The 72,089-nt window shown below is 37.5% G+C and overlaps 1 long non-coding RNA gene across 1 annotated transcript; it reads right to left on the bottom strand.

The window, feature by feature from the left end:
- Positions 1-26,930: 26,930 nt before the first annotated feature.
- LOC132671363 (uncharacterized) lies at positions 26,931-57,592 on the bottom strand. Its single transcript, XR_009607060.3, has 3 exons — positions 57,014-57,592; positions 29,138-29,335; positions 26,931-27,629 (listed from the first exon to the last, which is right to left on the bottom strand). It is a non-coding gene; the product is annotated as an uncharacterized LOC132671363 (long non-coding RNA).
- Between the last annotated feature and the right edge of the window lie 14,497 nt (positions 57,593-72,089).

The raw sequence follows: 72,089 nt of genomic DNA, 5'->3' as shown, positions 1-72,089 counted from the left end.
ATATTGTGTTAGATTATTAAGGGATCCTTAAACCTGCCTTGCCATGAAAAAGCAACATAGACTTGACACGTACTTGTGGTTCGTGTTCTTCAAGACTTTGCCTCCCATTGAGCTTTAGGGCTTTTGTGCTTTTTTCAGGCTGTTTCCACTTTTCCCCTTTCCTCCCTCACAGAATGTAAGGTTGATCAACTAAGATGTATCAATTAAGAAATAAGACCAGATGTTTTGAGAAAAGATTGAACAATGATAATTTTAAAAAGTCCTTTTAATTTTGATTTTTACACATTATACACATTTTTATTGACCTAAATTATTTTATTATAATTACAGTTGAAAGTTGGCATTTTGACATATTTAAGAGACCACTTCCTTCCAACCTAGACCGTTATTTCTTGTGTGATACATGTTGGGCCTCTTAGCAGCCTATCCCATCCAATAGTTTGGTGCTCTCTTTGTGCCAATTTGAAGTTTCCAGGTCTGGCTCCGGCAACTAGTGTAGAGGCCATTGGACCTGAGATTACACCAGAATTTCTTTTTTTTTTTTCCCAACCTGAGATGATTTTGTTTTTCACAGCAACACTGTCCTATTTCTCACTGGTAGATCTGATATCTAGACCTCTCTTTGGGTTGACAGTCCTGATAAACTAACAAGAATAGTTTGCATGTGTATAGGTTTTATATGCAAAGATTTTTTTCTCCTGATACTTTGTAGGTTATGTGTGGATTTTCATCGATGGCAAACTCAAATGGGTGGCAAAAAGCTGTGTAGATTCTAGAGCCTAAGTGCCGACATTTAAATTCTTAATCCACTGCTACCTAAGTATGTGATCTTAGATAAGATGCTTAACTGCCATCTGCCTTAGTTTCCATGACTGTAAAGTAATGGTTCCTACCACACTGGGTTGTTATATGAGATAATTCATATGAATTGTTAACAGCAGGGCTTGTCACATAGCAAGTGCTCTTGTGTTTTTATCCAGTAGACAGAAAGAAGTAAGTGAACGCTCAACTCCCCCAGGAGACAGGGAGATGAAAATTAAAGTAACAATAAAATATCACTTTACACACATCAGATTATTAAAAGGTAGAAAATTGCACCTGGTATCAGGGAAAAATACACTCCTAGAAGGCCTGTAGAAATGTGAATTGTGACAGTTTTTTGGAAGCCAATCTAGCGAGATCTGTGACGTTTATTGTGGTATTTTCTAAACTGCCTACCACAGCCTGCCACACCCCACAGCATCCGGGCCCCTGGCAGGATATCTTGCTGACCCCTTTGTCTGCCTCCATCCTGGTGCCTCATCACACAGCAGTCACAATGCGCTGCCATCCGTTCCCAGTCACTCTCGTCTACCTGATTGCTCTTCTCTTGACACTGTCCCTGGCCTGCTCCCTCAAACCTTTCAGGTCTCTGATCAGTTAGCTCCTCAGAGAGGCCATCCTGACCACCGCATTTAAAGTAATAAGTAACTTTCTCTAACTTCTGTCTCCTTATTTAGCTTTAGAAAAATACAACGTTATGTTACAGGATAAATTGTTGTCTGTCCCCTCTCTAGAATGGGTATTCCGTGAGGGTGAGGACTTTGTTCACTGCTCCATTCCTAGAAGTCACTAAGTGCTAGAGGGCATCTAATAAACACCTGCTGCCTGAATGAATTTTGGATAGTAGCAGATGAACAAATAAACAGCAGGAATATGCCCATTGGTAAGAGAATGCTCAGATGAATTGGGAGATATAACATGAAGTCTTACCCAACTATGGAGAAGAATGCATTAGATTGATATCATTGAAGGGTTTCCAAAATGGATTAAGGAAAAAGTGCAGATGCAGAAATGTGTATATGACAGGACCCTAAGGAGTGACCACAGTTTCTATCTATCCATGATTTCATGAGAATGGGTACAGAAATAGCTTGCCAGATTGTAAAGGTTGGTTTTCTGGGGAAGAGTGTGCAGGATGATGGTTGAGCAGGGTGTGGAAAGGGAGTCAGAAGGCTGAAAGTTGGCTGAAAGGCAAATAAAAAATTGCCAGTGTGAGATACAGCTTCGTGTGCACTGGTGGGTATGTTCACGGCATCCTTCCCCACCCCCATCTTGACAGTGTCAGCCTCTGACTCCTGCTGGCTGATTCACCCCAGTTAAAGACTCTCCTTTGCAAGTCAGTGTTGATATTCTGCTAGAGGTTCCAGGAAGCATACTCAAGTCTTGCCTTTGTCTACCACTTAAAATCTCCTTGCATTCTCTGAAAAAGATACTTGTCTTTTACTATGTACTTTACGTTTGTTTTTCATGCAATGAGTCCTTGATGGTCTGTGGCTGTTACCCATCATCTTTGGGGAGTTCTGAAGAAACACTATGAAATTGATTCTTGACTGCTTGGGCCTTTTATGGTTCACTAGGGCCCTTAAGGCTCCTGAGCCAGGGAGGTATACCTGGGAGACTGACAACAGTGATTAATGGTAACATGTTTGCATACATAAAAAGAACTCTATGGAGCTCTCAGAAATTTGGGGGGAAAAGCATCGAGTTAGAAATGGTATACATTCTGAAAATAAAGTCTCATTGTCTTAGAAATGCAAGAAAGCAGAGGCAGAATATACGGTTTGAATCATTAACAATACAATTCATGATCAGGAAAAAACGTATTTTCAGGTAAGAATGAATATATCCATTTTATCATGGCTTTCAATCATCTGAGATTTATATTCATTAGTCTTGGTTGTATTTCCTACCAGCTCTAAGGGTGGGATTATGTCCTATTTTCACAGACACTGGATGGCAGTTTTCAGTTACCCATTTGTCTTCACTTTAAATAGGATAATTTAGGGATACTAATTCTGAACTTAGGCTCCCTGAAGGAAAGATAATATTTCATAGTGACTGATTTTAGAAGACACAAATAGTTTTGCTACAATAGAAGTGTGCTACTTCTCCTATCTTTACAGGGTTTCTGGGTTATGACTGTTCTAAAGATGACCATCAAAGGGGATGCCTGGGTGGCTCAGTCGGTTGAGTGACTGACTCTTGATATCGGCTCAGGTCATGATCCCAGGGTTGTGGGATCGAGCCCCATGTTGGGCTTCAGGATGAGTGTAGAGCCTGTTTAAGATTCTCTCTCTCTCCTTTTCCCCCCTCTCCTGTTACTTGCACACTCTCTCAGGAGCTTAACCGACTGAGCCACCCAGGCGCCCCTCTCTCTAAAAAATTTAAAAAAAAAGATGAACATCAATGGTATAACTTGAGAAGAACATTAAAAATTATCCTAATACAAAGAAACTGGGCCAACACATGCCACAAACCATTTGGACATTTTTAAGTTAGTTCAAAAATTATTTTTCTGAGAGGAGAAAAAGACGTTTAAATCCTGAAGTTGGGGGTGGGGGGAAATCCTAAGAATTTTTTTCTTAGCTGTAGGTTTCTTAAGCAATTTCTTTCATGAACATATTTATAAAACCAAACTCTTTTCCTTTTCTCAAAAACAAATGTGCATAATACAAAAAGGAGACATAGGGTGAGTGATAGACTAACACCATGTAAGAATTCTGAATTTCAAACATGCATTCTTAATAATCATCAACCAGCAACAAATTGCTGGTATTAGTAATTGTTTTCTTTCACTACAAATACTGGGCTTTGACAATCACTTGTTTAGGACAGAAGTCTTGATTGTGTGAACTGGCAAAGCTCAAAAGAAATATGTCAAAACTTTAAAAAAATGGAAATACCCTTTCACTTTTTTTTTTTTTTTTAAGCACCGTTGGAGGAAATCTGCAGTATATAAAGAGGGGTAAGTCAGGCTGCTGCTCTTCCTGTGGTCTCATGATTGACCTTTTACCTTTTGTTGCTTTAAATGAATTCCTCTGAAAAGGTGGAGGTAGGGAGGAGTTGGGGGGAGGGGGTGCTTTGCAGTGTCCTTTTTAAAATTAATGAGCTAGATTTCTTAAATAGGGAAGCCATGCCGAAAGCCCATGCTCTCAGAATTTTGGGGAAGTTTACATGTGTTGATGAGCTGAGAAGCTTACTTTCAGTATTAACATGCGGCAGTCCTTCCAGTCATGTTCTGAAAAGGGTCAGTATAGACATTAGACTTCAGCTCAATGACTCTTGACAAGACAGGTTTCTATAGAGAGAACCCTCCAGTACCTTAGGGTTTTGCTTAATTGTAAAGTCTAACATCTTCACCCTTTTTAAGGTCTTGGAACTTAAAACAATTAAATAATGTACCTCAATCTTATTAGTAGAGAAAATAGTAGAGAAAATTAGTAGCAGAAGATGTATTGACTAACTACAATGGCCTTTCATCCTGAACACCTAGAGTCACCCTGGAGAATCTTTACAGTAATTGAAATAAAAGCCTTAGCGGACTCTTCTCTGTATTATAAATGTGTCTGTCAAGCAACATGCTCAGAAGCATATTAATGGACAGCTGTTTAAGATAATGTTCTTTATAAATGTCATTGACCTATCTACTCCATACTTCTAGTCTCTTCTAAGATTTATAATTTTCTGTTCTCATGTTAAAACTACATGAATATAATTCATTTCAGTAAAGGGTCACCAAAGAATAACAAACAGAATGTCTTTCTTTTAACTATACACATGTACTGATGTTATCTGCTGCTCTCTAAATAATAGGAAGTGCTGAGAAATATGTTTAAACATAATTTAATTTGGAAAGCTCACTAAATGTTTTAATGTGATTCAGGTATGAAAATCATGAAACTAAAAAAATAAAAATAGGCGTATTACTGGAAACATAATGAGCAGTATGCAAGCATTTTTACCTGTGAATATGGAGATCTTTAAGAATTTAAAAACTTCATAACTAAAATTTGCTGTGTGGAGTAAAACTTTTAATATTTTATGACCCACACATTATTTATCTTATTGCAAAATTAATTTGAATAAATGCTTAATTTCTCTACCATCTCTTAATTCCATTCTGTTTTATATTCTTTCTATACACACACACACACACACACACACACACACACACACACACAGACACTTTTTTCTTTACCACATGCAAACATGAATATTCTGATGAAAATTGAAAGATTGAGGTCGATATATAATTTCAGATAATGGCAGCTAGAAGCACTAAAATTTTATTTAGAACATGCAAAGAAAATGTTCCTAAAAATGAAAAAATCATACAGGCTAATTTTACATGATTATGAACACATAGATACAAGTTATATATGTTTTATTATTCATAAACTATGATTTTGTTGAAGAATTTCTTCAGTGAATCGTTTTGTTTAGCAAAATGCTTCTGTGACAATGAGACATATTCTTCCATTAATGTCATCTACATGAATAAAGCCTTTCCAAATCCTCCAGGTTTCTCAACCAATAAAATGGACCTCACTGTAGATACATCTGGGCTTTGTCCAGGGAGGGTGATACTGCAAAAGTCTGTGCATAAAGTCGGCTCCATCTAGGATGCTGAAGAGTCCCAGATATGAGGAGTAGAGCTTCTCTGGGCTTCGGCATAATGGTGTATGTTCTGGATGCAAATTATACCTTAATTTACTTTTGTTTACTTTCAACTAGACAGGATGTCTATATGATTCATGTAGAATGAGCCCTGGCTCTAGGCCAAGTGGGAAGTTCAGAATCTTTCTTGTATTTCATTTTCTAGAGCTTTTCCCCACAAGTTTTATATACTGCTCAGTAAGCGATAACCATGTTTGTTTTTGCTTGTTTTCCTGAAAGCAACCTCTCAAGTAAATGTGTTAGATATCGGAACTGATGGGCTGTCACTTTACATATTATTAGGACACAGTTACAGGTATTCCCCCTCATTTTGAATGTCTGTTTGTGCCACTTTGCTTTCACTTGAGACCTATACTGGTACCTGTTTTCACCGAGAGACATATGAAGAGAACTTTTGCTTTTAGAAAAGCCAACAAACAAAAATAGCAGTGTTTGTTTCGCAGTGATAGAGGCTGTGTGCACCCCAGCAATGAGAGCAGGCCCCACCAAGCTCTTTCCAGGGAACCACGCCCAGTATCTCAGCAATCGAGCCGCCATAGCTTTGAACTGTGTCTGAGAATATCTGTGCTTCATCTAGGTTTATTTTGTGCTTCCATTTAAGATTTCCTAAGGTATCAGAAAAGCCTGAGAGAGGTTATTTTTGAAGTCTGGGAATGCTCAACATCTTTTCCATGTAAATTAACGGTAATGGCATTTTTGCTTTTCTCCATTCTGGCTTACGAAAGTTTTCATGGCAGCACTCTACTTTCGGATAGTGAGAGCAAAGTGTTTTCCTTGTTAATAGACTTGCTTCTTGTGGAATGGTCATGACTTCTGAGCCATTAAAAATAACATAGTGTCTTGGTCTGCATCTTCCAGATCCAGTACAAATTAGCCAAGAAACTGAGGCAGGCAGAGATGTTTTGGCTCCAAAAGGGAGAGTTGTCTTTCTTTTGCAGAACTGCACATAGTTTATGAAGCTGGAGGGAAAACCATGGATGGGGCTAAGATTGTCCAGGAAGAGGGAAGAGAAAGAAAAGGGTAGAAAATAGAAGCAGGCCAATTCACAATGAGAGCCGAGAAGGAAAAGCTCAGACACTGAAAAGTAATAGCCAGCTAAGTAAGAAGGGTGGAAACCCGGCAGTAGGAAAACGGGGTTGGGAGATGATGGCAGCCGTCTCTCATGTCAAGGGTTGCAGCAAAAGCTCAGTGACGGGGGAGAGAAGCGAGCTCAGGGAAGCTGGTACCTGGGACTTCATGGGGGTTTTGAGAGAGCAGTTTCGGAAGAGTGACTGGCTGAGAGGAACAGAAGTGAAGCCAGGGAGCACGAACAGCACCTGCAGAAATACCTGATAATGGGCAGGAAGAAGCAGAGCCGGTAGTCTGAGCTAGAGAGAAGATTGAGGGAAGAGGTGCCCTTCATATTGTGTTTCTGGAAATAAAAACTCCAGCTCTGATCCACTTCTGAGGATTTCATCTAAAAGTTTCCTGTGGTATCTAGAAGGTTTCAGGGCTATCACTTTAATATAACAAAATAGACATAGAATGGACAAAGTTAATTTAAAGAGTCGCTTGGAATAAATTATATTAAGCTTAGACACAAATTTTACTTATTTTTGAACTCTGATGAGCTTGATTTTGGACACACACATATCTCATGAGTATCAATTCAAACAACAGTGTTCACCGGCTGCCTGGGCGGCTCAGTCGGTTAAGCGGCTGACTTCGGCTCTGGTCATGATCTTGTAGTCCATGAATTCGAACCCCGTGTCGGGCTATGTCTGTGCTGACAGCTCAGAGCCTGGAGCCTGTTTCAGATTCTGTGTCTCCCTCTCTCTCTCTCTGCCCCTCCCCCACTCGCTCTCTCTCAAAAATGAATAAATGCTTAAAAACATTAAAATGACAATGTTCACACCTGCATTTCTGTGACTACATCGTATCAATACTCTGTTGATGATACTTGGCAAGTAAAACACTTAGTTTAACATTAATTTAGAATGCATTTTATCTTCAGAATATGCTAGCATGTATCATAGAAATATAAGAAAACATTTTCTCCATAATGGAGAGTTTTGAGTGGCACTTTTGAAAATAGTAACATTGGGGACAAAACAAAAGACAACTTCTATAAGTTAAGATGAATAACTATGTGAAATGCTAAGGACTGATGAAAAGGAACATGTCTAAAAAGACACAGTAATTGCTAAGTTATAAATTATCTTACGTAAATCTGTATTCCTACTGGTTCAGCCTGTAGTGAAAACAATGATGATGAGATACTTCGAACTTGATACTGGTTGGATTTAAACCACGTAAGAAGACCAAAGAGTTTGTCATGAACCTCTTTCTCCTAATCATCTAAATTTTGGTGTCTCTTAAAGCAGAATCCCAGGTCCCCATCTCTTTTCTGAGTCCTCTCTCCCTAGGTGGCCTCGTTCATTCCCAAGATTTGAGGTACCTGCCACACACTAGTGAGTACCACATTTAGGTCTGCAGCAAACATGCTTCTCTAACTCCTTTTCTTCCTCATCCTCCTGCATTTCCTTTTCCACTTAACAGCTTAATCGAGAAATAATTCACGTAAAATAAATGGCCCATATTTAAAATGATGAATGGATAAAGAAATTGTGGTTTATATACACAATGGAATACTACGTGGCAATGAGAAAGAATGAAATATGGCCTTTTGTAGCAACGTGGATGGAACTGGAGAGTGTGATGCTAAGTGAAATAAGCCATGCAGAGAAAGACAGATACCATATGGTTTCACTCTTATGTGGATCCTGAGAAACTTAACAGAAACCCATGGGGGAGGGGAAGGAAAAAAAAAAAAAAGAGGTTAGAGTGGGAGAAAGCCAAAGCATAAGAGACTGTTAAAAACTGAGAACAGGGGCGCCTGGGTGGCTCAGTCGGTTGATCGGCCGACTTCGGCTCAGGTCATGATCTCTCGGCCCGTGAGTTCGAGCCCCGCGTCGGGCTCTGTGCTGACAGCTCAGAGCCTGGAGCCTGTTTCAGATTCTGTGTCTCCCTTTCTCTGACCCTCCCCCGTTCATGCTCTGTCTCTCTCTGTCTCAAAAATAAATAAACGTTAAAAAATAAAAATAAAAAAAAAATAAAAAAAACTGAGAACAAACTGAGGGTTGATAGGGGGTGGGAGGGAGGGGAGGGTGGGTGATGGGTATTGAGGAGGGCACCTTTTGGGATGAGCACTGGGTGTTGTATGGAAACCAATTTGACAATAAATTTCATATATTAAAAAAAATAAAAAAATAAAATAAAATGTAAAATGTAGTAAGTTTTGACATATGTATTTGCCTGTGAAACCATCACCACAAACAAAAGAGTGAGCTTAATGATACCTCCAAAAGCTTCCTCATACTTTTTCTAATTCCTTTCATTTTTCCCACCCCCTCACTAGTCTCTAGGCAACCAAAATGCTGTTTTGTCGCCGTGCATTAGTTTACATATTCTAGAATTATATATAAATGGAAAGATTTGATATAATGAATGGAAAGTTTCTTTTGTACTTAAAGGGTTTCAAGGGCTGTAGCTTTACGATGACAAAATATAACTCAAAAAGGTTAAACAGCTATTTGAAATAATGTTTTTACCTTTTTTTGGGGGGGGGGTCTGGCTTTTTTTTGCTCATCCTAACTATTCTGTGATTCACCCATGTTGTTGCATTTATCAATAGTTCATTCCTTCTTATCGCTGAGAAGTAGCATTCCACCGTACTGGTATTCCATTGTATGAATACATTATAATTCATTTATCCATTCACCTGCTGATGGGCATTTGAGTTGCTTCCAATTTTTGGCTATTACACATAAAGTGGCTATAAATATTTGTGTAGGGCTTTGTATGGACATATGTTTTAATTTATCTTGGGTAATATTGAGGAATGGAATGGCTGGATCACATGGTAGGCATATGTTAAAAACTGGGGGAAGCTGCCAAATTGTTTTCTAATGTCGTTGTGCCTTTGTTATTCTCACCACCAGGGTAGGAGAGCTCTAGCTATTCCTTAGACTTGTCAACACTTGTTATGGTCAGAATTTTAATTTTAGTTCTAATAGGTGTGGACTGTCATCTCATTGTAGTTTTAATTTACATATCCCTACTAACATGTAATGTTGAGTTTCTTTTCTGTGTTTATTTCCTACATGCATATCATTTTTGGTACAGTATCTGTTCAAAGTATTTGCCTATTTTTTAATTGGGATGTGTCTTACTGAGATACAAGTCTTTTACCAGACATATGATTTGCAAGTGCTTTTTCCCAGTCTGTGGCTTGTCTTTTTATTCTCTTAGCAGCACCTTTCAAAGAGGCAATGTCTTTAATTTTGATAAAGTACAATTGACTGATCTTTTGTTTTCTGTTATCACATTTTTGGTGTCGTATTTTAAAAATATTTGCCTAAACCAGAGTCATAACAATTTTCTCCTGTATTTGCTTTCAGAATTTTTATAATGCTATGTTCTACACTTAAATATAAGGCCCATTTTGAATTAATTATCAATAGTATTTTTTGGTATGAGGTATGGATCAAACTTCATTTTTCTGCATATGGTATCCAATTGTTCCAAAACTGCTTTTGGAAAGACTATTCTTTCTCAGTTGAGATGCCTTTTCACCTTTGGCAAAAACAAAATACAAAAACAAAAACAAACACAGTTGTTTATACAGGTGTAGGTCTTTTTCTGAACTCTTTTCTGTTTCATTGATCTATATGTGTGTTTTCATGCCAGTACCACATGACTTTCATTAATGTAGCTTATATTGAAATCAGGTAGTGTTACTCCTTTTTTTTTTTTAAATCAAATTTTATTTATTTATTTATTTATTTATTTATTTATTTATTTATTTTTCAGGAATAGAATTTAGTGATTCATCATTTACATATAACACCCAATGCTCATCCCAACCAGTGTCCTCCTTAATGCCCCTTGCCTCTCCCCCAACCTGACACCCCACCAGCAACCATAAGTTTGTTCTGTGTATTTAGGAGTCTTTCATGGTTTGTCTCCCTCTCTGTTTTTATCTTATTTTTGCTTCCCTTCCCCTATGTTTATCTATTTTGTATCTTAAATTCCACATATGAATGAAATCATATGATATTTGTCTTTCTCTGACTTATTTTGCTTAGCATAATACACTCTAGTTCCATCCACATTGTTGCAAATGGCCAGATTTCATTCTTTTTGATTGCCAAGTAGTTTTCCATTGTGTGTGTATGTATGTATATATATACATGCACATCTATATATACATGACATCTTCTTTATCCATTCATCAGTCAATGGATATTTGGGCTCTTCCCATACTTTGACTATTGTCAATAGTGCTGCTATAAACACTGGGGTGCATGTGCCTCTTCGAATCAGCATTTTTGTATCCTTTGGATAAATACCTAGTAGTACAATTGTATCCTTTGTATCCTTTGGATAAGGTAGTGTTACTCTTATAGCTTTTCCCCCCAAACATATTTTGGGTATTCTAGGTCTTTCCATTTCCTTATGAATTTTAGAATGATCTCAGTGAAGCTATGTTTATTTTACAGTTCTTTTTTTCTCATTCTTTCATTTTGATAATTTCGATTGATTGCCATATCTTTAAGTTCATTAAGTCTTTTCTTCAGTGACTAACCTGCTGTTCATACAATTCAGTGTAGTTTTCATCTCAGACATTGTCATTTTCATCTTCAGAAATGTTGTCTTTTATTATATCTTGATCTTTGAGTTTTTGAAAATATGGAAAACAATTTTATAATAATTAATATTCTAGAATGCTAATTCTAAAATCTGTGTAATTTCTAGGTCAGTTTCATTGATTGGCTTTGATTCATTTTTTTCCCCTATAATGGGTCATATTTTTCTGGTGCTTTGCATGTCTTGTAATTTTTGAATTGATGACAGGCATTGTAAATTTTACCTTGCTCCTGTTAGATTTTTTTTATTATAATCCTGAGCTTTGTTTTTGGATGCCTTTAAGTTATTTGGAAACCATTTGATTCTCTTAAATCTTTAAAGATTTATTAGGTGGTATCAGAGCAGTGTTTAGAGCAATGACTGTTACTGTAGCAAGATCTTCTGAGTACTTACCTAATGCCCCATCAATTATAGTCTGGCTGTTGTGTACAGGACTGTTCCCAGCCCATGAAAACTCTAAGTTTTATTCCCTCCCATCCTTCCAGGTTGTTCCTTCTCAGTGCTCGAGTAGTTTCTTCAAATGCATGTAATGGTCAGTGCTCTCCTGAACACTTAAAGGAGTTCTCTGTAGATTTCCAGAGTTCTCTCTTAGTGCAGCTCTCTTTTCTCCAGTTTTCGGTCCTATGAACTCTAGCCTTCTTGATTTTCCTATACAGTTAGCTCTATCTACTCAACGCAGGGCATCTGCTATGTTCCCTTTCCCTGTGCCACCTCGTGGGAACTTTCTCAGGGATTTAAATGAGATCATATTAAGACTCAGCTCATATCAAATGTCTTGGAAAAGATATTTCATAATTGGTTATTGTGTTGTTCCAACTTCATTTTGGTTGCATGTGGAAGCCTTGTCTAGCTAGCTTCTTGATCTGTCTACTTGGATGATTCACAGTTGTCTTAAACTCTTAATGCTGCTTTTCCCCTCAGTATGTGATACCAGCAAACACAAGTTGCTCAAACTTAAATCTGAAAATCGTTCTTGGCTTCTCCTTCCTCTTCATGACCAATACCAAATCCTTTAGCAAATCATAGATTATACCTCCATAGTATATCTTAAATGTATATTCATTTCTCTTCATCCCTACCTCTGTCATCCTAGTTGAGGGTACAGACATTTTTCATTGAGATTACCGTAACAGTCTCCTAACTAGTCTCCCTATTCCTTCCTTTGCTTCCTCTTTACCCCATCATAATCATTTATTATATAGAAGTTTTGTGAACTTTTAAAACTGTAAACCAAGTCAAATCATATTAAAAAAAATTCCTTCTCATTGCACATAAAATAAAAGTCCAAACACCCTATAATGTCCTACAAGATATAAGAGATTTGTCCAACATTACCTTGAACTCTTCACATACTTCTTTTTTTCTTAAAGTTTCATTTATTTTGAGAGAGAGTGAGCATACAAATAGGGGAGGGGCAGAGAGAGAGAGAGAGAATATTCCAGGCAGGCTCAGAACTGGCAGCATGGAGCCCAGTGCAGGGCTCAAACCCACGAATCATGAGATCATGACCTGAGCCAAAACCAGGAGTCAGAGTGTTAACTAACTGAGTCACCCAGGTGCCCCCACATCCTTCTTAACTAGGCTTGAGTCACAAGCAACTCTACTTTCTAGAAAACTCCAAACTCTTTCCTACTTTAGAGACTTACCACCACATGGAATGTTTTTCCCTTTGTTTCGTGGTATGACTGATGTTCTCTCGTTTTCCACGTCTTGACCTAAATAATAATACCTCTGAAGTCAAGCTTCCACTAACTTTTTGTTTTTGTTTTTGCTTTGTTTTTTGTTTTGTTTTTAATTTGTTTTTTAATTTTTTAAAATTTACATCCAAATTAGTTAGCATATAGTGCAACAATGATTTCAGGAGTAGATTCCTTAGTGCTCCTTACCCATTTAGCCCATGCCCCCTCCCACAACGCATCCAGTAACCCTCAGTTTGTTCTCCATATTTATGAGTTTCTTCTGTTTTGTCCCTCTCCCTGTTTTTATATTATTTTTGCTTCCCTTCCCTTATGTTCATCTGTTTTGTCTCTTAAAGTCCTCATATGAGTGAAGTCATATGATATTTGTCTTTCTCTGACTAATTTCACTTAGAATAATACCCTCTAGTTCCATCCATGTAGCTGCAAATGGCAAGATTTCATTCTTTTTGAATGCCGAGTAATACTCCATTGTGTGTGTGTGTGTGTGTGTGTGTGTGTGTGTGTGTATGTGTGTGTATACACACACATACACACACACACACACATACATACCACATCTTCTTTTTCCAGTCATCCATTGATGGACATTTGGGCTCTTTCCATACTTTGGCTATTGTTGATAGTACTGCTAGAAACATGGGGGTGCATGTGTCCCTTCGAAATAGCACACCTGTATCCCGTGGATAAATGCCTAGTAGTGCAATTGCTGGGTCATAGGGTAGTTCTATTTTTAGTTTTTTGAGGAACCTCCATACTGTTTTCCAGAGTGGCTGGACCAGCTTGCATTCCCATCCATTAACTTTTCATCTAAATACTCTGGTTTTCTGTCATAGTGCCTTGCCTGTTATCTTCATGGAACTTAATCATCTTGCACTTATATTCTGTAATTATTTATTTATTTACATGTTTTATGTCTTTCTCTACTAGATTGTAAACTTTGGGGGGTCTGAAACATATCTCTTTGCTTACTACTGTATCCCCGGCACTTGATGCTGCCCATCACATAGCAGGTATTCAAATGAAGAAACTGATTGAGTTGAAATCACATTTGTTGTGATTTCCTGATACTAGAAAGACTATCGTTGCTACTTGCTTATAGATTGGTCAAATCCTGCAATTAGAGGATAACCTCTTTAAGAGCTATTACTTTGGGGAAAAAATTAGACTTTTTAGATTTTCATTTATGAGATCCTGACGATTACAATCAGAGGGTAGAGTAAATATGTGAATACTGGTCATTTGAGAAGGACATTCAGAGCAGAAAGAATGAGAGAGTGCAAGAAAGGAGCAAAAAATATTTTTAGGACATATCCTACAAACACAAATTATGTCGTATTTACTTACCTAGGTGAGTCCTAATCATTATATTCTTTCTGTATTTATATCTACTATATGTGCTAGTGACTGTAGTAGTTAACATTTATGTAATAGGCCACAATATCTCATTTAATTTTTACAACCCAGTGAAGACGTTATCTTTATTATTCTCATATTATAGATGGGAAATAAAGTTAAGAAAGATTATATTATTCCCTCAAAGTCACAAAACTAATACTTACATTCATAGCATGAGCTTTAAGTTGCTCAGTCCTGCTGCCAGACAACCTTTTGCAAGTATACATAAGGAATCTATACAGCGTCTATAAAGGACCAGGGACATGTCTGAGAGATGAGATTGTATTCTGTGTAGGTTCAAAAGCACTGCTCTCATTCTCCCAAGAGGTTCTAATATTAAAAATACTATTCATATATGTATATATATATGAATATATATATATGAATATATATATATATATATATGAATATATATATATAAATTGTCAAGATTCTGTGATTTGCCAAATCTTAAGTAGCTAAAATCAGCTAATGACCAGTCCCACTCTCCTGTGATATTTAGAACTGCTAAAAGCACAGTTATTAAACTAACATCAGCCTTTGTGCTGATTATTTTAACTTTTAATATTTGAAATTCTGTGTAGACACTAGTTTGTCAAAGTCTGTGATCTAAGTTCTTGGCCCTTTCTTCCTTTCAGTACATACTACATTGCACTGATGAGATCAGAAGTAACTAGGGTGTAATTCTTATTCATGCTGAGATACCTCATTGCCCAAGAAGATTTCAAACAGCTATAGTTTGGCAGGCTGACCTTACTGCCAAGTTGAGGTTGGTATCTATGCTATATAAGGGTGTGGTTTCTATTTTCTCTCTTTCCTACCTTACCACATTGTCCATCAAGTTCTAGCTGCTGGGTGACCTACTTTATTGTTTTCCCATGAAGTTTCATCCATTCATAAATACTTACAGAGGGACGCCTGGGTGGCTCAGTTGGTTAAGCACCTGACTCTGGATTTTGGTTCAGGTCATGATCTCATGGTTAGTGAGTTCAAGCCCCACATCAGGCGCTGCGATGGCAGTACAGAGCCTGCTTGGGATTCTCTCTTTCTCCCTCTCTTTCTGTCCCTCCCCTGATTGCTCTCTCTCTCTCTTTCTCTCTCTGTAAAATAAATAAACTTAAAAATAATTAAAAAATATATTTATGAAGGGAGTACTCTGTGCCAGGCATTTAGTACTAGAAATGTGTGCAGTAAACTAAAAGATGAGAAAAAATATGTTTGTGTTTTATATTTTAGCGGGGAGATAAACATGAAACAAAACAAAGGTATTATATAGCATATTAGATAGACAATGTTAGGCATTGTCTATGCATATCTATTAAGAAAATATAGCAGGAAACGGGAATTTGAGAGCCTGGAGTGGATTGAAATGGGAAGAGTGGTAATTCTAAGTAGAGTAACCAGGGAAGGCCTCACTGAAAAGATGACAAGACAAAAGGGAGGTCTCCATGTAAATATCTGGGCAAGAGCTTTCCTACTAGAGGAAGCAGCACATGCTCTGAGGTTGGCGCATGCCAGGAATATTCTAGAGGCAGCAAGGAGGTCAGAGGGGCTAGAGTAGAGTGACCAAGTGGAAGGAACTATAAGGTGAAGTTAAAGAAAAAAAGTACAGAATGGTAGATGGTGTGGACTTTATACAGCATTGTAAGTACTTTGGCTTTTACTCTTTGAAATAAGATGCCATTGGAAGGCTTTCGCCAGAACAATAATATAATATGATGAATTTTAAAGGATCATTTTGGCTTCTGTGTTGAAAATAGACTACAGGGGCAAAGGATAAAGCAGTGAGACTACTTAAAAGACCATTTTAGTATTCTTGGCAAAATGAAGGTGGCTTGAACCAGGAAGGTGACAGCGAAGGTGGTCAAATGCAGTGGGATTCTGAATATATTTTGAAGCTGGAGCTGACAGGGTTTGCATTAGATTTGATATGGGTATGAAAGAAAGTCAAGAATGGCTCCAAGAGTTTCTGTTCTGATCAGCTAGCAAGGTGAATTTGCCATTAATAGAGATAAGAAGACAGAAAAGCAGCTCTTAGAAGGGAGAGTCAGGAGTGTAGACATGTTACCTCTATTCAATATTTAGTAGGTATTAAGTGGACAATTTCTTAGTTGGAATTTGGAACCAGGGGAGGGGTCCAGCCTCAATAGATTGCATTAAGAGCTATAGATTGCATTAAGAGGATGGATGAGATCACTTAAGAAATATATGAATAGAGAAGATGTCTAAGGTCCCTCCTCTGGGGTATTCCAAGATTGCACATCATTCCATAGATGTGAGTTTGGAAGAAGATTAGTGTTGACATGAAAGCAAGGTGAAGAAAGGAGGAAGAGGTGATCACTACTGTAAAATTTTGCTGACAGAATAAGTGAGAAGAAAACATAACCAGTGTGTATGGCAATATGGGGGTCCTTGGTGGTCTTAGAAACAGCAATTTGGGTAAAATGGTTCTGGCCCAAGCTCAAGTGAAGTCAGTTTAAGAAAAAATGGCAAGAATATGAATATGGGCCCTTTGATTTTAAATGTTAGTGTCATTTAGAAGGTTCTTATTGACAAAAACAAAATCCATGCAGATAGCTCTTTTCTGGAGTGTTTTGGCTTACCCATCACTTTAAAGCACATTTGGGGGGCTCTCTTTCTATTTGATCATTATGCATGACCTCCAGAGCCAATTAGCAGTTTTGTCCTTAGGAAAATTCCTCTTTTTCTTGCACCGTGAAGCTTCCCCTCAGTTTTCAGCAGCTGTCCTTCCCTGCTCAAATGGAAGAAATGCCCATTTGTGCCATATGGAAAAGTAGATGCCAGATAAAAGAGTAAGAATATCCGTATATTTCTACATTAGTGTTACTTGTATGGGATTCTTTTGTGGATAAAGCTTTGCTTCAGAACTGAAAACATCCTTAGCAAATTACAAAAATTAATGCTGGTTTTCTATAGAGAGAAAGTTACACATTTTGCACATGTAAGTGAAAAAATTTGTGAGAGAAAAAAAAGACTGGTTGAAAATTGACTTTCACGTATTTCCTGTGTGTGTAATGTGCGTGCGCACACACACACACACACACACACACACACACACAAATATGTATATAAGTTTATTTTGAAATAACATCAGTTTTACTGAGAAGCAACAAGTCCAATACAAAGAACTTTTCTGAGAGTAAGGTGACACCAAGTTGCCACATCACCCCCAAATAGTTTAGTGTATAATGTCGATTAACAAGGATATTCTTCCGCATTGCCACAGTACCACCACCAAAGTCAAGAAATTAACACTGATACATTACTACCATTTAATCCACAGAACCTATTCAAGTTTCACCCATTGTCTCAAAAGGATCCAGTTTAGGATAATGTGACATTGCAATGCTGTGATTCTTAAAGTTTCTGTCTGGCACAGTTCCTTAGTGTTTCCTTGCTTTTGTAACCCAGACACTGGTCAGCTATTTTGTAGACTGTTCTTCAGTTTAAGTATGTTTCCAGTTTCCTCAATATTAGATTTAGATTTTGCAATTGTGGTGTGAATATTACAGAAGGGATGTTATGTTTTTTGTACCCTGTTCCAGGATATTACATAGCCCGCTGCTTCACTTTATTTATCTCAGTACTGGTGATGGAACTTTGATCTGTTGGTTAAGGTTATGTTTGTTAGGTTTCTCCGTTGTAAAGTTACTCATTTCCCTTCATAATTTAATCACTTTTTTTATGGAGATAATTTGAAACCATGCAAATATCTCATTTCTTATCAAACTTTCACTCCCCTTGTTTTAACATGTATTCATGTTTCTTGACTGAATTATTGTGATGGTTGACAAATGGTGATTTTTGAATTCTATCATTCATTCTGCATTTATTAATTGTAGTCTACTGTAAGAAAAATCCTTCTATTCTCCCCATTTAATCACTTATTTATTTTTATTAGTATGAATTCATGGATTCCTGTTTTATCCAATGACTTATCATTTGCTAATATCATTACTTATTTTGATGCTTATTTTGTCCCAGATTCGCCAGTGGGAATTTATTCTGGCTTCTGTGTATTTTTAGCATGTTCCTTAATTCACTGAGGAGTTTCTTACTTTCTGGCACAAGAAGGCACATGGCTGTACTTTTTCTGCCCTGGCTTTTTCTCCAAGTGTCTCTGTTTCTTTTTTTAAAGGATGGTATTTAGAAACCATCATCTGGGTGTTAGATGTGTTTATTGTTGCTGGAGTGTCAATGCTCCCAGGTTCTCCTGGTAGACAGTGTTAGGGAATATATGCATACATAAATTTACACTTATTTTGTATTATTATATCTGTTAATGAGTAATGAAAACCTTGAATTTACACTGATACTACAATCCTGATCCAATACCATGAAGTTCATTTCAGTGTTCTCCCTTTCCATAAAGAAATAATATGTATAGTGAGTATAGGTTCCCTATACTAATATGACCTCCCCTGTATGTAAAACTTCCCACCTACATGCCTCAGTACCACTGCTTCCTAAATAGGTACCTTCCTTATCCTGCTCAGGTTCCAACTATGCTCCAGGCTTCTGCCCACCATCTCTTCTAATCAACTAATCAACTTCCTAATCAACTTCCTAATCCCTTTTGGGCTCTAACACCACAGTACCATGTGTCATGCTGGGCCATTACAGTCCTATCACTCCCTCATCAACTCCTACCTTACTAGGAGAGAAGGAGACAAGGAGAGAAAGACAAAATTTATTCATATATAGAATATATTCCATGACCTTTTTAAAAAATTTAAATTAAAATTAACTAATATACGTGCAGTATTGATTTCAGAAATAGAAGTCAGTGATTCATCACTTACCTGTAATACCCGGTGCACATCACAAGTGCCCACCTTAATACACATCACCCATCTCCCACCCACTTCCCTCCATGAACCCTCAATTCTCTAATGTTAAGAGTCTTTCATGGTTTGTTTCTCTTTCTTCTCTCCTCCCTTTCATCCTGTTCATCTGTTTTTTTCTTAAATTCCACATATGCATGAAATCATATGATATTTCTCTTTCTCTGATAGACTTATTTTGCTTACCGTAATATATTCTAGCTCCACCCACATTATTGCAAATGGCAGGATTTCATTCTTTTTGTTGGCCGAGTGATATTCCATTGTGTGTGTGTGTGTGTGTGTGTGTGTGTGTGTGTGTATACAGACACACACATACATCCTACATCTTCTTTATCCATTCATCAGTCAATGGACAGCTGACAGATGCATGAAAAGATGTTCAACATCACTCATCATCAGGGAAATACAAATCAAAACCATGATAAGATAGTACCTCACATCTGTCAGATTGGCTAAAATTAACAACACAAGAAACACCACAGGTGTTGGCGAGGCTGCAGAGAAAGGGGAATCCTCTTGCATTGCTGGCAGGAATGCAAACTGGTGCAGTCACTCTAGAGAACAGTATGGGGGTTCCTCAAAGTGCTAAAAATAGACCTATCCATGACCTTTTAATGAACTGTTAACATTCTTAATTCTGAGTGTTTCTTTTACTCTACAAAGATGACAAATTTAGGAAGCTGATGCAATTTTAACTCACGTCAATCATATGATTACATTTTCCACAGCAAATTCAGTAAATGTAATCTCCTACAGATACATTTATTCATTCCCAGCTTCAAAGTCTGTTTTCAACTAACTTCGTGAAATACTTGGGTTTTCATCTTTGTGACAAAATAAAGATGTTGTTGATTTATCCCATTCAGTATAGAGTTTCACTCATGTTTCTGATACTTTTGAATAGTAGGGCTGTTGGAAAGCCATAGGCATTTCTACATGAAGTCTATTATCTGAAGAGACAGTAACATTTCTCTCAATTTTAGAAATTGTGAAAAAAATGCCACTCTTCCTTCTGGCTCCAATCCAAAAAACTAATATCTCTGTCCCTTGATAAATCAAAAGGAAGATCTGGGGATCAGTGGCATTTTGGGTATGAATACGTATTTATTATTCTTTGTAATTTTTTATCGTTATTTCTAAGCATAGGTAATCTATTTGCTTTTCAAAAGAATCTTAACATATGTTAATTCCACATATAATACAAAAATGATTCCTATAACATAACAGAATATTTTTTAAGATAGGGATACAATTTTAAATATTTTAACTGAATTTATAATTTTTTCATTAATGTCACATATAGTACATAATTTAATATACCACATTACATGTTTTATATATAAATATATAAGAATATCATATATGCAATGGGAAATCAACAAAAAAAGGTGAGGAAAGTTTAAATCAGGTATTTAAAAAAGGGAGAAGATGGCACAAAAACATACACTCAGATCAATGGAACAGAATAGAGAACTCAGAAATGGACCCACAAACATATAGCCAACTAATCTTGATAACTAATCTAATCCTGACAAAGCAGGAAGGAATGTCCAATGGAATAAAGACCATCTCTTCAGCAAGTGGTGCTGGGAAAACTGGACAGCGACATGCAGAAGAATGAACCTGGACCACTTTCTTACACCATACATAAAAATAAACTCAAAATGGATGAAAGACCTCAATGTAAGACAGGAAGCCATCAGAATCCTCAAGGAGAAAGCAGGCAAAAACCTCTTTGACCTTGCCTGCAGCAACTTCTTACTCAACATGTCTCCAGAGGCAAGGGAAACCAAAGCAAAGATGAACTACTGGAACCTCATCAAAATAAAAAGCTTCTGCACAGAGAAGGAAACAATCAGCAAAACTAAAAGGCAACCAACAGAATGGGAGAAGATATTTGCAAATGACATATCAGATAAAGGATTAGTATCCCAAATATATAAAGAACTTATCAAACTCAACACCAAAAAACAAATCATCCAGTGAAGAAATGGGCAAAAGACATGAATAGACACTTCTCCCAAGAAGACATCCAGATGGCCAACCGACACATGAAAAAATGCTCCACATCACTCATCATCAGGGAAATACAAATCAAAACCACAATGAAATACCACTTCACACCTGTCAGAATGGCTAACTTAACAACTCAGGCAGCAACAGATATTGGCAAGGATGTGGAGAAAGAGTATCTCTTTTGCATTGCTGGTGGGAATGCAAGCTGGTGCAGCCACTCTGGAAAACAGTATGGAGGTTCCTCAAAAAATTAGAAATAAAACTACCCTATAACCCAGCAATTGCACTACTAGGTATTTATCCAAGGGATACAGGTATGCTGTTTCAAAGGGGCACATGCACTCCAATGTTTATAGCAGCACTATCAACAATAGCCAAAGTATGGAAAGAGCCCAAATGTCCATTGATGGATGAATGGATAAAAAAGATGTACATATATATAATGGAGTATTACTTGGAAATCAAAAAGAATGAAATCTTGCCATTTGCAACTATGTGAGTGGAACTGGAGGGTATTATGCTAAGCGAAATTAGAGAAAGACAAATATCATATGACTTCACTCATATGAGGACTTTAAGACACAGAACAGATGAACATAAGGGAAGGGAAGCAAAAATAATATAAAAACAGGGAGGGGGACAAAACATAAGGGACTCTTAAATATGGAGAACAAATTGAGGGTTACTGGAGGGGTTGTGGGAGGGAGGATGGGCTAAATGGATAAGGGGCAGTAAGGAATCTACTCCTGAAATCATTGTTGCCCTATATGCTAACCAATTTTGATGTAAATTAAAAAAAAATTAAAGAAATGATATTAAAAAATAATTATGTTGAATGAAAGACTAAAAATAAAGGTAAATGCTAGATATAAAATAAGAATAATAAATAATACAAAAATAAAAAAGGGGGAAGAGTTCAGGAGAGTTTAGCTGTTTAGTTTCTGTTGGAAAATTAGGTGATGGTTGGAGGCCAATGAGAATGCAAACTTAGTTGAGCAGTATGGAGAAAAGCCACATTCTGGGAGATAGGTCAAGGTGGGAGACATAAAGATTGAACCTGGTCCAGGTACTCCTCAAGCTTCGGGCAACAGTTCCAATGCCAGTTCTTACAGGTAGCCTCACCTGGGCCCCCTGCTGGCCATTGCTTCCTTAGCACCCTGCACTCTTTTTACCATATCACTTACTGGATCTTTATTTATTACCTTAATTCTGATTTTCCTGTAAGTATAGGGCAAGGACCATATCTTTACTCATAAAGCATGTAACACAGTGCTTGGCAGATGACAGGTGCTGAGTAAATTAATTTTAGCCCGAAAGCAAGAGAAGAATAGTTTGAGAGAGCAGCATGGTTATATATTCAACAATAATGAAATAACCCAGAAAAACGCTTGGTTAATTTCCTCCATAAGTTCTTCTAGATAAGATAAAAGGGAGAATGGATGGGAAAAAAGTTCCCAAATCAAGCAATGAACTTAAACAAACAAAACTTGAGAACTGCCAGGGGTATTGTAATAGTGTTGTATGATGACAGATGGTAGCTACACTTGTGAACACAACATTACATACAAACTTGTCATCTCACTATGTTGCACACCTGAAACTAATGTAACATTGTGTGTCACCTACTTAAAAGAGCACTGTGGAATCAGATCACGTTGGTTTGAATTCACACTACGCTTCTTAGATCTGTGATCTTGTGTTCTAACTCGTGTAAACTTCAGTGTCCCCATCTTTAAAATGACGAACGTAATGATCTAATGGCAAGACCGTCAGTAGGTTTAAATATGTGCAAAGCTTACGTATATATAGTAAATTCTCAACAAATGCTCCGTGTTCTTAAGCCTGCCTCACTTTTCTAATCTCTGTTCTTCATTTGGTTTAAAATGATTGAATTTAGTACAAGAAAATAAGTCCTCCAAATGGTACTGGTAAGCAGTACACAGAAGCTTTCATATTTTGGACTTCTTAGAAAGGGAGGTGTGAGGTGCTAGAGGAAAAGAACACAGTCTCATCTTCTGGTTTATCTCATGTCTGGCACACACTGTGTACTACATGTGGAATTTTGTCACCAAATAGACAATAAATATGAAAATATCCATCTTTTTATTTTTTTTAACTTCCGGCCTCTTTTTTTCGTAAGTGTGCTTTCATTCCATTTTTTTTCAGAAAAATTAAACCAGAATGCAAGAGTGCAGTTCCTGATGAAAAATTGAGATTAGTATGAAATTAAAAGTTTGAAGGACTTAAATCTGAAGTACTGAAATAAGCCAGCTACGAGGTGGTTGTTAGGTCTGCACTTTCGACATTGCTTGTCAGCTCTAGTTCTGATCTGTTACATAACCATGGTGCAATTACCCTATCTACCACCTAACCCTCACGGTCTCTCTTGATTATTAGAGAGCTCAGGCGTCATTTTTAAAAAATTGAAAAACAAATTGGTTTTGCATCTCGGCCCTGCCACCACCAAAAGGCAGTCTGCATGCCTTTCGTTAGTAGAACTGTGTGTATAATTTACACATAAAGCTCTCATAGAGTTATCATCCTAGACAGTATGCCTGGGGATAATGTGGAAATTATGTTCTTTTGTGTAACTGGGAAGGTCTCCAAGATGAGTGCCATTTCTTGGAACTGCAGAATTCTTTTCTCACATGAGCTACATGACAGAGGAGTGTTACACAGCTCACCCATGGATGCTGGCAGCCAAGTGACACCCAAACAGAGTTCCGAGTCTGCATTATGTAATTGGAAATCCCTGCAGTGCAATAACTTTTCAATGTGCACAATGATCTAAATTAATGTCTCACTTCTACTCAGGGAGAACTAGTCTGCCAACGATTTCATTTTTTTTTTCTCCCTCTCAGTTGAGAGATACAATTTGTCTTAGAGGCAATTGTAATGGATGCTTCTGTGTGTCTGGTTTGCAAAATGAAGGTATGTTTTGTGCTATCCTTTTTGCTTTTCTGCTCAATCCTTTGATATGTGTGGGCTTCATTTCAGTGCTGTGTGTGTGTATGTGTGTGTATTTCTGCATTCAGTTGGTGTGTGGTACTATAAGGTGTCTTGACTATTGTGTGTCACTTTTATGTATTAGGTATGGTTGATTAGTGGCCAAAATATGGGGGGTACTTTTGCTAAGGCAGCAGCTAGTCTTTGGGGGAGATTCTAAAGATGATGCCATTGGTTATTTTAGAATTACTACTGTTAGTAGAGTCTGTTTCCTCTGACTCTTTTCCTTTCCGGGATGTGTTTGTCTGTCTTTCGGCTTCATTTCAAAGATATTACTGCTCTTTGATCTAACTTTTCCTAAGTGATTGCTAATCAGTGGCATTTTCACACTAAAAAGAGTATTTCAATGGACCTTATTTCTTTTGGTTCATTCTCAGTCCATGTTTTACCGAAATACAGGACAAGACTTTCACCAAAGGGAGGTGGTTCTGATTATTTGGAAATTGGCATTTCTAAATGGCATACCCACCATTAGCCTTTCAAGAGAACGTTTCAAGAGAAAAATGTCTTTACATGAAAAACAGGCCTGTGCAATCAAAGAGAAGAATACATGCATTATGGAAAGCAAAGCTCTTGCTCTATCACTTATAAGCACATCCAGCCCAACTGCCCTAATCTAAGCTTTCACATTCTCTTTCTTGAACGCCAGCAGCAGTCACCTAACCGGTTTCTCCACAACCACTCTGACCCCCACTAAACTGATTATACACATAATTCATATTGGATCCTGTCAACCTCTTCCTCTTCTCAAAACCACTCACGTACCCAGGCTTAACATTCTTCAGTGGTTTTCCTTTGCGGGTAGGATAAGAAAACAGTCTTACCCACGCTTTCAGGGTGTGGCTCAGTCCACCAGCCTCATCGATGCCCTGCTGGCTGCTGCTTCTCTGAGGTCCAGTCTCACTGGCCTTCCCTTAGGCCCGAAAGGGGCCAAGTTCCTTCCTACTGGTACCCAGATCGTAAATCTTGTAACACAGTAGCTTACACTTCTACACTTCTTATCCTTTTAAGTCCACTCTTTCTTCAGATATTAACTCAATTCTCACTTCCTCAGGGAAGCTTTCCCCATTGACATAATTTGTTCATTTCCTTTTAATGACCTACTCCCATTAGGGCTAGATTTTCCTCCCGTATAGTACATTTTACAGTTGTAATTTTATATTCATTTTGTGGAGTGATTGTGATTAATATCCACCTTTTTTTAAAAAAAATGTTTATTTTGAGAGCGTGAGAGCACGAGCAAGGGAGGGGCAGAGAGATTAGGAGAGAGAGAGAATCCCAAGGAGGGTCTACACTGGCCAGGGCACAGGGCCTTTTGTGGGGTTCAGACTCATGGAACTGTGAGATCACGACCTGAGCTAAAATCAAAAGTCAGACGCACAACTGACTGAGCCATCCAGGGGCACCATGTCAATCTTAAAATAGGAAAGCAGAGGTATTTTTGCTTGACTTTGTATCCCACCACCAAATGCAATACCTAGAATGTCATAGGGGGCTCCATAAATACCTTTTTTTTTTTTAAATAAGTGAAGAGGGGGCACCTGGGTGGCTCAGTCAGTTGAGTGTTTGACTTCGGCTCAGGTCATGATCTCGTGGGTTTGAGCCCTATGTCGGGCTCTGTGCTGACAGCTCAGAGCCTGGAGCCTGCTTCAGATTCTGTGTCTCCCTCTCTCTCTGACCCTCCCCCGCTCATGCTCTGTCTCTCTTGCTCTCAAAAATAAACATTAAAAAAAAATAAATGAAGAAATAAAAACTACAAGGCAAGAATTTGAAAAAAAAAAAAAAAAACTTTACTAAGTCTATTGTAATCATTTAAGATTAGAAAATACAGGGGCGCCTGGGTGGCTCGGTCAGTTAAGCGTCCGACTTCGGCTCAGGTCATGATCTCACACTCCGTGAGTTCGAGCCCCGCGTCGGGCTCTGTGCTGACAGCTCAGAGCCTGGAGCCTGTTTCAGATTCTGTGTCTCCCTCTCTCTCTGCCCCTCCCCTGTTCATGCTCTGTCTCTCTCTGTCTCAAAAATAAATAAATGTTAAAAAAAAATTAAAGATTAGAAAATACAGTTGTTAAACTATTAGAGTGTGTTAGAACTTTTTTTGGTGAATTGATCTTGGTTATCAAGTTCACTAGCTACACCTGAAAGCAAGATTGCTTAGATTTCATCTGAATGGACTTTATAGGGCAAGTGCCCCAACTCATGAAAGAAAGTGAATCTGGGTTGCATTCCTATCTCCTTGGTGTTTATAAATAGAATTTGGAAAGTGGTCGGCATGTCTGAAATGCCCATATGAGGAAATATATAATCATATTGAAACAGCAGACATGTTTTAGTTCTTACTAGGTGGCAGACAGTGTGCTAAGCTCTAAACCTTTGATCACTCATTTATATCCCTAAGTCTTCTGAGGCCTTGGTAAGACTGTTAACTGCTTTTCATAACTGAAGAAACAGAAACACATTATGTACCCACGCTCACAAAATTAGCGGACTTCGGGAGGTTTGTAGGATTCAAGACCCCAGCTCCCATACTGCCTTATTAAATGTAACATTATTGAGGCATCTGGGTGGCTCAGTCGGTTAAGCCTATGACTGTGGCTCAGGTCATGATCTCATGGTTTGTGAGTTCGAGCCCCACTTTGGGCTCTGTGCTGACACCTGAGAGCCTGTAGCCTGTTTCAGATTCTGTGTCTCCCTCTCTCCCTCCCTCCTTCTCTCTCTCTCCCTCTCTCTCTGCCCTTCCCCTGCTTGTGCTCTCTCTCTTGCTCTCTCAAAAATAAATAAACATTAAAAAAAATAACGCTATTAACATCTATGTGTTCTGTCTAGCAAGTAGGAGATGAACATTTTGTGTTTTGCCTGAGAAGCAGGAGTAGGAGATGTAAATGAATCTTTAAGAATAGGTACAGATGTTTTGCTGCTTCCCCAGTATAAATAGCATCTGTATTATATTTTTTAAAACATATGAAATAAAAATTAAAATGATAGCCTATTTATTCTTGCTACTCACTTTTACAACGTTTTGTATTGTTTGAATTTGTACGCTACAATCTTAGCATGGTCTTTCGCATTAAAATTCAGGTATTATTAGTCATAGTGCTATCTTACATTTATGTGGCATTTTACAGTATATTAGGTATTTTCATTTAGATGCTGAATTTAATTTTCCCCAAATACCACCTAAAATAGGAATGGTGATCTCCATTGTAAAGATGTGAAGGTGAGAATTCGGCTCTCAAGCGTAGAGTGGATGGCTAGGTCAGGAGAGGGCAGGGCTGGCCTCCACATCTTCTGACCCCAAGAGCACCCACCGGCAGCGTTATCATAGAGCCTTTCACGTACCTGCCCCCAAATCCCAGGATTATCTGCTCCTGTGATAGGTGTCTTTATCAACAGGACCTGAGTGCTGTTCAACATACACTGAAATTCTTTGCTGCGTTGTGTTCTCTTTTGTTTCATCTATCTGTAAAATTTAAGTGAAATTCATTAGACGTGATTTGTTTTATGGAAAAGAGAAAAACTAAAGTGTTTTATTTTTTATTTAAAAAGTTTACCTGTCAAGTTATACACATACACATATTTACGTTATATATACTTTATATGTAAGCGTTAGTAATTATTTTATGACTGCAACAGAAGTGTGATGGATAGCGTTTTCCTTAGAGCTCAGTAGTATCATGATTTCTAGTAAAAAAATGGTCTCGGGGCATCTGGGTGGCTCAGTCAGTTGAGCGTCCAACTTCGGCTCAGGTCATGATCTCACAGTTAGTGAGTTTGAGTCCTGTGTTGAGCTCTGTGCTGACAGCTCAGAGCCTCGAGTCTGCTTCGGATTCTGTGTCTCCCTCTCTCTCTGACCCTCTTCCACTGGTGCTTTCTCTCTCTCAAAATTAATAAACATTAAAAAAAATTTTAAAAACGGTCTTAAACTAAGCTTGGCCCTACTGGGAAAAACAACACAAAATGTTTAAATATATGGTAAAACAATTAAAATGGCATTTTTGTGATAGGTCATATTATCAAGACACAAATGGTGACATTTTTTAATGTCATAATTATTGTCTTTAATTTTCTGAAAGTCTAGTTTTGAAAAGCTTTCTTTTTTATCTTGCTCTGTTTATACCAAAAAATTAAAAATTTCTTCAGTATAACATTAGCACAAGAAATTAGTGACAACAGCGTAGCCTGCCTGAACTCAACACCTCTAAAGGTCTACATTGAAGACCTTAGAGGGTGCAATGAAATTCTACCAGCATATACCAAAGGGCAGTGCAAATAAACTCAGAACAGACTTCTTCAAGGTTGTTTTTTTTCTTATTTGAATAGCCCAAAGTATAATGTGATTTAGATTTCCCATCAAGTTTTGATTCATTTCTGTAGTGTATTATATTGCTATGCTACCACATTGCCTCCCATTGTGGCTAGGAAGATGGGATTTTTACGAGCAGGCAGAAATAGAATAAAGAAACAATTCAATATTTTTTCCATTCATGCATCCCTAGATGTAAACTGACAAGGTCAGCCAGGAGTTGTATCAGTAGTTACAATTGGTTATCTAAAATCAAAATTACAGGACACGATGTTCTTAAGTCCCAGTTGAAAGCTCAAATGTTGCAATCGATGTTTGTTTCATTTTGCAAAATACTGCAGTTCCTTTTTAACAGTTTTGATCTTTATAAAGAAATTTCACTAGAGACCTAGACAACAGCATGTTGTTGGCCTCCTTCCTCAATGGAGCCGTAAACTTTATTATGTATCAAACTGTCCACAACTGTGGAAAGCCTTTGCTCTTTGGGGAAGGAGAAAACCCAGATGCTGAGAAGACACACAGCATATAATGGCAGTGAACATGAGCTCAGAAGACCTGGGATGGGTCCTAGGCCTGCCACTTGCTAGCCTTGAAACAGGCTCTTCCCTCCCCCGCCCTCCCCCCCCCCCCCCCCCCCGAAGTACAGTTAATGATGCCAAGCCTACCTAATTCCCAGAGATGATGGGGCCATGAGGTTCTGTAAGCGATAGTTCTGTGAAGCTTTATGCCAATGTCAGATGGTATCTCCATCATTATTATTCTTTACACAGGACTGACAGATTAACAATTCTTTTTTTCTTGTTTCCTAATATCAGAGGGGATGGTTACTCAGTTGTAAAGCGAATGTTTCAGGAAGTGTAGATCTGGAAAAAACAGATAACAGCACATAAGTTTGGTCAGATCAGCGATGTTGTGATGGTATTTATGTACTTCCTCACTGTCTTTGTTTTTATCTCCAGCCCTTTGTAGTGCTTTAGATAGCAGAGGCTTTGAGAATGGATATCCCGATTACATTACTGAGGGCCAAGGTAAGCTTTATATACGATGGTGGCAATTAGTTGTTGGCCATGGCTGATTTCCTCATCATATCTCTCAGAAACTGTCAAGGGTATTTACGATTTTGCTGATCAGCAGATATGGATACCCAAATGCCTTGTGGTGGTCTGATTCTATTGCTATCATTATTAACACAAAATGTTAACATAACTCTTTTTGAGTTAGAAAACATAAAAGCCAACCTCACTGAGGGCTGGTAGTGGTGGTGGAATAAACTAGTAACAAGAGGCATCTAATTTTGCTGTTTTTTGCTCTTAAAACTCACTTGGTATCATAGTTAAGAACACACTTGGTCTATATTTCTTATCTCCACACATGGATCAAGACCTCTTGCATTCTTTTCCTTTTTCTTTTCTTTTTTTTTTTAAGATTGACATATTTTTCGAGTACATAATGCATTCAAATGATTCGAAAATCATAAAGTATACAATACACAGGAAAAGTCATGCTTGGTTTCCTGCCTACATGCTTAATTCACACACATCCTTCCCCGCCATGGACATGAACAAGGTAACCCAGGTATAAGTTCTTGTGTACATTCACAGAAATAATTTTTTATGCTTATAACCCCATGCAAATATATAAATATACATTGTTTTTCTTAAACACACAGTGTCTTAATACACAGAGTTTGGCACCCTTATTTTTACTTAATAACACATGCTTACTTTTTGAGGTAGTTCTCACTGCTGTGATTATGTGTATGAAATTATCCCTTTGAAGGGGTAGACCTCAGGATATACTTCTATAATTTTTTATAGTTTTCCTCAGTGAATTTGGGAAAAGCAAAGTAACTGGTTCTTCCAGAAGCTGAGCAAAAAACTGAAAAGAGACATTATCTTGATGTTTTAAGGATGGTGTTTATATCCTTTGGTTATGGTATATGGTGTTTGAATCTCTTGGACATCCATTAAGTGTCTTTCCTATTTTCTAAAGAAAATGATATGTATGAATATGTTTATATCTCCTCCAACTCAACACAATGTAGTTGTAGTAATCTGATGTTCAAAAAAAAAAAAAAAATCACAAAGATCTAATCAAATTTGCCTATAAGCTATATCTAAGAAAAGTCCGGGGCAAAGTTGATGTTCATCATAGAGCTTGAATACCTAGGCATAGCCTACTTAGAACAGAACCTTCTCTGTTCTAAGTATGTGTTCTGTGAAGAGAAATCATAAGGTTTCTCTATGCTGGTCCTAATGTACCCAGCACATTAGCACATGTTTTCAGCAGAGTTTCGCATAGTTTCCTTTCACTAAGTACACAGTTTATAAAATTCAGAATTTTTAATCCTAACATTAAAAGTATATTATAATTAAATTATTTAATATTTTTGAAATACTTAATCTGCTAGAAAAATCACATATTGGTCCTGAATACTGTTTCAGATGGTTTTTAGTTATGTAAATTATTTCTCTCCTGACTGTGTAATTACATGATGGACTGGTTTCTAGGGTATCATATACTTAATGTGAGTTTCTAAAAATGCTTTAATCATATAATTGCTAGTTTATCAAGTAGAAAATATAGGTCTGGGAACACTATCATTATGTCATTATTCTCTACAAAAGACTGTGAAACACACTGAAGAGGCCATTATGAGGCAAATAACAGTTTTCTGTCATGTCTAAATTTGCAAGGATTAAAAAAAAAACCAAAACTGCAAGGAAATGTCTAAAGGTAAAGAGTTTAAAATCTACCAGGCAATTTATCTTGGGTCTCTCTCTGTGGAAAATCAGTGCAGACAAAGGAAGTGAATTGGTAATACTTAGGTCAGGAAAGCTAGTAGATTATCTAATGCCAGGAGTGACGCTAATATTTAATAATTGATTCATTAAATTCCATGTAGAAAGCCTAAAGGAAATTAAACCTGAGATTTAGCGTTTGCGTTAGAATCTAGCTGCACTCTTCTTGTGCTTGTTTTATGAAGTGTACCATGTTCAAGTGGGATTGCAATAGATAATGATTTATATTCATTGGGTTTATACCCAGGAGGAAACCAGACTTGTAATCTGGAATGGCTAAGTGGTTAAATTCAAATCTAATTTTATAGAACTCAAAGATTAAAAAAAAAATTCTTTTTTGACTCAGGAGGCGTCATGGGTCAGAAAATGTATTTTCAGCAAAGTCTAGTAAAGTCCAAAGTAAAATACTCCATTGGTGGGTTTAGTATGAGAAGGCAAGACCCTTAAAAATTCTCTCTCTTTCTGTCGATGTATATTTGTTACATACACACGCAAATATACACACAGACACATACATATACACATTTCCTTGCTCTCCCACTTAAAATGGTGACAGCTAGGGCTCTGAGTAAGAGGAAAACCAAAGCCAGGATGTTAGCTTTATAAGTAAAAGGGGAAGGTTGAAGTGATGCTGTAACCTGAAAATCAGATGGTTATTCTGTTAGTGTCGATTCTGCTGTTGAATCTGCTTCATGATTAATACAACCAGTTGATTTGTATTTTCATGCAATAAAAGCATTTTTTTCTCCCACAATCATGTTTGTGTGTGTGTGTGTGTGTGTGTGTGTGTGTGTGTGAGGGGTGGGGCACAAGTGAGCGAGGGGCAGAAAGAGAGAGAGAGAGAGAGAGAGAGAGAAGCGGGGCTCATGTTTTATCCCAAGCGGAGCTCCAGATCAGGAACCATGAGATCATGATCTTGGCCACAGGCGGATGCTTAACTGACTGAGCCATTCAGGTGCCCTACAGTCATGGTTTTAAAAAGATTGTTAAATCACGGTTACATTTTGCTGTTTAATCTTTTGCTTTCCCTTCATCTGTTAAACAGCAACAAAAACTAATATTTTTTTAAATGATGAGTTTTAAAAGATCATAGGTTGCTGAACTGATTGAAAACTGATTCATAGCTAATCATTCTGGTCTTTCAAGGAAACCTGAAACTTGACTAGGTCTTTTGGTGATTTTATGCTTATGCCACTAGCTAGCATGGAGCAGCCCTGGAGTCAGAATGTGTTGACCCAGAATGAGTCAGAATGTGTGGGTTTGAATCCTGGCCCTGCCACTTACATCTCCGTGACTGACCAACTTTCGTGGCCTCTCTGTACTTCTGTTTCCCTTTTTGTAGAACTGAGATGGTAATAATAAGTACTTCATAGAAGATTAAAGGCCATTCTCTGTGCCGCCCTTTTAACTCAGTGTGGGGCATGTGGTCCACAATGAGTGAATGTTAGCTCTTGGTTTTCCTCCTGATAACCCCTCCTGTTCTCCAGGTTTGTGGCTCTCTCCCCCCTGTACCTTCTTCACGTGTCTATGATTACCTTTTTCAACAAAATAGTCAATACTCAAGATAGAATCAGAATTTGTTTAAAAAGTGTCTCTGCCACTTAATAGCTAGCTGGGCAATCTTAAGAAAGTTTCCTTAAGTTTTGAGCCTAATTTTTCTCATTTGTAGGACTCTCTTTTCTTGAGTGGATCAAATGACATTTTAAATGTGAAAATACATTAAAACTTGCAAATTAGTAGAGATTATGGTTAGAAATGTGAGCTATAGAAAGACAGAGATACTGTCTTTGTTTATTTCTTTTTTGGAACAGAAGTAATTTTCCTATTTGAACAGATCTTTATTTTGGAAAACTGGAAAATCCAGAAAATCGAGAAGAAGAAAAAAAGCCTATATTTCGTCCACTTAAAGAGAGATACTATTAACATCTTGATGTAATCATTTAAGTTTTACTGGAAATACATTTTGATATCCATTATGTCTTACTTTAATGTTTGCGTATTGCTAGTGTACCAACAAGCCATGTTTCTTTAAGTCACTGTTGTCAATTTCTTTGTAGAGTAAATAGACTTACTCTATATGTAGAAGGCAAAGTTTTTCCTGGTTTATTTGTATGTTTTGTGTGTTTTGTAGCATAACATATGCACAGTCTTTACTTTGCACTTTGGGAGGTGAAAAGTTTTAGACGATAAAAACTGTCACAAGAAGTCATTTTTAGCTTTACTTTAATCATAAAATCAAGTACCTTTTTACTCTGCTGCATTATAAACAATCAAAATGTTCTGCCCATAGGTATATTTGTTGGTATGTCCTAATTGCAGCAAAATTTGTTATGAAAATTTGAGGTGGAGGAAAGGAAGTTGACGAAACCCTCAGCTTCAAGAATGCAGAAATTTGAAACACCCATAGACTAGCATAATCTGAAACCAATAATCAGTAAAGCTACTGTATAGACCGATATTAATTTTGAATCTACAGATGGTCAAAATGGGTGCAGATGCACATACTTTGAAATAATTTAAGTTGGTTAAATCATAGTTTGTTATCAAAATGTCATAGCATGTACAACTAGTTAAGGATAATTAAAAAAAACACATAAGTTGTAGTATAATTTTTGCCAACCACTTCACTCCATTACCAAGTAACCAAAATACTGTATGAGAACATAGAGAGAAAAAAATAAGAAAAAACCCAGACAATGTTTGATAAGGTACCAAAAAAAAAAAAAAAAAAAAAAAAACCTTCAAAGAAGCAGGATTATAGACATGAAAAAAAAAAAAAAACAAAAAAAAACCTCAAAAAACCCTATACAGTTAAAAGAGGTCCTCAGTTAAAAAGAAGGCTGGAAGACCAGATTTGAGGCAGCAACGTCCATAGACATGCATATCAGTGAAGTTTGTCAGAACTTAATTTGGGTGGTCACATGAGCTTACTGTGAATACACTTAATGTTTTCATTTGCGAAATATCAGTTGCTATGTGCTGGAACATCCGCTAGGAACTTGAGATGTAAAAACAAAAGACAAAGTTTTTGCCCTCCAGCTAACAGTGTAATGATGAAGACAGGTACATAGATAATTAAAACGTAACGGGGCAAAAGCAGTGATGGTGTTGGGCGCAGGTTATTATGACATCCAAGGGAAAGTCAGTGTAGCCAACCCGAGGTAGGGGAGGGGATGACAGTTTCAGGGAAGGATTCCTGGGAGGTGACATGGAATTGTGCGACTGTGGGGGCAATAGGCAGAGTGGAGGGTGAGAGAGGTATAAACCAAGCCCTGGAAGTGACGACTGCAGACTGCTTGCTTGTGTTAGTGCTGTGCTGGGGATGCAAAATCTCTGAGATGGGAAGACCGGACAGGTCGGCCGGGAGTAGACACTGTGCAGGAGCACGGTGGCTATGTGAAGATGCTGGGACTTTTTTCTGGAGGGGGAGGGGAAAGTCATTTTAGAGTTTTAAACCTGCAACTTACATTTTTAAATTTGTATTTATTTATTTATTTATTTATTTATTTATTTATTTATTTATTTATTTTGAGAGAGAATGAGTGAGTGGGAGAGGGGCAGAGAGAGAATCCCAAGCAGGCTCCACACTGTCCACGTAGAGCCTGGGGTGGGGGTGGGGGGGCTTGAACCCACCAACTGTGAAATCATGACCTGAGCTGAAGTCAAGAGTTGGATGTTCAATGGACTGAGCCACCCAGGCTCCCCCAAACCTGCACCTTATGTCTTAGAGAGGTTATCCTGCTATCTCTATAGAGGGTGGAATTGAGGGACATGATACATGAAACGGAGAGAATGCTTATTTTCTAGGGCAATCTAGAATCTCCTCATGGAAAATCTTCAGAAAATTAAGAGCAGAGTCTAAAACTAGTCTTGTCCTTTTTGTATGATAATTTTTTCCTTCCCTGTAGATAGAGAAACTTATGGGGGGCAGGGCAGGGAGAGGGGAAAAGAGCAGTAGGGAAGTAATGAGGCTTTGCTCCCAGGCTTCACCCGCAATCAAAGAAAAATGGACACTGTGCTCCTTGGGGGCCACAGAGGTGAAAACAATTACAGCTGGAGCTTTTTTAGAGGCAAAATTTGGTTTGGGTAACTTATTTAGAGGTCACTAATTTAATTGATATGGTAATCCAGTCTTTACTTTTTATCATTTATGTTTCCAGTATCTATAGTGAAGAGCTAGAAAGGATAAATGTACAGAGTGGTAAGATTAAGGTAGAAGAGTGTAAGATAATAAACACTTTTTTTTTTCACTGCCCAAAAAGAATCGTAAACTATCCAATGCAAAAAAAAAAAAAAAAAAAAAAAGTAGTTGCATAAGAGCAAGTATGAATCCTGTTCCTAACAGTTCTCTTCATTATAAACAAACCAATTTATGCAGAACCCTCACTTACATGAGATAAACATATAAAATTCTATATCTTTCTCATTACCCATTTCAATGGTCATGACAAAGTCTCCTCCTCCTCTCTCCTCCCTTCTCCCCATCATTCCTCTGGTTTTGTGCGGGCACAGACAGCCTCCACATACATCAGTGGTTGGGAACTGGCTTTAAAAAAAACCAAGAACTGACTAATGATGAACAGTTATTTTACCACATAGATAAAGCACTGCCACTAGTGTCCATTGCAGATTAGTGGCGGTGATGTTGTTTTATTGAGTATTGGAGTAAAGAAGGCAGAGGGAAATGTTCAAGTTTATATATGATACAGTCTCTTCTGGCCAGTAAAATCTGAGAGGAGAAAAAACCGCAGGCTCTGAGAGTGAGCAGAAAATGGCCACTAACTTTGATACAGACAAGGGTAAGTCTGTCTTGACGGAGAATAATTAGAACTTTATTTCAGAACTAATGGACAACTTATAGATGATTTTTTTTTCAAAAAAATTGGCTCAACGTTCTTTCATGACCAAAAAGGAAATCCTGGAAGTTGGTAGAAAACCTCTTTGAGGTCAACCAAAATACTTTTATGAAGTTATTTTAAAAATGGAGTTTCAAAAACTACATGATAAGCTATATTTTGGAGGTTTTGCATCAGGAAAGCCAGTGAATTGCAGAGAATGAGGGGTCACTTCTTACAGCTCCAAGCAAGAAGCTGGAAGACATATAAAGAAATTAGTAAAGATTGGAAAGGTCTAAATATTGGTGTTTCAAATTGAAACTATACATACATTGCTTAAATGTTTAGGTAAATTTATAATGATACATTGTGGTTAGATTATTTAAGGAATCCAGGACAACAAAACCTTCCTGTATAATGGATACAGACTTATAGTTTAGGAGTCAGAATGAATTGTATTAGAGTTTGAGCAAGTGACTTAAACTGAATTAGAATCTTCTTCTTTTTTTTTTTTTTTTTTTTTTTTGTAAAGTGAAAATAACGAATAGTGCCCTTCTCATAGGGTGATGATTTAATAAAATATGTAAAGCTGAGGTCAGTGGCTTGTACTTAACATTTAACTATAAGCTTAGCACATAGTAGGTACTTTATAGAATTGTAGCGGCCGTTGTTACTTCATTATCCTTATGTAATGTACCCCTGTGCAAAGGTGAGACAGGCACCTGAGCTAAATGGGCCACAGGTCAGGTTCAATAAACCATTTCTTAGGTATGCTCTTAAATGAGTCAGGGCAGACTAACGAATGTAATGAATTACTCCCAAATCTGAGTGGTTTAAGACAGCAAAGGTGGATTACTCAAGTTAGAGCAGAGTGTGGATGGCATGGTCTGGGAGTAGAAGCAGCTCTATTTTATGTAGTTATTTAAGGACATAATTCCTTTTGTCTAATGGCTCTACTATCCCCAAGGGCTTTGGAGTCCCCCTTCTGGGACCTTGGCGTTGAAACAGCTGGTAAGGGGAGAAAGAAAAATGGAAAATGTTGTGGGCCAGCCCCAGAGGCTCTGTACATTACTTCTGCCCATGGTTCATCACCTGGAACTTTAAATACATTGCCTGCTGTAACTGAATTGGAGGCTGGGAAAGGTGGTCTGGCTGTGGGCCCAGAAGGGAGAGAAAATATCTGTCACAGGTTTCTTCCTGAGCTTTTGTTTACATGTCAACCAGGATAGAAAGTGGAAAGAAGAAATTGCTACAATGTATTATGACATGCTCAAAATATGAAGCAAAGGGTTAACTGATTATATTAAGTGATAAAAATCCTAACCACTAACCTTGCATTCAATTAGAATAACATTGAATAAACTTCTCAGTTTATAAAATACAGTCATATCCTTTAGGGGGGTAAGGTGCCATAATGAAAAGAACACGGTCTTTGAGATAACACAGGCTTGGATTTAATTTGTGGCTCCCACACCTACCACCTGTGTGAGCTGAGGCTGATTAGTTACCTCTTTATGCTTTTAGTTCTCATCAGAAAAATGAAACGAATAATCCTTTCCTTGAGAATTATGAGGGTTAAATGAATTATAATTTTAAAGCATCTACCTTAGTACCTACTCTGTTTTTAAAAAAAATAGTGATTATCATTCAACTGACTTACTCAATGCTTTTAAGATTTTAATAGCCCAAGAAACTTAGACTCAGGCAAAATAAATGATTTGTTCGAGTTTAGTCAGAACTAAACTGACTTTTTCTGATTCCAAATCCCATGATCTTTATTTCACAAAGAACACATATCATAAGTATTTTAATTAACATGGAATAAAAGAATGTCAAGGCAAACACCTAAAATCTATATGGAAATGTGTCTAACTGTGGCTTACTTTAAAAATTAAGGCAAATCTAAACTGAAGAAAAGAAAGCATTAAAAAATTTCAGGTATTTACCCATCTTTTAAAATTCTAGGGGCCCCTGGGTGGCGCAGTCGGTTAAGCGTCCGACTTCAGCCAGGTCACGATCTCGCGGTCTGTGAGTTCGAGCCCCGCGTCAGGCTCTGGGCTGATGGCTCGGAGCCTGGAGCCTGTTTCCGATTCTGTGTCTCCCTCTCTCTCTGCCCCTCCCCCGTTCATGCTCTGTCTCTCTCTGTCCCAAAAATAAATAAAAAACGTTGAAAAAAAAAAATTAAAATTCTATGTCCCACACTCCTTCCAGATGACAAGTTAATTTGTGTCTTCCCACTCAGACACACTTTCTACCTCTTGGGAATGAAATGCATAGTGAGATTCTTTGTGGTTCAACTGTAAGTCAAAGAGAGCTGATTTCTAGGAGTATCAAAACTGCCCAGCTGGAAACTCCAAGCTATCCTTAGTCAGTAACCCAGCGTAGATGTCTTTATAGATGTCTTATAGCCTTTCAAAGACAACTATTAGTATCATTATGGAAATTACATTATTTCTGACCAGGCAGTATCTTTAAGGCCCCATGATTCTTAGTCTGGTTGGTGAGAGTTTTTTTTGTTTTGTTTTGTTTTTTGTTTTTTTTTAGGCATCACAGCTGTAAACATGCACTTAATTTATTCTACACCCTGTTTTACACTTTTTTTTTCGTGCAAGCATTTTAAGTTATATTCACACCTATTCGTAAACTAATGCCTGCATAACTTCTCAGGCTTGCCCTTGTAGTTACTTTGTATACATTTTTCTCACCCACTTCTAACATGGCTTCACACTTTTTTTTTTTCTTCAATACTAGAGCTCATTAGTTTTAGCTCCTTTATATGCTGCCCATATCACTTCTTTTATGTGCAGTGAAATAGCCTGCTCTACCAAAAAGCAAAGTAGAAAATATTTCTGTTTGAAATCATTGCTGTATATACCATACTATTAAGAAATGGTAAAGGTAAGATAAAGAGCTTATTTTTGGCAAGTTAAGATCTCAGCGCAAAAAAGAAAAACAAAAAACAAAAACAAAAAACAAAAAAAAAAAAAACAAAACAAAAGCAAAAACAAAACCAAGCACCAGCTTATCCAATAAAAGTTTCAAATTGTCAGTTTTACATTTTAAATCTGCTTTGCTGTCACAGAAAATGGAGACATATATGTAGATATCTACGCTGGTGCATGCGTATAAAAAAAACATATGATCATTTAAAGCTGATCTTAGTCCTTTGAAATTTTGTTCTTGAATAAAAAATAGCCTTCAGTCTCCTTTATTTGAATATTATGTTTCATTAGACTATGTACTTTTATCTGGCAGAAACAAGTTTATCCAGCCCAAAAATACTGATGTAGATTGAAAATGAGTTAAAGGGACCACAAAGGAAATGTATGCTGTTATTTCTAAACCAAATGCCTAAAATATGAGTGTTAGGGCCATTTATTAAATCTTTATCTTTACCACACAAGCACAGGAAAATTCAAGCTGTGTTTATTATGCATCTAGGGTTACTTTAAAAGTACTTAACCAATATAGCACAGGAAACAACTAATCATGGCAGACACATGTTCATTTGCCATATACTCTTCTGGTGGATACTGTTAGATCTTTGTCAACATAAAGAAAAACAACAACACGTTTGCCAGCAGGTTATTTTCTTTCTGCATCACCAAACCATAGCTTCACATGATCTTCAGTAGAATGACTAGTTTTACAAATAAAGTCTTGTTCATTGTAATGAATACAAGCTGCTTTAACAAAAACTATTGCCACATCCACTCCTGGCTGAAATAGTCATAATTCTTTTAGAGTGGCATATTTTATGGGGCCATTATTAGACTGGCTTGTGTGAAGAGGCAATCATAATTTGAGAGCTATAAAGGTCTGGAACAGGGATGTTTTCAAAGTATGAGATAGAACTAAAATGTACTGCCTCCTGTTCAGTTATATTTGCAGAACACCTTGGTTCTCATGACTTTATAGATTACAAATTTTTTGGAACCCTGATGCTATCATCACATACGTATTGCATATATAATGTATGTATTGAATTACATATATTATTTTTTAAATGATTTTTTAAAGTTTATTTTGAGAGAGAGAGAGAGAGAGTGAGTGAGCACGAGTGGGGTGGGGGCAGAGAGAGAGAGAGAATCCCAAACAGGCTCCAAGCATCTGATGCAGGGCTCGAACCCACGAACCGTGAGATCATGACCTGAGCTGAAACAAAGAGTCAGATGCTTAACCAACTGAGCCACCCAGGCTCATGAATTAGATATATATATGTATTTTTTAAATTTTTAAAAAATCTTTATTTATCTTTGAGAGACAGAGCACAAGCAGGGGCAAACAGAGAGAGAGGGAGACATAGAATCTGAAGCAGGCTCCAGGCTCTGAGCTGTCAGCGCAGAGCCTGATGTGGGGCTTGAACTCACGAACAGTGAGATCATGATCTGAGCCGAAGTCAGATGCCCAACCGACTGAGCCACCCAGGCGCCCCGAATTAGATATATTTTATATGATTTTCTAATGCATATTCATATTATTTACACTATAACACACATAATTATACATTATATGTTATTTAAGTATAATATATAAAATAACCATATACTTACAATGTATGATTATAATGTGTAATTATGTAAACATATATAGTTATGTAGTTTTGTGACATATATACACGTAATTCAAATATATTCTATTAAAAGAGAGACGATAGGAGAACAGTGTAGCATAAGTAATAGAATCTACTCCACTTGATGGTTCAGACCTTAGGTCTGCCCCTTACTCACTAACACAAGTTAAATATGCTTCGTTTTTTTCAACTTCAAATGGGAAAAATAATACCATCTTACAATTGTGAGTATGAGGTCAGGGAATGCATACAAAACTTATTGGCATAGCTGGTATTGGGTAAGCATAAAATACATTGTCAGTAGAATAGAAAAGGAGAGAGGGGCATTCAGAGCAGCAAGACACAGCTTTACGAGTATTCATATATTCACTTGCATTGTCACAATTCCAGTAACCATGCTGAATTACTTTATAACGTATAACTTGACTTTCAAACACAGAGCGTGGATTTAAAAATTCTAAAATGAGAAAAAAATAATTTGGTGTTCTCACACAAGGAGAGAGTGGTTATTTCTTGAATAACTCAGGGCAAGTGAGACTTTGAAGAATGAAAATGACCAATGTGAGGGAAGATTTGCAAACACATCAATTGGAGTGTGTGGTTTGTGATGGCAGAATTCTTACAGAATACTTTGTGTGGTGGGAAAATGCTTATTTAAAATGACTCTTCAGTTTTCAAGAGTTCATATCAAGGTTAAGGCTAGTGAATGTAACATGAGAAGGTTGACGTTTAAAACCAAGCCACAAAGTCAAAGCTCCCTGAACAGTATTTGGCTGAGAACTTTGCAGTTAACGGTAGAATTTTCCACATGGCTTTCTCAATTCCCCCGTCAGAACTCCCACCAGAAAGGCTAATGGAGAGTCTCTGAAACGAGCATCATTGTGAAAAAATTTCTGCTTATTTGGCTTCTCAAACTTGGAAGTCTGTTAACATTTCTTGTTTGACAACCAGATGTTTAAGAAAGGAAAATAGTCTTCAGGAGTCTTAACCAATATTCTAAACATAAACAACACTCAATATTGTGTTTCATGAAAGATTAATATTCGTGCAAAGAGAAAACAAAAATCTCTCTATATCAGGTTTCTCCAAGAAACATTTTAACTTGGTAGGTTTAAGAAACGGAAAGAAAAAAATGGATACAGCAATGTTTATATTGATGTTTATCATCTAGGACATCTGGAATATTTAGGATCATTTTATCTAAATATGCTCTGTTTACATGATTATTTTGTCAGAGAAATTCAAAACACTTTATATAAATTTAAGGATCTATGTTTACATCTGAGTGCCAAACAGTTTAATTGTTTTAATATTGCTGTAAACAACATTCTGATATCCTTTTGCATAAGGCTCTCAAAGTATTGATGTAATCCCAAACCCTTTCTTGGCCTACTCTTTAAGGGAGGTATTGTCGGCTTTCTTGTTGATGGCTGAGGGTCATGACACGTCTCACATTCATAAAGGCAATGATATAACCATGGAAGACATTGAAAAGATATAAAAAGGTATATCCCCAATCCCATAAAGTTTAAAAACATGTTGATATAATGGGTAAACCAGCAGGTAAACGTTATAATACTGAGTGGAGGGTAGAGGGTGCTTTACGTGAACAGTTATAAATCTCGAGTTTTTGAAGCAAGTTAGGAAACACATTTTCTATAGGAATGAAAGAAGCAGGGATAAAACAGCAAATAATTCTGTACTTACACGGTTTTCATTGGCATGCGTCTCCCTGTATGTATATCTTGACTTCATTCTTGAAAGATATTTTCACTAGATATAGAATTCTAGGTTGACCAGTTATTTTCCCTTTCAACTCATGAGAGGTGTTTGTTGGTGTTTTAGCTCCCAGTGTTTCTGCCGAGATGTAGACATTCATTTTAATTGTTGTTACCCTTGCAAAATGAGGGTTTTATCTCCTAATCCATCCCCATTTTCCAGCAGTTGTAATTGTCCTAAACTTTGCCTGTGGTTTAGGTCATAAGACCATGGCTTTCTATCTGAGTTCTAGCCATCCCATATACGTGCCCTTCATAGCACCATCCTACATTTGGGTTTAAAAAACCCACAAACCTGGGTGTGTAAGTGGTTCAGTTGGTTGGGTGTCAGACTGTTGATTTCAGCTTAGGTCATGATCTCATGGTTCATGAGTTCAAGATCCACATCAGCCTCTGCCCTGACAGCTCAGAGCCTACTTGGGATTCCCTCTCTCTGTTTCTCTCTCTCTGACCTTCCCCTGCTCATGTTCTCTCCCTCAAACATAAATAAACATAAAAAAAAAACCAAACAAACCCACAAACATTAAAAAAAATAGGAAGCACATTATGCCCTTTCCTTAGTTTAAGTGTTGAATCCTCTACAGTATCATCCTATTTTTTTTCAGTCTCCAGTGTCTTCAAGTAGTTTTATTTTACATTTTATGTAGAGTTTTGTAGTTTTACCTACAAAAGGGTTTGCCTGAGAGGAGCTTATTTGGCCATGACAGGAAATAGAATGTTCACAGTAAAATGCATCCTGTATTTCTCAGGCTATACTAGATAAAGGGTTAAAATACAATCATAACAGTTTTAAGAAAAAATTTTCAGCCACACCATTGCCTACTCAGAGAGAATTTTAGCCCCTGTCAGTTTTCTACTAAATTATTTAGAAGTCCTCAGTGGATGTTTCATTTATTCTCCATAAACAGTGTCTCCCATTTTCTTTTCTCCTTCTCTGGCTTGCTATAACTTTTATCTTTTGTGAGAATTTTGGTCCAATATAAGCTAGGGGAAACAGTTCCCACAAGAGACTACCCTCAACTCCAGGACCAACTGCAAATTTAGGGGTTTCCCTCAGGTTTGATAACTTACTAGAAAGGCACCAAAAACTCACTGAAAACTTATGGTACAGCTTATTATGGGGAATAGATACAGATTAAAATCAGCCAAAGAAGCACATAGGGCAGAATCTAGAAGAAGCACCAAGCACAAAGCTTCCATTGTTCTTTCCCTCTGGAGTCAGGATGCTTTACTTGCTATCAGTGTGTGACCGGATACATAGAATATTGCAAACCAGGGAAGCCCACCTGAGCCATGGTGTTCAGAGTGTCTACTGCGGGCTCCACCATGAAGGCATGCCCATGTGGTTGATCTCAATCTCTAGTCTCTAGCCCATTTGGGTATGTATGACTCAAATCCTCCCCACCCCAGCCATAGGTTGCATTGTTGGTTGTTCAGACACAGTCACGTGGTCAGCCCCCACCCTAAATACCATTGGGTGCGGCCCTTTCCCACCCTAAATCACTTCCTTAGGCTATGCAGCATGACCTGATGTCCCAAGGTAACTAAAGTCATTCCTATCAGGAGAGACCACCTCCCAGAATTTGAGATTACCTACCAAAGGCCAACCCTTGTCTTCAGGCAAGGCCAAATCTTTACATGTTTGTTATTAATGTCAGCTAAAAACTTTAAGATAACTATTTATACCCATTAATCCCTCAAGGATATTCAGGGCACTGTGTTCTTGTCATTGCAGAGACAATTGGTACTGATGGAGTTGACACTCTGTCTTCTTGGTAACCTGTGGAGATTTCTGAGAGGTAGTTCTCTTTGTTTTTTACTGATTATATTTTTTCTGATTATTACCTTATTATGTGAATTGATAGCCCCAACACAGAGGGCATTCCCAATAGTAGAAACTCTTGTCTTTTCTCTCTGCCACATTTTGCTTCCTCTGCTGGAGATGCTTTTCATACTTATTTTTGCCTGGATAACTCTTGATTCCCTTTCAAGATTCAGATCAGAGGTCACTTCCCATAGGAAAGCATCCTTGACTGCCTCAGTGTGGGGGAGAGCTGTCCCTAGTGCTCTCACAGCACATTCACCTGGCCTCTAAACCCCACGAAACTTATGATGACATGACACACTGTAACCTGCCCAATATTCTAGACTGTGAAGTACTCAGGGCAGCAACGGGTCCTATTTACCTTTGCATGTCTGGCACCTTTCATGACACATGACGCAAAATAAGGGATCAACAAATGATTATTGAACGAATGCTATTTTAGAAACTTCGGTTCCTCTGAAACTGACCTACCGTTCTTAAACAAAACATGCATAGCTCTACTATCTTTTCTCTTTGATTGTTTAATGAGAAGATTCTTAGTCCCTGAGGCTAGGATGTAGGGTTCTAACAGTTCCCTAATATGTCCACTCAGGCTTGAATCCTGGAGTAAGCAGAGTTGAATCTCAGTCTGCGACATGTTCATTGACAAGAATTTATGCCACCATCGTACATTATAAAATAAACAACTGCATCTGGGTCTTTGAAGAGAAACTTCATTGTCCTCTCAGAAGTAATAGGCCTGCTTCTAGTTCAAAGGTTGCAGAAGAGGGTCTCAAAATTTAGTGCTTTACATCTTATGATGGTATGATGGTCAAAATTATGATGTGAACATCCATGTGTAAATCATGTTTGTTTATTTGTAGGCAAATGAAGAAATATAGAATAATCATATTATACAGTTATCTTGGAATTCTTTATCATTTATTTTGTTTCAAGTTCTGTGCCATTTTTAATTTTTAAAGTTTTTGCTTAAATTCCAGTTAGTTAACACACACTAAAATATGAGTTTCAGGTGTATGGTGTAGTGATTCAACACTTCCATAACCCTGTGCTCATCACAAGTAATCCTTATTATCCATCACCTATTTAACCCATTTCTGCACCTACCTCCCTTCTGGTAACTGTCAGTTTGTTCTCTATAGTTAAGAGTCTTTTCTTGGTTTCTCTCTCTCTCTTTCTCTTTTGTTCCCCTTTGCTCATTTGTTTTGTTTCTTAATCTCCACATATGAGTGAAACCATATGACATTTGTCTTTCTCTGACTGACTTATTTCACTTAGCATAATAATACTCTAGCTCCATACATGTTGTTGCAAATGGCAAGATTTCATTCTTTTTTTTTAATGTTTATTTATTTTTAAGAGAGAGAGAGACAGAACGTGAGTGGGCGAGGGGCAGAGAGAGAGAGAGGGAGACAGAGAATCTGAAGCAGGCTCCAGGCTCTGAGCCGTCAGCACAGAGCCTGACGCAAGGTCTGAACTCATGAACCATGAGATCATGACCTGAGCAGAAGTCGGACACTGAATCGACTGAGCCACCCAGGCGTCCCAGATTTCGTTCTTTTTTTTATGGCTGAATAATATTCTCTTGTATGTATATAACACACCTACTTTATCCTTTCATCAATTGGTGGACACTTGGGCTGTTTCCGTAATTTGGCTGCTGTAGATAATGCTAGGATAAACATCATGGTGCATGTATCCCTTTGAATTAGTGTTTTTGTATTCTTTGGGTAATACGTAGTAGTGAAAGTGCTGGATCATAGGGTAGTTCTATTTTTAACTTTTTGATGAACCTCCATACTATATTCCCGGAGTGGCTACCCCAGTTTGCAATTTCACCAACAATGCAAAAGCATTCTCCTTTTTCCACATCCTTGCCACACCTGCTGTTTCTTGTGTTGTTGATTTTCACCATTCTGACAGGTGTGAGGTGATATCTCATTGTAGTATTGATGTGCATTTCCATGACTGTAAGTGATATTGAGTATCTTTTCATGTGTTTGTTTGCCATTTGTATGTCTTCTTTGGAAAAATGTCTATTTATGACTTCTGCCCATTTTTAAATTGGATTATTTGTTTTTGGGGTGTTGTTTTATAAGCTCTTTATATGTTTTGGATACTAACCCTTTATCAGATCATTTACAAATGTCTTCTCTCATTCCATTGGGTATGTTTTAGTTTTGTTGGTTGTTTCCTTCACTGTGTAAAAGCTTTATTCTTTTGATGTAGTTTCAATAATTAATTTTTGTTTCCCTTGTCTCAGGATACATATCCAGAAAGAAGTTGCTACAGCCAATGTCAAAAAAGTTACTGCCTGGTCTCTCTTCTAGGATTTTCATGGTTTCATGTGTCACATTTAAGTGATTAATCCATTTTGAATTTATTTTTGTGTATGGTGTAGGAAAGTTTCATTATTTCCATTATTTCCATTATTTCCATTATTCAGTTTCATTATTTTCCATGTTGCTGTCCAGTTTTCCCAGCACTATTTGTTGAAAAGACTCTCTTTTTCCCATTGGATATTCTTCCCTGCTTTGTCAAAGATTAATTGGCCACATAATTAGAGATTCGTTTGTGGGTTTTCTATACTGTTTTGTCTGTTTTTGTGCCAGTACCATACTTTTTTGATTACTACCACTTTGAAATATAACTTGAAGTCTGTAATTGTGATGCCTCCAACTTTGCTTTTCTTTTCCAAATTGTTGTGGCTATTCAGGGTCTTTTGTGGTTACATATAAATTTTAAAATTGTTTGTTATAGTTCTGTGAAAAATGCTGTGAGTATTTTGATGGGGATTGCATTAAATGTGTAGATTGCTTTGGACAGTATAGACATTTTAATAATGTTTGTTCTTCCAATGAATGATCATGGAATGTCTTTCCATTTTTGTGTCATCTTCAGTTTCTTTCATGAGTGTTTTATAGTTTTCAGAATATAGGTCTTTCTCCTCTTTGGTTAGGTTTGTTCCTAGTATCTTACTGTTTTTGGTGCAATTATATATGGGATTAATTTCTTAATTTCTTTCTCTTCTGCTTCATTATTTGCATATAGAAATGCAATAGATTTCTGTATATTGATTTAGTGTACTGTGACTGTACTGAATTCATTTATTAGTGGTAGCAATGTTTTGGTGGAGTCTTTCGGGCTTTCATATAGAGTATCATGTCCTCTGCAAATAGTGAAAGTTTTACTTCTTCCTTGCTGATTTGGATGCGTTTTTTTCTTTTTGTTGTCTGATTGCTGTGGGTAGGACTTCCAGTACTACACTGAGTAAAAGTGGTGAGAGTGAACAGCCCTGTCTTGTTCCTGACTGTAGAGGAAAACCTCTCGGTGTTTCCCCACTGAGGAGGCTATTAGCTGTGGGGTTTTCATATATGACCTTTATTATGTTGAGGTATGTTCCCTCTAAATCTACTTTGTTGAGAATTTGTATCATGAATGGATGTACTTTGTCCAATGCTTTTTATGCATCTATTGAAATGATCATATGGTTCTTATCCTTTCTTTTTTGATGTGATATATCATGTTGATTGATTTGTGAGTATTGAACTACCTTCGAAACCCAAGAATAAATCCCCTTGATCTTGGTGAATTATTCTTTAATGCATTGTTGGATTCAGTTTGCTTGTATTTTATGGAGAATTTTTGCATCCATGTTCATTGTGGTTATTGGCCTATAGGTCTCTTTTCTAGTGCTGTCTTTATCTGGTTTTGGTATCAGGGTAATGCTGGCCTCATAGAATGAATTTGGAAGTTTTCCTTCCTTTTGTATATTTTGGAATAGTTTGAGAGTAATAGGTATTAACTCTTCTTTAATGTGTTATAGAATGTGTCTATGAAGCCATGTGGTCCTGGACTTTTGTTTCTTGGGAATTTTTTGATTACTGATCTAATTTCTTTGCTGGTTATTGATCTTTCAAGTTTTTTATTTATTCCTGTTTCATTTTTGACAATTTATATGTCTCTAGGAATTCATCCATTTCTTCTAGGTTGTCTAATTTGTTGGCATATAGTTTTTCATAACATTCTCCTTTCTAAAATTTTTTTTAATGTTTATTTTTGAGAGAAAGAGAGAGTGTGAGTGGGAGAGGGGCAGAGAGAGAGGCAGACGCAGAATCTGAAGCAGGCTCCAGGACTGGAGCTGTCAGGACAGAGCCTGATGGCCCATTGTGGGGCTTGAACTCATGAATTGTGAGATCATGACCTGAGCCGAATTTGGACACCTAATCGACTGAGCCACCCAGGCGGCCCCATAAATATTCTCTTATAATTGCTTGTATTTCTGTGGTGTTGGTTGTTATTTCTCTTCTCTCATTTGTGACTTTATTTGGATTGTTTCTCTTTTCTTTTTGATAAATCTGGCTAGAGGTTTATCAATTTTATTAATTTTTTCAAAGAACCAGCTCCTGTTTCATTGATCTGTTCTTCTATTTTCTGTGATTTCCTTCTTGACCCATTTATTTTTTTAGTAGTATGTTATTTAGCCTCCATGTATTTGTGGTCTTTCCAGATTTTTCTTGTGTTTGTCTTCTAATTTCATAGTGTTGTGGTCAAAAGAGATGCATGGTGTGACTTCAGTTTCCTTGAATTTGTTGAGGTCTGTTTTGTGGCCTAATATGTGATCTATTCTGGAGAATGTCCCATGTGCACTTGAAAAGAATGTGTATTCTGCTGTTTTAGGATGGAATGTTCTGAATATATCTGTTAACTCCATATGGTCCATTCAAAGTCATTGTTTCCTTGTTTATTTGCTCTTTAGATTATCTGTCCATTGATGTAAGTGGGATATTTAAGTCCCCTACTATTATTGTGTTATTATCAATTAGATCCTTTATGTTCATTATTAATTGTTTTATGTATTTGGGTCCTCACATATTTGGGTGAATAAATATTTAAAATAGCTATATCTTCTTGTTGGTTGTCCCCTTTATTATTATATAGTGCCCTTCTTTGTCTCTTGTTATCGTCTTTGTTTAAAGTCTAGTTTGTCCAATATAATACTCTAGCTTTCTTCTGCCATCCATTTTCATGATAAATGTTTCTCTATCCCCTCACTTTCAATCTGCAGGTGTGTTTAGGTCTAAAATGAGTCTCTTGTAAGCAGCATATATATGGGTCTTATTTTTTTAATCCATTCTGATACCTTATGTCTTTTGATTAGAGCATTTAGTCCATTTAAATTCAAAGTAATCATTGATAGACATGTATTGATTGCCATGTTATTACTTGTTTTGTGTTTGTTACTGGAGTTGTTCTCTGATCCATTCTTGTCTTTCTGTTTTTTAATGTTTTGCTGATTTTCTTTAGTGATATGTTTGGATTTTTCTCTTTCTCTTTTGCATGTTTATTAGCAGTTTTTGATATATGGTTACTATTAGGTTTGTATATAACATCTTCTGCATATAGCAGTCTATATTAAGTTGATGGTTATTCAAGTTTCAACCCATTCTTTTCTCCTCTCATCAACATGTTTTAGGTATTTGTTATTATATTTTATATCTTTTTTATGAAAAAATATTTTTAATGTTTATTTATTTTTTGGAGAGAGACAGACAGAGCAGGAGCAGTGAAGGGGCAGAGAGAGAGGGAGACACAGAATCCAAAGCAAGCTCCAGGCTCCAAGCTGTTAGCACAGAGCCTGATGTGGGGTCTGAATTCACTAGCTGTGAGATCATGACCTGAGCCAAAGTTGAACACTTAACTGACTGAGCCACCCAGGCTCCCTATATTTTACATCCTTTTTTTTGGTGTGTGAGTTAATTGACTTCTCCATAAATGTTCATTTTTACTATTTTTGTGTTTCCTGCCTTTATACTGTCCCTTTTGTCTCTGCTTTCCCCTCAAAGCGTCCTCTTTAATATTTCCTGCAGGGCTACTTTAGTGGTTACAAACTCCTTTATTTTGTTTGTCTGGTAGACTCTTTAATTCTCTTTCTATCCTGAATGATAGCCTTGCTGGATAGAGTATTAGTGGCTGCAGATTTTTCCCATTCAGTGCATTGAATATATCATGCCACTCCCTTCTAACTTGCCAAGTTTCTTTTGAAAGATCACCAGCTAAACTTATGGATTTTTCCTTTGTAAGTTAATAACTTCTTTTGTCTTGCTTTCTTTAAGATTTTTCTTTATTTTTATGTTTTGCAAATCTAATTACTATATGTCTTGATGTTGGCCTGCTTTTGTTGATTCCTCTCGTAACAACATAAGAAATTCAGCCCCTCTCATTTTCCAAGCCAATGGTTTTGGGGAAACATTTTCCTTGTGTGTTCACCTGTGTGTTCCTCTCTCTCTTGCCCTTCTCTGTGACTATGTCTCCTTCCCCATCACAGCACCCATGATTGGTTTCTCCCCTAAACCATGTCTCTGATCTTCCTACTTTTCCTGAATGTGGCTTCTTCTCTCCCTTTAGTTGTGGAGTTTATTCTGACAGTCTTCAGGTTGATTTTTGGGATATCTAGCTTTGTGAGCCTAGGCTCCTCCTAGTCCATTGCTATCTTCCTGCTCTCTTCTGGAGTTTTTTATTTTAAAATAAAACAGGATGCATGTTTCTTTATTTTATTTAAGATGAATAATAGTGGAAGTGCTTTATTGAACAAAATTTTATGTCCTTTCATATCTAATATGGCATAAATAATAGTAATATAAAATTTAAAGGTCATGATGATCATATAATTACAGAGCTAAGAGAATATATTTCTTTAAAATATAGCAAATAAGGCACTCAGGGTAGAGTTTTAGGTGCCAACTTTGCATTTTCACTAGCCAGAGAGTAAGTGTTACTTTAAATTTTGTTCCCTGTGTACTTTGTCTGCCGATCCTAGTCTTGGCCCTAAACATGTCCTGGTTCTATCACTTATGAAGTATGTGGCCTTGGAGGTGTAAATTACTCTCTCTAAACCTTAGTTTCCTCATGAACAGATGGTGGCATCTTGAGAATTTTAATTTCATGACAGTGTGCAGATGAGGGGAATACAAAAACAGAGAACCCATTAACAAGTTTTGAGGAATCATAAACTTACAGAGTAGTAAGTGGTAAACTAACCTGATAAATTTAATTCTTTCATTTTATTGAGGAGGACTTACTCAAGAAAATGCAAAGACTTATCCAAGATCATTAATTTATTTTGAGCAGAACCAATGCTGGAGATGTTTCCAGGATTCTGTTTAGCATTCTTTCCATTTTACCCCATTTACTAGACAGCATAGTGAGTAGCTTGGAGACTCTTGGAATGTGGATGAAACAAATGGATTCAGAGAAGTTTGTAGAAGAAGAATTGATTGGTGATCAGTCAAGTGATGACTTGGCAGTCATAAAAGATAGATGGCTACAATTTAGACCCCTGATAAGTAAAGAGAATAATTCCATCAACTGAAATAAGCAATGGAAGTTGGTAGGAAAGATGGTGAGTTAGCAAAGGATTGGAGTAGGGGAAAACGTACTTAAGCTAGGATGTGAAAGATTTTGATAATATGTGACTAAGAACTTCTTGTGAAGGAAGACTTCTAGGGGTTTGTAATAGGATATTTATGCAAACTGAGAAAAACTTTCTGTGATAGTCTTTAAAAATAGGGTAGTTTTCCGGGATGGCTTAAGTGTAGCATTCCTTGTAAGCAAGAATTTGTTTTCAGTAATTCCTCAAACTCCATCTGAAGCCTGCGATTCTTTGAAGTTCTTAGATTTAGTGCACTTGGCTTGTAAAATGGATGTTGGTTATGGGACATAAAAATATGAAGGATTTGAAATGACCTTTTAAATGGGAGAGGAATCAGCTATGCCATATCAGAGGGGTTACTATGGTGTAACCTTTTCAAATCCTGCAGGTGGTAGTGCTTTTAAAGTTCTAAGAATCTGAAATTTCATCCTTGCACTAACTATCTGTAGCTGGCATGTCTCCCAAGGCAGTTACAGAGGAGGAAGACACTTTATCAAGAGGCAGCATCTGCACCAGAGAGCTAGGAAGGTTCTTGAGCCTACTTTTCGTCAGCAAAAAGAGAAGATGAGCCTGACCAAGTGGTTGTCTCAACAGTTTCCTGCTGAAGACAATTTGTATCCTAAAAAAGTTACATATAACATCTTTTTAGTTACCTGGCTCAATTAGTAAATAGTTATATTTTCATCATTGTTGGCTTTCTTCAAACATAACCATAGACTCAAAATACTTTTAGACAAAAAAAATGATTTTAAGGAAAATACTATATTTTAGTCTTTATTATTGTGAGAGAAAGCAGAGTGACCAGAAATGAGGTTTCAAAATCCTACTTTGAATTATCCTAGGCTGGGACCCAGAAGAGCAATTTTTACTGTGGAAACATGTGAGTCTTAGTGAACCAAACCAAATACATTTGCTATATGTCAGTGGAGTAGTTTATCTGCAGCATCTTGATGAGAGAGAGCTTGGGGGGCAACTAATCCATTAACTACAGTGATGGGTAGCCCTCAGGAAGAATGTGTTCAGATCTATGGTCTTTTCTTGATGGCGTACAGATTTTATTTCAATGACTAATACAGAGTAGTCCAAAGGACAGGGGTCAGAAGTGATTAATAGTATTAATTTAGGCAAAGCAGAGAAACATTGGCGGTAATTATTTCTGTAGATGAGTAGCAGTGTCATCGCAGGAAAGCCTTCATTGAAATTGGTGATTTGTGGGTGGTGACTTCCCTCAGTATCTCTATTTAGATAGGATGGAGAGGGTCTACAGGAATGAAGTTTTGTGTCCTGGATCTTAGGGCCTTTGAAGAGGGTGATGCTGAAATGATGGCAACATTATGGGATGTGTTCACAAGCCTAGTCTATGGGTAATCTTCAGCTTCTCCAGCTTTGAAAGGACTAAAGAATGCAGAACCATTTTGGTACCAGGAAGGTTTTGCATCTTTGTGAGCAATTGCAAGCAGGAATTTTGGTATACAGAAATCTTTCATCCAAATAATGGCATACCGCAAATGAATTAGAACTATTCTTTTTCTGTGACATTAATTATGTCATGTTATTGTCCTATAGTCTCTGCCCATTTCATGGAGAAATGTTGGCTCAGACTCTTGATGAAAAGTTAGGCAAGTTTTGTCACAACCAGGCTATCTATTTATTAAAGTTTATTTTATTTATTTTGAGAGAGAGTGAGGGGGGAGAGATGGGACAGAGAGAAAGAGAGAGAGAGAATGCCATGCAGGCTCTGCACTGTCAGCATGGAGCCTGATACAGGGCTTGAACCTACAAATTGTGAGATCATGACATAAGCTGAAATTAAGAGTTGGTTCGCGTAACTGCCTAGGCCACCCAGGAGCCCCACAACCATGCTTTTAGTAGTGTTTTGGATATGAAATTTATTTATTATTTATTTATTCATCATGTATTTTCAGCTGAACACTAGAGCATATATGAGGGCCGAAGAAATGAAGACAAAATGATAGAACAAATTATGATGGACTCTTATGTGACAAGCCAATGAAAGTAGATTTTATTTCTAAGACATGGGGAGTAATGGAAGGGTCAAGAGAAGCATTGAGAGCAAGCTGAAACAACAGAGGTCTGTTAGCTTTATACAGCTTTCATGTTATGCCTGAATAGTGTTTTAAAACATAACATCCAGCAAGAGTGATGCTGGATTGGATACTATCTGTTTTGTACGTATTGCATCATACCTGGTGTCCTACTCCTATTTATGTTCATTGCACAGCTCTCAAAGACATTACTGTTTGCAATTCCTGATCTAGATGTATGCATCTGATACCATATAAAAACACTGTATCTTTTTACCTTACATAAATATGGCCAAGTCTGACCAACCTACAAGTTCAAATAAAGTCTCATTAACATTATTGCTAAATAATTATGGTTCTTCTATATACCTGACTACACATCTTAGCACCACCTATTTCTTAAAATCTCCATGATGTCTCATATGTGCACATGAAAAAAAAATCACTCATGTTTTCTACCATGCTGCCACCAAGTCATTTGGAGTAGGTATCGCATTGCAACCCCTGCAGTTGATGCCTTTCTGGGAAAGCAGCTTCCTTGGTCTCTGTTGGCCTCAGGGGTGCTTGGCCACTGCTCTGCAGCCCTCACCAGATGTTTCCAGTCTTATTCAGAATAGTGGTGGGGATGCTTCTTTTTCCATATTCATTTAAAAGTTTTATCTAGGTGCCAGAGCCCATGATCTCAGAGTTTGACTGGAAAATAGAAGCTTTAGCTCTGAATCCAACTTTTCTTCCTTATATGCTGCAAAACCTATCCTTAGAACTGTCTGGCAGAAGGATGCCAGGGCATCACATTATTTATCATTTTTTTCCCTCTGGTTTTCCCTAGGTCCTTCCAATCTCCAACTCCCACATACTTCCTATTTCCTCCTTTCAGTGAGGAAATACAAAAAGCTTGAATGCATTTCAACTTGTCCAAGCGGACCCTCAATTTTGGAAGAGGACTTTAGTCTCTCAAACAGATAAGGGAAGCTATTTTTGAAGTAGCGAGACATGGGAGTAGATTAATATTACTTAGGTTAAGTAACAGACTTCATTTTCATGCTGTTATAATTTGAACGTGTGCCAATGATCACATCAATATCAATGTACCTGCAAGCACCATCTTTGCATAACCTCCGTTTTAAAGGTTGGGTCTGCTCTTCATCTACGCTAGTAAATTCTACCTAAATACTCTTTCCTTGTTAGCTTTGGTTTACTGATACCACTACAGTTAAGCTAGTCTATATTCAATTCTTTGCAACCCTTCTCCATGGGAGTGAAAGACCCTGTGTTAGTCTTGCCTTCTGATGTCTTTCCCCATCTTTTCCAAACGTGTCAAAACTCAATTCAGCACTTCTGTCTAGGAATCTTCTCTTGCTTAACGATGTCTTGTTTAGTCAGTGCCGTTATCTTAGTTCATCACTTTCTGAAAGGTTTTTTAGGGACCACTGTTTTCTTGAAAGATATCAATAAGTGTTCTTTCGGAGGTGTAGGGAAATAAATTCACGGTAAACTAAATTTGGTTCATTCTGCTCCCTATATCTATCTTTTTTAATGCACTTGAATGTATTAAATGTTCTAAGAACTTTTTCAGTAAGGAAACTAACTTTGTATCCAATCTTATTAATATAAGCTCCAATACTTATGTTACATTTGTTATATATTGCAGACGTTAAATTGCAGATTTCTTAAAAGTAAATATCCTTAATTTTTGTCACAGCTCTCCTTAGTACCTGATTCAATACTGTGTATAATTCAGCTAAACTGACATATTACAAGCTAGGCACCATGCTAGGTCCTACAAGTTCAAGGATGAATAATTTTTGTAAAGATTTATGGGTAACAGGTAGCTTTCAGTGAACAGTATGTTGCTGGTATTCCGCATTTATTGAATTATGGTTGCCTTGGAGTTTGATTTTCAATTCTAACTGTAACACTTTACATGCTATATCTCTGTCCCCATTTAAGAATCTGTTAATCTTTTTTCCCTTGTTGTTATTATGCAATTATGAAAAGATTTTTAAAGATATTTGGAAACCAAGGTAAAATGACCAAAATGTTACACAGGATTTATAATTTTGTTTTCTGTTTCACTTTGATTATGCAAATGTAGAGTATAAATTTATTTATTCTTTGGAATCTAATATTTTGTTAAATTAGAAATAGAGAATTTCTAACAGAAGGGGCACCTGGGTGGCTCAGGCTCAGTCCATTAAGCATCTGACTCTTGATTTCGGCTCAGGTGATCTCAAGGTCATGAGACAGAGCCCCTGGAAGGGCCGTGGGTGGAGCCCGCTGAGGATTCTCTCACTCCCTCTCCCTCTGCCCCTTCCCTGCTTGGATGCGTGCACATGCTCACTCACTCTCTTTCTCTCAAAAGAAAACGAAAAAAGAAAAGAAAATTTCTCACAGGAGGAATCAAGGGATGGTAAAATAGCCGGACAAGTCTTTAAAATGGCATTCCTAAAACTCTCATGTTCCCAAAGCAGGAAGCGATAAGAGATATACATAATGGCAGGAAGAGGTGAGTGAAATATTTTGTTTCACTGCTGGTAAAAATATGAGGGTGCTATTGTGGTTATTGAAGGAGTTTGGGCTCAGTGGATGACGATGTGCTAATTGATAACTACACAGAAGATTGCTAGTTTTTGGACCCAAGAAGGAGACAGAGTTCAAAGGGACCCCCTGTTACTCAAGAATTTGCAGTAGTGTTCTACCGTACAAGTTTATAATCCATTTGCAGTTAAAAGAATTACGGTCAAAACAGAAATAGGTCTTGGTTCATTTTGTAATTCAGTAAACACTGCTAGATCTCTATTTGATGTCATCAGTGTGTGAGGCCCAGTAGTGGTGATGCTGGTTGTGGTGGTGGTTAAAAAGAAATTAATACATTCTGAAGAGAATATAGTCCTTTGGAGAGAAGAAAAGCTTGATGACATATGGAAAGCTTGACAACACGACCTGATAGAGTATGTAAAATATGTTGCTACTACGTGATAGAGAAAAACACAACAAAATGTTGAAAAACGTTTTGAGGAGTGGACTGGGTTCACTCTAACTAATTTGGGAGGATGAAGAGCTCCTAGACAAACCATTAAGACCCACGAAAAACCAGACACAAAATAAGTAGTTTGAGGAGGTGTAGGAAAACAAATATTAAGGTTAAAATATTGGCAAGTGAATGCACGTGTTATGTCACAGAGGAAAGGTTGAAGAAGAAACTACTTCCGGAGTCAAATAAGGCTTTTCTCATAAAATATGAACTCTTACCTTTTGCTGAAGCAGAACCACATTCTACAGAATAGTAGTGATCTTTGACGTGGTGTCCATGGCAAATAGCGAGATGTGTCAAGATTCTTACCGCCTACCAACTTCTACATGCTTCTACTAATACACCAAGAAGAAAATGATACCACTGAGAAAAAGAAGTAGAATGTGTTTCTTGTAAATTTTAATTCAAATATAGAAACAGAATGGTTTGAGTATATAGGCAGAAATTAAAAAAAAAAAAATTCTTCCTGCTTTTGAAAGTCAAGAGTTTGGAACAGAAAGTTGAACAAGGGAAGTGAAACACTGACTTCACAAATAATGTTGAAGAACATGATTTTTTTGATACCATTGCTTATGATGAAAAACACATGGGTCTGTCAGGAGGAGGAAATGTCTCATTACAGCTTGTGGGTCTGTCAAGATGATCTCAGATTGGAGAAGAGAATTTAAAATTTAAGAGGGTTTTGGCATAAGAAAAGCAAAAGGAGCAAAGATGCCAAGTGTTTCTTAGGAAAAACTATTAGACACCATTCTAAGAGCCTCAAATGTCTAACTCCCAAAATATAATTGTTTACCAAAATAAGACAAATATTTCAGAAGAATGCTACCACCTGGCTGTCCTCGAGGACTATCCCTGATCACAGTGCCTGCTGCTGCCTACTGCTGCCAGACCCAGGTCTGGGTCCCATTGTTCATGGAGGCTAAAATGGGCCTCTCCATGGCCCTTCTGGAGGGTCTTGCTTAGGCTTCTGCCCACGTCCTCTGGAACCATGATGAACTTAGTTTCATTTCTTTGTCCTGGGTCTGCCTAATTCCAGAATCTTCCCTTTCTGAAGCAGCCTAAGTTTTGGCAAGTCCAATGCTGAATAGCTCTTATGTTTATGAATCAAACATACTAAGGAGACGTGTTTTATAATAAAAGCTTCAGAGAGCTTCTTTTTTAAAAATTTTTGTTTATTTCTGAGAGAGAGAGAAAGAGAGAGAACAAACAGGGGAGGAGCAAAGAGACAGGGAGACACAGAATTTGAAGCAGGCTCCGGGATGTCAGCACGGAGCCCGCCATGGGGCTTGAACTCACAAGCCGCGAGATCATGATCTGAGCCAAAGTCGGACACTTAACCGACTGAGCCACCCAGGCGCCCCCAGGGAGGTTCATAACTACTAAGATCATACGTGTTATTTTGTGACCTGTGTTAAAATCATGGATATAATTAATTTAAAGCTGAGACCACTAGGTGTTTCTGTCTTCAAGGATAGTCCCTAATAATCTGCCTATGGCAAATTACTGGGAACAGTCTAAAGATGTTTTCTGGCCTTTCCTAAGGGGTGAGGAGAGGAGTCCTTGATCTGTGAAGGGATGAGCATAGGACCTGGCCCTGATGGTGGAGGGGGAAGAGGGGTGGAGAATGTGGAGAGAAGAAAGAAGAGGGACACCCCATCCTAGAGTCAACCAAATACCCAATATTTGGGTCTGTCCTTTTAGCCATTACCCAAGCCAAACTCTTCTCTGGTCTGCACTTAATCTCATTTCCACTCCAAATTAGTTTTCCAAAGGAACTGTTAGTTTACTGAGATCAGACTGTGTGTGTGTGTGTGTGTGTGTGTGTGTGTGTGTGTGTGTGTGTATGTATGTTTAAATAAAAGTGGTAAAGGGGTGCCTGGGTGGCTTAGTCGGTTAAGCATCTGATTTCAGCTCAGATCATGATCTCACAGTTCATGATCTCTGAGTTTGAGCCCCGCATCAGGCTCTGTGCTGACAGCTCAGAGCCTGGAGCCTGCTTCAGATTCTGTGTCTCCCTCTCTCTCTGCCCCTCCCCCACTTGCACTCTCTCTCTCTCTCAAAAATAAATAAAACATTAAAAAAATTTAAAATAAATAAAAGTAGTAAATTGGGAGAGATTTGTTAAATACTCTGTGGATTCATAAAGACATTTGTGACAGATGTATTCTAACCCACATACAAGGACAAAGCTAAATTGTATATCTGTATTATAATGTTGCTTAAGTCAAATGTATGTAGGAATAGTTAAATAAAAATATTTTATTAACATTTCAAATAATTTTCAAAGCCAGAGTTTTCTAAATGGCCCAATATAATAAAATGGGAAGTACTTTAGCCTTCTCATACTTCTCCAATTAAAAGTAATTTGCAGATATTCAGAAACTAAAACCTTTTAAATTCTTATCTTCTCTATACAAAATGGCTATGAAAGATGCCATTAAATTGTGTGTGTGTGTGTGTGTGTGTGTGTGTTCTTAAAATGTCTTGAGTTAGATTATGTTAATGGCAATATTTCCATTTATTCAATCTAATATTTGGTTTTAGTGTTTACTCTTTCTCTTGCTGAGACAGAGCATCATGGATGAATCTTTTGATTGTTAAAGAAATGTAAAATAATTTTCTTTTCTAGCTTATATTTCTGATTTCTAGAAATCAAAGGTCTGAACTGTAAGTATTAACTTTAAAGTGGGGGGCAGGAAAAGGGCTAGGCTTTTAGCTCAAGATGTATACACAAAATATTACTACATCAAATGTATCTGTGAACATATATATCATTCAAAAAAGGTATGTGAAACCTGATTCTCTAATCAAGAGAGAGACCATGTTATCAGAAATGTGGTAAAATAACTCAACTGATAGTTGTATTGTGGTGTCATAGTCACTGCCTAGAGATAAAGTTTAAGACAATACTTCTCAAACTTGAATGGGCTATCAATCAGCAGGGGATCTTATAGAAACGTAAATTCTGCTTTAGTAGAACTGAGTGGGCCTTCATTACTGCATATCTAACAAGCTTTCAGGGAATGCCTCTGCTCTTGGTCCTTGGACCACACTTCCATTATGTGGAGGAGAGATTGGGGTAAATCTCATGATTCCACTCCATTTTTCTCTCTTTTCTCCCAACAGTGGGCTGACCTTCTAATCTACTCAAGCCAGGGTGAATTGATACCAACAGAGTAAGGTGAGGGAGTAGTTTCTTTAACACTGCTGCAGATAAGTCCACTAAAAAGAAGGTACCTGTTCTATCATATATTAGCATGCTAAGATCACTCCTGGGCTACAACAAATAAAAAGATTGTTGGTAACATATGTATGACATGAGTTTTTATTTTTTTAAAATTTTTTTTTTTTAGTTTTATATGGTTTTGTTAATAGTTAAAGGTAAAAAATTTGGAATTTTCTACCAAACTATGTGTTTATCACTAATATGTTGCTTAGTGATTTGAAAACAAGGACATTTTTTGCTTAGATTGAAAAAAACATACATAGAGTATAAATGGTTCAACACCGTCGCAATAATTTCTTTCTGGATTATCAAATTACATGCATACATTTCTTCTGATAATTGGATAGCTTATTATTTCCTACATATAAATGTATGAGTTCCTTGATGGCGAAGACCATGCTTCATACCCTCTCGGCGCATTCCAGAAGGCCCAGGGCAATTCTGTGCACGCAGCAGCCTTCGTCACATGCAGTCACTTCTCCTAACTCTGTGTTCTACTGCTCTACCTTGTGAGCAACATGCTGAAGCATAAAGCCTGTCCTGCACTGAAAGCTGCAGTTAGGGTGCACATGTGGTTCCGGTTTTCACTTCCTGAGGATCGTTTGTTTTGAAGTGACTCTTGTCCTGTTTACTTTTGCAGAGAGCCTTGTCTAGCACTTGAAAAGGAGCTTGACAAGAACTGCTGTTTGATTCTCTGGGAACAAATTATGTCACTTTTGGGATTGTAAACATCTGGTAGATTATTGTTAAAATTTTAGGATGGGTTTATTATACTATTCTGTCTTGTGTACATTTGAAAATCTGCATAAGCAAAACCTGAAAAAAAACCAGGGACTTGAACAAGGGAAAATACTATTTATAAGGTCAGGGTTGTGTAAAAATAGAGAACTTAAGGGATGCCTGGGTGGCTCAGTTGGTTGAGCATCCAACTTCTGCTCAGGTCATGATCTCATAGTTCGTGAGTTCGAGCCCTGCGTTAGGCTCTGTGCTGACAGCTTGGAGCCTGGAGCCTGCTGCAGATTCTGTGTCTCCCTCTCTCTTTGCCCCTCCCCAGATCATGCTCTCTCTCTTTCTCAAAAATAAGTGAACTTTAAAAAAAGAATAGAGAACTTAAAATGGACACAAAGACATGTATATATGTATTCGTTAATAAATAAAGACATATGTATGTAATTTGATAGGACTGCAAATTCAAATCTTACAAAAAAAGGTTTATTTGAGTAATTATTCCTAGAGATTAAAAAGAGTCAAGGTTTTAGAAGCTTGTTACTCTCTTGAGCTACTCAAATGGGTTAAAGATGATCAAATATAAGAGGATATTTTTAAAGGCTATAATGCCTAATGCAAGTCCCCTGTTCATGATCAGGATAGAGAACAAGGCTTCAAGTTTAGTTGTTACATGGGTCTATTGGTTGTCTCAGTAGTTCTCACTTACTGAACTTGAATTGTCATGTCAAATATTGGTTAATGACAAAGACTACATGAGAATCTGGACTGATGAGTGCAAAGCATACTACTGTTAGTGAAACAACTTGAAGTAAATCACATCTGTCATTCATTCACTTGTTTGAGCAACAAACATTAACTACAAGGCATATTTTATACAAGGCACTGTTCTAATAACTACAGGAGAAACAAGATACACTAGGTTTGTTTTGATGATGAGTTAATAAAAGAGTCTTCATGTTAAAAAAACCAAAAAACCTCTAGGTATGTCAGTGCGAGAAATGTTATTTTCTGACCTGAAAATATCTTAGCCCTTTAGGCTTATTTAGATAGACATTAATAAACATAAGCAGGTCAAAACTGTGATTTAGGGGGCACCTGGGTGGCTTAGTCGGTTGAGCGTCCACCTTCGGCTCAGGTCATAATCTAGCATTTTGTGAGTTCAAGCCCCACATCAGGCTCGCTGCTGTCAGCTTGTTAACGCAGAGCCCACTTAGGATCCTCTGTACCCCCCCAACCCCCCTGCTTGCACTCTCCTCAAAATAAATATTTAAAAAAACCTGTGATTTAACATTTTAGTACCAGCTCACGTTATAACCTGTTGAATAAACAAATAAAGTTATAGACCAGTTTGTAGTATGATTCATATTTTATAAAAATTCATGTGTATATTCATGTACATCGATATGTGTCTATCTAGGTTTGGAAAATTTGGGGCCAGATGTATACCAAACTTGAAGTCAAGTCTAGGAGATGGAGTTGGGTGGGTGGAACAGAGAGAAACTTTCACTTCTAAGGTGAACTTTGGGAGATTTTTACTTTTTTTTTCTCTTTAGTATTTTTCAAATTAAGAAATTATAATTTCACTTCTAGGGGTGCCTGGGTGGCACCATGTTGGCTCCTTCAGTTAAGTGTCTGACTCTTGATTCTGTCTCAGGTCATGATCTCGTGAAGATTGTGAAATCAAGCCCCATGTCGGGCTCTGCACTGACAGAGTGGAGCCTGCTTGAGATTCTCTCTCTCCCTCTATCTCTGCCCCTCCCCTTCTCACTCACACACACGTTCTCTCAATCTCTCTGTCTCTCTAAATAAGTAAACTTAAAAAAAAGTAGTTATAATTTAAAGTATCTTTTAAAAGATCTAGCCCATGTCTCTGTCTTTAGGTAAATAATAAAATCATGTAGGGGCATTTACCTTTGGTTTTAGATTTTCCTTTTATGTAAGCAAAGCACTACAGTATGGCTACTATTGTTGCTTATAAAACAGTATTAGGAAAAACATACTCCAGAATTAAAACTGGTTGTGTGAGACTGGAAAGGTCATGGGTAACCTATTTGCTTTTCCTTATATTCCAAATTTTCTGTAAAATGACTTTTTGATGTTTTGGTTAATATGAATTAAAGAATAAAACAAAAGTTATCTAAAATACATTGGCTTATATAATATATAATGACACACATGTGTATGTCAAGACCATTAAAAGATTAATTTTACAATGCATTTCAAGACTATCACAAGAATAGGATTGCAGTTAGGTATGTCTTCTTTCTAAAGTATAAATCAGTGAGACGGCATCTGTAAATTATACCATATGTGAGTAATTAATAAGTTAATGATGGCCAGCTTCAAAGATACTTTTGTTCTTCTAATAAATGTTGGCATTCACATTAAAACCATAACACACAAAAGGAGAATATTTCACAAACATTTGCTGAAAGTGTCAGGATATTTTGGTTATTTTTTCCCTAAAAGTCAATCGTATAAGTAGGGTTGTAACATTGTCAGATATCAATGTATTTGTTAGGAGGCCTTCGTTATGCATTTTTCCCTCTTAGTTACCCCAGCAGCTCCACATAATGGAAGAGGCCAAGGACCCTGGTTTTAGATCCAGGTCTACTACATACACACCATGAGGAGCATCGGTTTTAGGTGTCACTTAAGCTTTCTCTGCATCACTCTTTTCATTTGTTTAAAAAGAAAAAAGGAGATAAGAGCAAAAAAATGATTCTTTTTTTTCCTTTGGGGTTCTCAGAGCGAGGGAAAGTTTGGGGGAGAGACAGGAACAGGTACGTAGGGGTTGTCTTCTCTACATCAGCAGGGCTGGTTTCATGGGCACGTGACTAGTGCAGTTGCAAAGGGCTCCGTGGTCAGCAGGATCTCCCACTTGATTGAAGCTTCTATGGCCACCACCCTAAAATTCTTAGTCATTTTATCTTAATTTTGTGATCTGTAGGTGAAATTGGATATGACAATGGAGAAGAATTGAGGACCTCCCAGTTGATGCCCTGCCACCCTGAGGTGGTTCTTAGCTGCTGGCTCCTTTGATCCCTGGACCCTTTCTGGCCTCCCATATATTCCTCCCTCTGCAGGGTCCTGGGCACAGCTGAGGAGAGGGTCTTGCCCATCCCACAGTATCTAAGAGCTGGGCCTTGGTGCATTGCACACATGGGGACCAGCCTTTTGCCCACTCCTGATCCAAGTAACTAGCATAACCTGTCTGTCTTGGGCTGGGGTGTTGAGCTTGTGGGAGGGGAGGATAATGAAGATGCCTGGTTCAGTACCCTTGACCCCACCTGGGGTACTGTGTGTGTGTTCAGTGACTGGCAAGAAGGGACACGTGGCAGCTGATGAGTGTCCACATGTTGTAGATGTGCACACACTCCACACGATGGGTGAGGCCACGGCTCTGTGAGCTGCTGTGCTGACTGGCCTCAGCCCAAGGGAACTAACATTGCATAGCAAAACAAAACAAAACAAAAACAAACAAACAAAAGCACCTGAGACAGAGACCACAAATGAAAGGAAGTCCTTCGGTTTTAGTGTCTATAATGACACTCTGTACCTGTTTTATCGAACCAAGGGTCACACATTTTTTATTTTTCACTGGGCCCTGCAATTTACTTAGTCTGTTCTCTGTGTCAAGGTGTGCATTAGGTTGCTGAAAAGATTAGATGTGGTAAGATATGGTAAACATTTCACAAAGGGTCTGATACATAGTAGACTTTCAATAAGTAGCAGGATTAGGAAGCAAATCGGGTGTGCTCAAAATATGAAGAGATGAGAAAGGAAATTCTGGAAGGGACAATCCTACCAGAATCACAAGCGAAGAATCCTTCCATTTTGCTTTCCCTCCTCTTTCCCTGTCTTCAGTGTCAGTGACTATTTCTAGGGCATGTCTTGCTCCTTTGGTAATAGAGATTTTGTTCTTGAGGACTCGTTCCCCAAGCTTTTGATAGCATTATCTGGAAAGTGGTTTGCAATTTAAGAGGCCATTTCTAGAGCGGTGTGAGGAAGGATGACTGGCTGAACACCTCATTTGCGGTGCCTGTCTATCCGTTCACCTGAGTGGTATTTTGATACCAGTTAAAAGGTAGCCCAGGGGATGTTAGAGCCGGAAGGCGTTATAAAACCTTTACCTCAGCCCCTCCATTTCCAGGTTGATTTGTTCTTGTCCTCTGTATGTGTATTTGAACTTCAAAATGGAGCATGGTAAGAAAGGCGTGAACCTGTTAAAGGTTGTAGACTCTCAGCAGGAAGAAAAAAAAATAATTTTAGCCTCTGCAAGAGAGAGGAAAATGCCCTGTTTGTTATTGTATATTAAGAACATTAGTTTATCTGAAAGGAGTTTACACAGCTTGTTAAGAAACATTTTCCAAAGAATTAAGTCTCGGTTTTCTCTTATCTCATTTTTACCTTGCCACTAACCCATGAGCAGTAGAACTGCAGAATCTTCTCAAGTATTATGGCCAATAAAATAATTCATGAATGTAATATGTTTGGTCTGGGGAAATCTATTTTTATCTATTACACGGTATGTGGAGTGCCCTGCACTTTCTTCCAAGTAACTTTTGGAAGATATCTGGCAAAATAATTCAATATGACTAGCAGTGATTTCTTGGAGACTGGTATTGTTTTGACATGGAGAGCATTGAAAACATATGGTCTTTCACGTCTCTTGCCTTGTGCTTTCCTTGAAAATGTTTATATTTGCTTGTGGTAAAATGCATTAAGTTTCATAATCCTGAACAACCTTCTGGTACACAGATTCACTTTCAAGCAGTGCAACTGGGGAAACAGAAGTTTTTACAAAAAGATGAGATTTTCTTATGTAGCTGTGCATTTTAGACAACACAGGTGCCAAATTTTATTTTATTTCATTTTTTTCTAATGTTCAAACTCCAAAGCAACTGCTAGGATAAATTATCTTTAGGTCTCCTTCTCAATATCTCATATTCTTCCAGAATCAATGTAAGTTTGGCCACATTTGTCAGCCTAAAAGTGATGGCAAAGTCTATGCTCATTTAACCTCTGAGTGTGGTTTCTACACTGTTCATTGACCCTTGTGATTATGACGATAAATGTTTCCTGTGCATATGGGGGAATGAGATGGCTTGATTGAAAGGTTTTTCTTGACACAGGATGACTATAAAAAGTATATTTTCTTCATACATGATGATAAATCTGCTAATGCTATTTCATCTATGTCAAGAATCAGTAACCTATCTTTCTCTTTAGCATTTGCCATATTTAAATCAAGGAAGTAAAAGGTAGTTCTGGCCATACTCATTAACAATGGAAATTGAAGTGAATTTTGAAGACAAGTGAATTTTGAAGACAAGAATATACATATTTAGAAAAGAGATTATTTTCAGGTTTTCTGAAATTAAATCTCAGAGATCGCATGCTAGCTGGTCAAGCTTTATATTTTGATTTGTTGTATGCATTATAATTGAATGGACTTTACGCCATCTTTTTTTTTTTTTTAAGGCATATGCATACATACATTTGCTTTCCTGACCTTACTTTTCAGCTGATGGCAAGTTCAGCCTAAAATGTTGGTTGGTACTAAATTTAGAGTAGTTTTATGATTCTGGTGATAGACTTTATACAAAACTAGAATTCTGAGGCCCATTAAAATATTGAAAAATACCTTTAGTGTATTTGGTATTGAAAGTCTGCCACTTTTCTTTTCAAAGCCCCATTATAATACTTATGTATTAAAATCTCCCAGTTATGTTTTAATTCTCAATTTATTAAGATTGTATCTCTTTTAGAAAACTTCAGCATACCAAAGAAAAATGTGAAGAGATACTCCCTGCCCCAGAACTTATGGCAACACCAATTAAAATATCAGAGTAATGATAATGCCCAAATGCTCATTTTATAATGAATGTGGTTTTCTGAAGAATACAGTTTTCCGGTACTTTGGGCCAATTTTCAAAGAAAAATTATTTAATCTTTATTTGAGGTATTAGTTAAAGGAAAAACAGCTTGACTCTAAGCACTTTGGAATTCATTCAAGACTCAAATTATTAAAAGTGATTCAATCTGTTCACTGTCTTGGGTTTTTCAGAGATTATCCACCTGTAGTAAATTGAAAAACCAGGAAAGACTGTATTGTTAGAGCATTTTCCAGTTGGCCCATTAAGTGCTTCATGGAGATTTCTTGTCTGAAAAAGATGGGCCTGACATGCACTGTTTGTTCTATTTGTTTTGAGAAGATAATAATGGCAAAAACCTCCAATCATCTTAAAGATGTACAGATACTCCCATATGGGCAGCACATGAATTTTCAAGATTAAGGCACTTTGAAGGGGATTGTAGCTTTATGGAAGTTACATGAGCATTGGGATGGGAGAATCAGGCCAATCCTTATTAGTATGATTAAACCATTCTTACATGGAATCTGCCTAGAATAGAAACAAGTCATCCAGAACCTGATGGAAGTGAAGTAATGAATATAATAAGCTACAGAAGCAAGAGAAGTCAGGGTGCTTCCAAAGGGTTTATAGTTTGATTAGTATTAAAATTAGAAGGCTCTGACCTTCTGACACTGAAGGGACTATTTCGTAGCATCAGTATTTTCAGATGCTACTCTAAAAATAATGACAAGTACCGTGTGACCCAGGTAAAGAGGCTGAGAGTAACTCTGATTATCCAGTTTTGTTGTGATCATTTTATTCAAGGAAGAGCTTCTAGAATTCGTGAAAAGTACACACCATAAAGTTGTCAGATATACTATAACTCGCTCATAAATTCTTGATATTCTGAACATATCTGAACATACTTACTGTGATCTGTTTGGCATGCGTTGTGATCTCTTTAAGGGGTCCTTGCCCACATTGCGCTGATGAAATGTTTTTTGTGTTTTGAATACGTTTCTGTTTTAGCAGTCAGATCCAGCAAGTGGAACAGATTTCGGAGTCTGATACAGAATGGTTTCAGTTTGGAGTTTTGCAGACTGGGACTGTTTTTATAATGAAAGCCACAAAGAGCAGAGCTTTGCCCTGTGAATGCATAGTCTAAAATCAGTCAAACTTTGATTTAGGTCAAATATTTCAAAATAAATTCTTCAACCTTAAAATTGTAAAAGTTATTATAAAAATATTGTTGAGAAATATATATTTTTTCTTACTACAAATCGCTTTTCAGTATATCAAGATGAACAGAATTCAGTCAGAGAAGAACAATCAGTATATCTTTTGAGGAAAAATCATTCTGATGATTTTGTTTTGTATATGTCTGTTCCAGCTGAATCCAGATACGTGTGAGGAAGCTAGAGACTGGGCCCCATAACCCGTGCCGCCCTCACTCTAACAAGGTTTGGTCAAGACTCTGGGTTTCAGCTCAGGTCATGGTCTCACAGTTCATGAGTTTGAGCCCCACATTGGGCTCTGCATGGACAGTGAGGATCCTGCTTGGGATTCTCTCTGTCTCCCTCTCTCTCTCTCTCTCTCTCTGCCCTTCCTGCGCGCTCTCTCTCTCTCTCTCTCTCTCTCTCTCTCACACACACACACACACACACAATAAATAAATAAACTTAAAATATGTAATATTAGATTATATATCCCAATTTGAGGCACTTTTGAGTGCCTTGAAACTTTTCACTACTGTCTCTTGCTTGAATAAGGGAATTTGGCAAGCAGAGCAGAGTCCAGGTAGATATTGGCCTCTGTTGAGGAACTAATAGGAGGCTAAGGGTCTAATTGAACTATGTGCAAAGAGAAGCTTAGAGAGGTCCCTTGTGATTCTCTTGGTTAGAAATTCTTTGAAACATATCTTGTTTTTGGGAAGTGATCTGTGGGCTACCCTATTCCAACTATTCACTTGGAAAATTGCCTTCGTCTAATGGCTCCATTTTATAGTCATTCTGGAACCTAGTACTGAAGGAAATTAACAAAAATCAATGTTTTCTGTGAAGCAGATGAAGCTCTTTTATGCATCCCAAACATACAATTTAGAGATGTGTAAAAAAAAAAAAGAATGGAAAACTAACACAGTATATACTGGAGAACCTATTTCTATAGAGTATCATGAATTGTCAGAGCTGGAAGGTCTCAAAACTAGAGGTCATTCAGTTTAACCCCTTCACCTTCACCACTATTTGTATACCCTTGACCCAGGACATCTCCTGATTTCCTAAATTAACAAGTGAATATTTGTGCCACTTACCACATTTTAACCACCTTTCCAACTTCTAATGAAATTTTCTCTCTTGCTAAGTAAACAACATTTATTCTGGCTGGAGTATAGGTGAAGACTGCTCTTCGACTGCTTGAACTTGCTTCTATATGAAATGTTCGTATTAGTCCAAGACACTAAGTCACTGCTGAATCGAACATTCCAGTCTTACAGACAACCTTTCATCACAGCCTACTTTCATTGGCTCCTTTCCTTCTATTGCCAGCTCTAGGGTTAAAGATCTTGGGGAAGAGAAGTTGGAAATGGTTTGTTTGTTATTTTACTTATTTATCTGCCAAGAGAGACACGTTGAGATAAAAGGCGACACTTCACTAGGCCTATTCACTAGCCAGTTTTCTCTTTTGTCTGACTATTACTGACTTTTGTGAGAGGTTAAAAAGTGAAAAGTTTAAATTTACTAATTCAGGAGTCTACTGTATCTGTAACTTAGGGTAAGATCTTTTGACAAAATCCTTTTAATTTCTGGCAGTACTATTCAATCCATCATCTCCCCTCTCTGTCACCAGTCCTGTCTATCGAGGAGGGATGTGACATGAGGCCAGTAGATACTTCTGGAGATAAGTCTTCAAGTCATACATGTACAAACAGATTAACAATCAAAAAGGAGAGACCACCTGGAAGTTTAAGAGCAGGTATATTGTTTCCCTGAGACTTCTGGTCCCTAACTCTGCACCCAGGGACTGTCAAGTTATGTTGAATCCCAAATCACCGAAAGCTTGGCTTAGTTATCACTGCATTTCTAGTTTTTTTTTTTTTTTTTTTTTTTTTTTTTTTTTTAGTGACATCCATAACACGTGTTCTCTTTCTACAGTCTTTTCTTTAGCTTCTTCCATTCTCATAGCTCCCATTCTCAGCTCAAATACTTAACAATTTTTTAAGTTAATTTACTTATCTTAGAGAGAGCGCACATGCAAGCAGGGGAGGGGCAGAGAGAGAGGGAGAGAGAATCCCAAGCAGGCGCCATGGTAAGGGTGGAGCCTGATGTGGGGCTAGATCTTATAACTGTGGGATCATGGCTTGAGCCAAAACTAATAGTTGGTCACCCAACAGACTGAGTCACCCAGGTGCCCCAATAACTTTTTTTTTTTTAATTAAGCAGCCATTGTACATTACCCATTTTCTTGTTAAGCTTCTCATGGAAAGTTGGGTCTTATGTTACCCTCATTTTATAGATGAGGGGTCTGAGCTCTATCTAATTCCAAAGCCCATGCTTTTAACTGCTCTGCTCTATTGACTTTTAGAAAAGGCTCCACCTCTTGATGAATTTTTGTACCAGAATGTTCAGCAGGCAACACAAACTCACCATGCCTCAAAGCAAGTGATAGTTTCCCCTGGCAAAAAATAGCAGCCACTCTAAACTTAACTGTATTTTACTTAATTCACTTCTATTTCTGTTATTGGAACCACCATTCTACTGTGGTCTCAGATCTCACTGTCATTTTCCTTTTCTTTCTTTCTTTCTTTCTTTCTTTCTTTCTTTCTTTCTTTCTTTCTTTCTTTCTTTTGGAGAGTGTGTGTGCAGGGGAGGGGGGAGGGGCAGAGGGAGAGGAAGAAAGAGAATCTTAAGTAGGCTCCATGCTCAGCATGAAGCCCAATGTGGGGCTCCATCCCACAACCCTGGGATCATGACCCGAGCTGAAATCAAGAGCTGGGTGCTCAACCAACTGAACCAACCAGGCGCCCCTAAGTGTCATTTGAATTGCTTGTACCTTCTTCATCTTTTCTTCCAATTCAGTAGTTGCTTGCTCCTATCTTTGCAGTATCTCTGACGTGTGTCTTTTTTCCCCACTCATGCCGCCAAACTCCAACCCTCTTTACTCTTAGTTGACTGAAGAATTGGCCTCTCATTGTTTTTTCCACCTCGATTTTCCCTCTGCCATTAATTCATTTTCCTTTTCTAGATTACACTTCTTAAGGCACAGGCCATTCAGCCACTTAAATCCTCCAAATATTTCAAAGTTTTGCTGGCTACCAAATGAAGAATAAATGCTTCCAGCTGATGTTCAATGTCTCCCTTTATGTTGGAGGTAAAAACAACTCAAATACCCTACAGGCATCAGACATATGGGAAGCAAGGTTTAAGAAAAACTTGTGTCTTTACTACAAACGACAACAAGAATAAGGCAGCCTAGTCATAATAATAAATGGTAACTGACATTTGCAGAGGCGATAGGAAGTGATAGAACTGTGGCCATCAACAAACTTTGGGCCCTGTTCAGAGGTCTGCTTCTCATCTCTACTAATTACTGATATGTGGAAATACAGGCCTAGCATTGCTGCCAGAACTTTAGATTTTTTCAAGAGAAGCCAAACATTTAGAGTTTTATGTGTAACTTCCCATTATTTAAATACTGATAGCTCATTCAAACAAAACTCTCTCTCTTTTCAGTTAAAAAAGAAAACTAAATATTGACCAGGTCAAACAAGTCATTAGATAGCTAAATTCAGCTTATGGTCTGAAAGTGTGTTCCTTCTATATGTAGTATATTTTTCTCCCCTATATAGACTTTAAGTTCTATGCCCTGCCTTTTTTCCCACTGTGACCTCCATGGTCTCACCTCTTAGCCTTTGTTCTTGTAGTTCTTATTCCCAGGAACGTCTTCTTGACATCCAGTCTATTGAAATCTTACCTATCATGGTAGTCCACCTCAAATTTTATGTCCCCCCAAACTCTTCCTCATCCTCTCGGCCAGCCTCCTTAGTTTCTTTCAAACTTTCAGTCCTTTCTTCTGTGGCCCATTCCTTAACTTTCCCTTGTACATTAGCTGTTTACACTTATATACTCTTACTTGACTAGAAGATGCATGAGGTCAGACCGTCTCTGGAATCGCACAGTCTTTGTCAATAGCACCTAAATATAGCTGAAGCTTGGTCTGATTTGCATTTGCCAAGAGAGGGAAGAAAGAGTGTCTGTGTTTGGGTATTTTCATTTCATTCAGAACTTACAGTCTATCTACTTCTTAACAAAAGAAGGTGGGGCCATCCAACCCTCTTCTTTCTCTCACCACCCAGATACTACATCCACAATGTCTGCAAAAACTCACTTTTGTGGCTCAGATTGTGACCTGGAATCTGCTTATTTCAAGGAGGAAAAGCATCACTGTACAGGAAGATCTGGGAGATGGAAAGTTGATCCTAGC

This window comes from Panthera onca, chromosome C1 (assembly GCF_046562875.1).
Source record: "Panthera onca isolate mPanOnc1 chromosome C1, mPanOnc1 haplotype 2, whole genome shotgun sequence".
In the NCBI taxonomy this organism is placed as follows: Eukaryota; Metazoa; Chordata; class Mammalia; order Carnivora; family Felidae; genus Panthera; species Panthera onca.
This window is presented reverse-complemented; position numbering and strand designations above follow the sequence as displayed.